This window comes from Thermobia domestica, chromosome 5, assembly GCF_964235325.1.
Source record: "Thermobia domestica chromosome 5, izTheDome1.hap1.1, whole genome shotgun sequence".
NCBI classification, from domain to species: Eukaryota; Metazoa; Arthropoda; class Insecta; order Zygentoma; family Lepismatidae; genus Thermobia; species Thermobia domestica.
The window spans coordinates 274,735,071-274,807,159 of record NC_137458.1 but is presented as its reverse complement, the minus strand read 5'-3'; the positions used below and the strand labels follow the sequence as shown (position 1 = coordinate 274,807,159).

The window sequence follows — 72,089 nt, the reverse complement described above, 5'->3', positions numbered from 1 at the left end:
TATTTGCCCTCTTGATGCTAGCCAGTACTATCTACGGTATGTATGCATAATGTTATATAAATTATAACTCTAAATCATATAATGTCTATAACCAAAGTATCTTAAAATGGTTTTAAAATATAGTGAATTTATTGCAATATAAGAGTCTGTCTTTGCTATTTGGGCGTAATGAAAGATGAGAAATGAAATTTGCATTGTCAAGCAGTGAAGGACTTTGAAATAATACATTAATTTAAGCACATAGTTTTATATCATTCATATTGTATTAGTAAATTACTAGTTATGATAAAATTCTTAAGTAAAATTTCTATCATGATGAAGGGTAAATAAAATGAAAAGTGTAGCTATTATATTCCTTATCACACACTCAGAAGTTTCATAAACTATTTAAAATACTTATTAACTCAGTTTTAAGATAAGTAAGATAAAATATTTGAAAAAATGTACGACTTACGCGTATTTAGAGAACTGCGTATAGTATGGATAGGGAACAACTGCTTTTCGGTAATGTGATGCAATGTTTCTGAGTAGAATTAGGACATTAAAAGAATAGTTATGACAATGATTGCCAAGTGATGACAGCAAAATCGTTTTATCCGAGCCATAAATAAAAGTGTGAAATGTTTTGTTCCCTTCTAATCAATACTCCTAAAACAAATCAATTAAACACATAAATAGTGGTGTTGTTTTAAGAAAGAGTTAATTTCTAAACAACGAGATACCATATTTACTCTGCAGTATTTTCATCATGTTCATGAAGAGAAGATATGTCATGATTTGGTATTTTCTCTCATTCCAATAGATCAAGATGATTTTCAATTCGTATATCTACTGTTACACCCATACTACTATACTAAACATGGAACTCGACTTACTACAAAAGTCTGCATGATGATGTGTTCTTAACTGTTAATTCCAACATATTCACTATCGAACTGGTGCTCATATTAATATGTTTTCACCAAGTGTCTTTTGAACAGTCAAGGAGAAACTTCGAGATAAATATGCAACTCTTTCTTTGTTCTGAAATTTTGTATTTAATTAGAAATTATTAATTACGATTTCCTGAAGCACTATTTACATCTTCCTGGGAATCTTCCTGAATCACGTGTTACATGCATATTATCAGAAGTTGAAAGATCATTGCTCACACATAATTATCAAAATTGTGTAAGTTTAGTTCAACAAATGTCAACAGTCCAACAGCTTACTTCCTGGCATAAATTTATTCAATATGCTCAAAAGAGAGGATGATTACTGAAGGAAAGAAGGTGCAGCTTTCATATCTCTATTACTAAAACTTTGCTTCATTTCGAGTTACTAAACGGACTGTCCATAGATTAATAAATATATTATTATAAACCTGTCCTCTAAGAAAACATATATATATATTAAAAAATACTGTGTGTCGAAATTTATTAAAATGATTATATTAAATTTAATCTTTCAGTTTAGTTCACTTGTAGGTCGGGAGGCTAAACGACACGGTGATGATCAGAATGCATGAGTTTTTAACCCTCTCATGCATAAATTATGAAAAAGCTATAAAATATTTTTTTAGGTTTGATTTTCTGATCAAGTAGATTCCTTAAAATAGATATTTCAAAAAATAAAATGTTGTAGTTTGATAAGTGAGATATGACGTGTCCTCATATGTGGACGCAGTGCAATAATGGGAACAATATTTTTTCAAAGGATGAACTTATTACTGACATATATCAGACACAGAATTGTGAAACATTGTACGAAAACTACATAAAGGGAGGAAAATCTGTTGCAAATCAGATAAGATATACAGATGGTGATCAGAAAAATGGAAACACCTGTAGTTGGCAACAAGTCAGATGTATGGGTTGACAGTGGTGTCGTGGCGCCCGCAGGGCCGATCGCTGGTGGTGGTGTGTTAGTTCGGTCTCCATACTACGTCAGGCGCAGTGGAACAGCAGTGTTCAGTGGCTGCAGCAGATGGAGGTAGTGTAAAATGGGAGACCTCTCAGATTTTCAAAGAGGGCAAATTGTTGGTGTGCGGTTATGTGGAGTGAGTGTGACGGCAGTGGCTACTGAGTTAGGTGTGTCGCGTGGAACAGTGTCGAAGGTGATGACGCCCTACACAACACACGGGAAAACCACATTGGGGAAGTGGAACAGTGGGCGGAAGGAAATCATGGGTGACAGGTCACGCCGGGTATTAAAGCGCATTGTCGTGTCACTGCGGAGCAAATGACGGAGGAACTCAATCAGCGCCCCCCACCCTGTTTCGACAATCACAGTCCGCCGCGAATTATACGACATGAACTTACGAGGTCGTGTTGCACGGGCCAAACCGCTCATCTGGGACCATAACGGTTTCGCACGCTGCAAATGGTGCCGCGACCATGCCACTTGGCCGTTGAGGACTGGAAACGTGTGATATGGTCGAATGAGTCATCCGTCACCCTATTCCCAACCACGGGCCGTGTTTATGTGTGGAGAACGCCTAAAGAAGCTTATGAACTGCAGTGTCTCCGCCCAACTGTCAAACATGGCGGCGGCTCGCTAAAGCTGTGGGCCACAATATCATGGTTTTCATTGGGTCCTGTGGTCACACTTAGCGGACGAATCATTGCCAACGATTGTCGCAATTTTAGGAGAACACTTGCATCCTATGGTCCGGATGTTGTTCCCGGACAATGACGCCATCTTCCAGGATGATAATGCACCAATTCATACAGCTGGTGTTGTTGCAGCATGGTTTGAGGAACATCAGGATGAAGTTCAATACCTCCCCTGGCCCGCCCAATCCCCAGATCTCAACACAATTGAACATCTGTGGTCCGTCTTGGAAACACGACTCCGGCGACGATTTCTACCTCCATCCTCTCTCACAGAACTGACCGATGCCCTGCTTGAGAAATGGTGTAAAATTCCACTTGCTACCCTGCTGAGGCTTCCAAAAGTTAACATAAATCTTTATTTTGTTTGAGCAACAAAATAATGAAAATGATAGGCCTCAACAAAAGATTGTATTTACCCACTAAACGATGAAAAGTATTCTTTATTGAATTGTAGGAAACACTTTAAAGCACTCTACACACCATGGTTCCTGATACCTGCCACAGATATATCGTGTCTTACTTTTACACCTCAGATCAGTACAACGATTTTCACATTTTCAGTCACCTTTCTTTGAGTAACGACCTTCTCCATCAAATTTTTCTTCCTGGGTACGGTCAGGATTGCTTTCTTCTTTAGTGGGGGGTAGCGAAGTCTCACTGCTGGGTCTTCCTCTAACAGTAAGTCTTGCAGGTGTGATGGCATTTCCTTTCTAAATAAGTCTCATAGCCATACGAGTTTTGAACTCAAGCTAATCCATATATTCATCTTTTAAATTTTTCCATAGTATCAAGGCGTTTACCACAGTAATACTCAAGAAATTATAATATGTACGCACATACCACCTCTTATTTCTAATGTCATTTCCGTAACGAGCCACAAGAGAGTCCATCAAATCAATCCCTCTTATATGAAGATTGTACTTTGAGATTGCAAATGGACCTTGAATTTTGATAACATTCCTCTTTTTTCTGGAGGATCGTGAGGCTTCGTCTTGAGGTTCTAACCATGCTCTCACATTTTCGTTACATCGTTTGCACCGATTCTCAGAGCATGGTACTGAGTCTACGGAATCTCTTCAGTAATCACGCTCTCGTCAAGAGATTCTTTTGAGATGCCATCAATTACAGCAACAGAGTTGTGTCGTCATTGTCTGCTGGGTGCCGGATCATGTCCTCATTCTGGGAAACGACCGTGATGACACAGTTGCCTAGAACGCTTCCTTGGTCTGGTTGCCTTGGAGCATAGTCTTCCTTGTTCTGATCTTTGTCGTTATTTTTCTAGATTGATGCGCTCTCATTTGCAAGCAGATTTGAACCAGGTAGTTGGAAACAAACTTCACGTAGGTAAGCCGCCGTAGGAGAGTGGCATACGTGCTCTCGCTCTAGTCGTCGAGATGAAGTGTTCCTCGCGCGTCTGCATATCGGACACCCTCATCTGACACACAGATATTTGCTGCGTTGTTTGAATCGTCCGTATTCTGAGGAGTATAGTGTCCTCCTAAGTATTCAGCACATTTTTGTTGAATGTCCTGAATACTCATATCTCATAGAACGTCACGGACTGCCTTGTACTCTTACCAGTGTGTTGGGAGATGAGGTACGTGTTATTTGCTGGGTACTTCAATTTACTCATGTATCTAAGGTTGCTCACGTTTTCTGAGCGATTTGGTCTGTTATTTCTTTTATTGTTGCTATACTTTTATATTTTGTTCTACTTTTTATTGTTTGTTTCTATATTTATTGTTATCGTTATCTATATTATTCAATACATTTATTCTTTTATCTTTAATTTTGGAATTTTCTTCTTCCTTTCGCAGCGCTTTCTCATTTATTCGTTTTAACATTTCCTTGAATTCTATTATTGCAGTTCGTATTGGAGCAGCCGTGATAATGGTGATGGGGACACACGGCCTTGATGCTGACGTTCCCATTCCTTCCTAATCAATCACTCAATTGAGGTTCTAGTCCAACTTAGTGATATCCCTATCTTTTCAGTGATATTCAAAAATGAAAATTATTATGGTTGAAAAGTATTGTTATTATTAGGGGGTCTCACTTTTTATTACTTTTTAATATAAGGCGGAGCTGCTCAAAAATAGACAAATTTATGATTACGTATAATATTTGAACTGCCCCTGAGCACAATTTAGCCTTGTAGTCAGAAGCGTTATCAACTGACCTACCTTCATATTTATTCAAAAATTGAGTTACGGATTTATATATAGTAACAGGTCAACTTTGTAAAGTAATAGTTGTGTACATTTCATTTCGTAATGTGATCTCAATCAAATGAAAAAAGAAATTATAAAATACAGAGACATATATAATTTTGACCTTACTTCGTTTCATATTATCAATGTTTACAGTTTCGAATCATAAAGACTGCAAATAAAATATACAAGATGCAATATTTGCGTATGCAATATAATGACAACCAGAAAAGTTTGAAACCGCAGCAGCATAACGTCCTCACTTGAGGAAACGTCTTTTGTCGCTATTATCTCGTTGTATATAATACGTTTGTTCAAAATAATAACACAATTTTATAAAGTTACACAAAAATAACAAACTAAAAAATATTTACCTGAGAAAATTATTCCAATCGCTGGGAAAAAATATAATTTACGAGCATATGCTCAACACGCGTTCAATAGCGTTTTCACATATTCCATCAACTGCATCACCAGCAGGAGAAGCGCTGCCGCCTTGTGACTTCTCACCGATGCTTTCCTGTCCTTCTACAAGGCACTCGTGCATTTACAGAAAATTCTGCTTTTAATTAGATAATGAAGGATCTGTTAAATATTTGTCCTCATATGAGGCCAGTATGCATGAGCGGGTTAAAATGATGAAAGTGAGAGGAAGAAAGAGTACTCCAAGAAAACCCTTACAACTATGTTTGTAGATCGCAAGGCCCATTTGGCAAAGTGATAGAATCGAATTAAGGGTCCAACGCCCTATCTTAGTCGAACTAATTGTAATTTTTTAAAGTTTTCTTATCCTGGTTACTAAATAATGCCTTCCTTAGGAAGTGGGTGAGATTACAAATATTTTTAAATATTCTAATATTAGAGTGCATTGGCTAATTTGTGGAAACTTTAGTTTTTCTACTTAGACGATGAAATGTAGAATCTCATATTTCAATCAGTCATTGTAATATTCTTTATTTTTTATCATCTGTTGCCGAATAGCTCTTTAGAGAAACAGTGATACATTAGATACTTTTAAGCATTCTAATACCAGAGAGTATATTGTAATTTATTTCATCCTATAGTTTCTCTATTTCTTGAGGATCAATTTTAGTAGGAATGTTATTCCTCATATACTTACTGTAGTATTCAGTGTCTTCAATTCATCGCTGTTAAATGTCTCTTTAGGAATGGGCTGGAACATTAAGATATTTTTAAAGATTCTGGCGTTAGAGAGCATGAGCTAAAGCTTGGCAAGTTAAAGTTTCCCTATTCATTCACACTTCATTTCATAATGTTTCTCCTCATACTAATTGTAGTAGTATTCACTGTCTTCTATTCGGGGTTGTGGAATATCTCCTTAGTTAAGGTATGAGAGAATACATATTTTTGAACATTTCAATACTAAAGCACATGGACTACATCATGCTAATTTATAGTTTATTCGTAGAGGGCCAACTTTGGAATGAGTGATTTTGGCCTTCTCTCTCTCCAATTCAAGACTGCTAAATATATCTTTAGGAAAGAGGTAAGGCCAAGGGCGGATTAGGGCTTTTGAGGCCCTAGGGCCGACTATTTCAAAGGGGACTCTATGTTACGAATAAGTCCAGCGCTTTTTTTCCCTTCCACAGCCTTATTGGCCTATGGAAACACCAAGAACTAAGCAGTAATATTTTAATGTGTTCCAAGTTTACCATAATTAGTTTAATTACATCCATTATTAACAGTAAAATGTTCATATACTGCAGTGTAACACACAAATACCAAATAAAAGTCAAATGGTCAACAGTCTCTTTAAAAACACTAATAGAGTAAAAGAGATTTGGAAAACCTCCTAGAGTTCTTCTAAGTAATGACGGAGATATTTCAAAGGAATTATCACCACAAGCTGACAATTTGTTTTGTAACAGAGGCCCAAAATAGCTCACTCCTTCACAGAATAAGTATCGTGAAGATGCTGATGGAAGAAGACTTAACTAGCGATACCGCGAACGTAGCGAGCGGGAGAGAAAAAATTAGCAGGGGTCTGAAGCCCATAATAAGATGATTGCTATATTTTAGTATTAAAGAGAGGGATTTTTGCAGGGCTCCTTGAGTCTGGGGGCCCCGAAGCCTGGGCTCCATTGGCTCCGCCCTTAATCCGTTCCTGGGTAAGACATTAATTTTTGAAGATTCTAACACTATAAAGCCATGGTCTCATTCTGGTAATTTATACTTTCTTTATTCATTCCCGATCAGTTTTAGAATGGCCTACTTTATTCAGGTTAATTGTAATTAATTCTTGGCGTTTAAATATGTCTTTAGAAAGGCGGGCGACACAATAGACATATTTGAAGATTGCAACACCTACAGAGCTACATCTTGGTAAGTTATTGTTTCTCTATTTATTGAGGATCAATTTTAGATTGATTCTTTATCCTCCAACTGATCGTCGTTTCCACTGTCTTCGTTTCGTAGCTGTTAAATATTCCTTTAGTAAGACGGTGAAACAGTAAAAATTTTTTAAAGATTCTGAAACAATACATATTCTTAAAGAATCTAACACTAGAGGGCATGGATTATGTTGTTGTAAATTATAGTCTGTCTCTTCGTTTAGGATCAATTTTTAAATGAGTATTTTTGTCATACTAATTGTAGTTTTTATATCCTTTAACTCGTAGCTGTTAAATATCTTTTCAGAACGGTGGTGAGGTAATAGATATTTTTTAACATTTTATAATACTAGAGGATAAAAACTACATATTGATAAATTATAGTCTCCCTATTCGTTGAGAATCAATTTTAGAATTAACTTTTTCCCTCATCTTAAGTGTAGTTTTGATTGTCTTCCATTCGTATCTGTTAAATATCTCTTCAGGAACTGACTGAGACGATAGATAATTTTGAAGACGCTAACATTAGATGGTATCTATATCTTGGTAAATTATAGTTTCTCTCTATGTTGAAGATCAATTTTAGATCGTAGTTGTCATTTCTTCTATATTAAATGCGAGACTCTTAAATATCTCTTTAACAATGGGTAAGAGACTACGTATTTTTGACGATTCAAACACTAGATGGGGACCGCGGCGTCTCAGTGGTAAAGCGTTTACCTCTGGTACATTGGATCCCTGGTTCGAACCCAGTGGACTTTTTGGTGGACAAAAACGGTGTGCGTGGGTTTTTCTCGGGTTCTCCCGTTTCCTCCCATTTTCTTCATTGCACTATTTCATTCATTTCTCATCATCACCGTCTCCTTTAGCCTAGCCAGCATGTAAAACTGAAAGATTTCATTTCAGTTTTTTCGAACATTAGATGGCATGTGCTATGTCTTGGTAAGTACTAGTTTTGCTTTTCCCTGAACATTAAGTTTAGAATTATCTACTTTCTTCAGATTAATTGCAATTAGTCTCCAATACGGAGCTGTTAAATATCTCTTTAGGAAGGATATAAGACAATAGATATTTTTTAAGATTCTAATACTAGCATGCATGTGCTACATCTTGGTGAATAACATTTATATTTTCTCTATTCATTGATCCCGGATGGGAATGAAAGACATGTGAAAAAATTTTTTTTGAAAATCAGTGTTAGAATGATTCGTTTTCTGAATCCTAACTGTAGTTTTTGGTGCCCTTAATAGTGATGGGCAAACCGATTCACCTCTGAGATCGCCGCTCAATAGTTCCAGCGTTGCCAGATCTAGCATAATGATGCTAGATCTAGCATAATTTGCATGTATTTAGCATCTTGCTTTTAGCATCCCACCCAAATCTAGCATAATTTCAGCAAGTTTATCAAAAAGCCGTAAAACCTGGAGATGAGAAAGAAGTTGGTCGTGGGAAGAAAAAGAACGGCAGAAATATATCCTCTTCCATTGATTCATATAGTGGGTAAACCATACAAGAAGTCTTATTTTCCAAAGTAAGTTAGAAACGGCTTTGGGCTTTTTTTTGTGGCTCTACCCAGGGTTTTCTAATCCTTTAACTGCGAGGCATGGGCGGAGCTATGGGGGCCATTCTTCCCCCAACTTTTTGACAACTTCACCATCTTTATTTCTGACTTCATGACTATCTTTATTCCTGAAATAAAAGATCCGAGACCGACCAAAAATCTGCCCCCCAACAGACAATTCCCAACTCCGCTTATGCTGCGAGATAATTTTCTTTTAAAATATGTAAACAAACACTTTGCATTCAATTATACGATATATACGCCATTGAGTCTGGCAACGACTGCATTAGTTTACTTGAGTTAAAGCTTTGGTGCGTGAAGTATTGAGTTCTATCCACGCATTCTTGCGCTCTGTGTATTTTAAGTTACTTTATAGTATCTCAACTTCGTTTTTTTCTTTCTTTTAAAACTCCTGAATTAGTAATTATGAGGATCTAGCATAATTTGACCGAATCTAGCATAATTTCGATCAGGTTTTGGAATAATTCCGAGCTGTGAGTCTGGCAACGCTGAATAGTTCGCTCACTAAAATGAATCGATTCATTTGGACGACTCAGTGACTCACTTAAATTTTTACAACAGGTGGAGGGGAAAGTTAAAAACTGAAATTCTATTATCAGACTAAATGCATTACATAAAATGAATTTAAAAGGTGTAACTCCAATTTTAGATTACAAGCATACTGCTATTAACAAATTTAACTTTAAAAAATCACAGGAAGTTACACTTTTAAACTAATGCACATTACAATTAACAGATGTAACACACAAAAATGCAATTCAGATACAAAATAATCCTACAAATTAGACTAAATAAAATCACAAATGCAAAAAAGCTATATGCAAATTGCAGCCTAAACGAATCAAAATACGGAATGCAAAATATTACAACTTTAGACTCAATGATATAGCAATACAGTTTTAGAATTACTGCAAAAATGTTACAGCTTTAAATTCAATGCCAAAAATATAATTTTATTACAAGATCGTGAGAAACTAAATTTTTCCTAAAAATGTTGGCGACCACATTCCCCTTAGAATACACATTTTAATCAAAGTAACGTGTTCCCCCGTGGCTAAGCGGTTAGCGTACGCGCTTTTGGCGTGGAAGATCCGGCGTTCGATTCCCGGTGGGAGCTCATGTGGTTCGGGTTCCACGTTTTCAGTAGGTCCATGTCTCATATAGCCTCGCTGCTGAAATAAAATGAAATATTTTAGTTTAATGGCAAGCGATTAAGCCCTGTATGCTAAGGAAGACAATGATTAAAGCAACTGAATGATGATGGAAGAATTGGCGGAATGTGAAAGTGGGAGGAAACGGAGTACTTGAGAAAACCCACGGACATGGTGTCCACCACGAACTTGTCCGGGAAGCGAACCAGGGACCTCACGTACCAGAGATAAGCGCTTTACCACTGAGCCTCACTACTTAAAAGGACGCCAAACTCAAAACCAAATCAAATCAGGCCCGTAGCCAGCCCAAAAATGTAGGGAGGCACGGTGGATGTAAGGGAGGGCGATCCTACCATATTATAGGTCATTTGCAAGCCTACCGTAAAACATTTAGGGGAGACAGTAAAAATTTAGACGTGGCCCGGCCCCCGTGCTACCATGGATGTGGACCTGAATCAAATCAAAGTAACATGATAAAAACTAAATTCGAAGTAGGTGTTAATAACTATATCAAAAAATTAATTTTAAACAGTTCAACTGTTTTCCCTTGGCGTGGTTACAAGATTCTTGCCATTTTTATATAATAGACGTATTATGTCAATAACATAACATTGCGGTTTAAGAACTGTTTTAAGTACAGAAAACCTTAACAGGGACATCGGTCCCACCCATCCCAACCGTGTGTGCTTCCGTAAAATTCAGTTATGTTGTAGGTACAACTTACGGGAAATACGTTTTGAATTTTGTACATGACAGTCTTAAGAATTTCCATATAGGTCTATATTATAAAAATATCTTAAAATACCCTTAAGTAGATCTTCGTCATTTAAGCTGAAATTACCTTTTGAAACGAAAATAATGAACTAAGACAATCAGGATCAATTCTCTCCTATTATAAAATATATTTAAAATTTACTATAATTATTACGAATTTATTTGAAAGTGGGAGTGAAAATTTTACATACCATTTCCCTTAAAAATTGTATAACACATACTTTTGTTTAAAACTAACAGTTGCACAATATTGATGTACGAACAAACGCAGAGTGACTAATCTCTACTGCTGGTGCGCTCTCGTTTTCATTAATTTCTCAACTGAATATTCAATTGTCTATGTGCGATTGCAAGAGCGGATTCAGGGAACAGGAAAGAACCGGCTCTTTCGGGCTTTTACGTACTTGACCTACTCCCCCATTCTGCAGATTCGATTTTAAGTGATAGTTAAAAGTTTACGCTTTATATGTGAAATACCAATGTGAGTCCAACTGCCACATCAAAGTGCTAAACATTTACATTGTTGGTATTCTTTTTAATTTATTCATGTAGATGTTTAAATACACTAAGGCAACGCACATTTGCCGAACTCGACTGAAGAGGAGCTCACCATACTGAGAACCAACGAAACTACCCCTCCAAAACAGCAACTGACTGAATCAACCAACAAGATTAAAAAGCAAGAGGGCGGTTCGCGAGTGAGCGACGAACAAGATTCACGTTCTCCAAACATTGTCACTCCTAAAGAATCGTTACTTCCAGAGAACAGTGGTTCAAAAAGAACTATGACTCCAGAAGAACCATGACTCCCAAGGAACAATGACGAACAACGACTCCCGAAGAACCACGACTCCCAAAGAATAACGATTCTCAAAGAACAACGACTCTCGAAGAGTAACGACTATGGAAGAATCGTTGCTCATTTCTAGTGAAGAACGACTCGCTCACTCACTTAGTCAGAAGAGTCGGCTCACTCGTGAGCGATACATTACTAGTCCTTGATTCGTGTTGTTTTATGGTCCTTTACTAGGGGACGGAAAACGAATGTTGTTTGAACATTCAGTATCTACGTAAATTACCATTTCTCTATTCTTTGGGAATCTGTTAGAATGGCCTATGTTTTTTTTAACCTTTTATTTTTGCTCAGCTCGTCGCTGCGAAATTTTTCTTTAGAAAAGTAGTGGGGAAGTAGTTATTTTTAATTCGAAGGAGCAGGAACGTTTGGTGTTGATTTAGTAAAGTGTGTTTTTTGTTTGATCATTTATTGGGCATGATGTAAATATCTGAGAAAATAATTTTATTTTGTGTAAATTGTAAATTTATTTTTTATTTTATTTTTTGTTTATTTATTTATTATTATTTAAATATTTGGGATGATTCAATTTGTTGTGTATTCATGTTCGAAATATTTTTGGTGAATTTAGTGACTTGAGTATTGGAGTGTTTTCTTACATGTGGTGAGCATATAATGTATTTTGTTTGATTTTTTTTTTTTTTTTTTTTTTTTTTTTTTACAAAAATCTATTTAGCGTTATATTCCTTTAGTGGCCAAGCTCCTTTGTGGCTAAACGGAGGTTTCGTCTCATATATGCTCGCTGCTGAAAGGGGCGTTAAAATTCAAAATCAGCTCAACTCAACTCCTTTGGTGACCGGTAGTTTCTAGAATTGAATCGGTACCGAATTTATTACAAATGCTGGGCTGAATTTATTACAAATTTCAAAGATTCAATATATCCATTTATAATTAAAACCATTGTTTTTTGTTGTTTTTCTGGAACAAAACGTATTGGTACTCATTATGAATACAAGAACGTCAGCGCTTTTATTGCATCCTCGGATAAAATCACTTTGTTTTGTTATTGATCGCAGAATGAGAACATTGGAGCTGGAGCAGCCATGAGTCTGTTTGTTTGCTAGTGTAAAACTGTGTATGACGCGCTGCTACTGCTACTATCCTGATGAACATCAAAGCAAAACTTGTCCATATGAATACGAGATGACCTAGATAACGTAACTTTTACATTCGCTGGAAGATATTACAATTGAGGCGATGTGCTTTACAGAAAACCGTATTATTCAGGACTTTATCTTATTGTTGATATTATATTTTATGTATTATCTTTTAACTGAATATAGTACACTGCTTTTCCAGTCTTAAAATCGATTTAAATTGAAAACTTTATTCGAAGGAACAAAAAATAAAAGAATAGCTAGAAAAATTGTATTTTTAAATTTGCAGACGAAAAATAGCAGTAGTGCATACGTTTTATTTACTCGAGAAAACTGCTTTCTTCTTATGTACCTAGGTTAGGTTATAGCATTAGCAAATTACTAACAACTGATATTGGCCAAGGAGTCTAAAGCAGTCATTGCCAACTGGCCGATGTATGACCTAAAAGGAAGGTTTTACAATCTGAGCATAGTGTTTGCTCAAAAACTAAAAGCAGAGAGAAGCAGAACGAGGAAAGGAGTTAAAAGAGTTGATATAAGACAGCAAGTGTTGACAGTGTACGTTAGGGTGGACCGATAAAATGCGAAATAATTTTTAAAGTCGTATTTTTCAAGTAGAAAATTTGCGAATTGGGAAAACTAAAAAGGAGTAAAGAAAGGTATGAAATGTATTTATATCTTCCGGTTGCGTATGTGTTCGAAAGTTTGTTGAAATTGGAAAAATAATCATTTCTACGATACTTTTTATCTTACTTAACTTGCCAATAGTTAAATATAGTAGCTCTAGTCGAATCTTACTCAAACCGGCAATGATTCAGAAAAAAAGAACTGTTCAAGTCGGTCAAAGTATTCTGCTCGCGCAAAGGTTGTCAATTCTGTCATGTCCTTCACAGCATATGCAAAATGAAAATTCATTAAAATTTATACAAAAACGAAATAAAGGTATACATAAAATAAGTTCTTTCATTATTATTATTTTCTATTGTGTTAAAAATTTTCCCCATCGGAGGGGGGTGGAAAACCCGTGACTAGTGCAGGTTACGGAAAGGTCAAGTGTGCATGTTTCGTCTGAACAGGATTTTATATATATATATATATATATACATTGGCATCAAGATACACTGGCAATCTTGTGCGGTGAAGGTCACTGCAGTGTCCCTGTTCCAAGGCTACAATTTAAAGCAATGCTATTCCTCCAGTGACGAACACTGAGAGTTGCTCCAGACTGTTGCGCGAGAGCAGTCGACGATGGCAACCGTTTTAGTGGCGGTAACTGGAGTTGCCTCGTATTACGAAGGCTGTAAGGGTTAGGTGGTAGAGCAGCCATGGTTGAACCTAGCCCGCTTCAATAAAGACATTTTCATTTTTCATTTCATTTTCATTTCCAATTTAAAGCAATGCATCACAAGCAGTCGCGTCACCGAGTTGTGTCACAGTGACTGCGTGTGAATAGAGGGTAAGAAATGCAGGCGCTAGCAACCGGAAAATATAAACCGATTTTATTTCTAGCCTCACGATTCGCAACTTTTCCTTGGTAATATGACTTATAAAAACAATTTCGCGTTTTCTCGGCCGACCCTTGTGTATGTGTCGAAATGGCTCTAGAATAGTATACCTGCAAAACCATGTTTTCAATATTCTTGTTTGCCTTTTACATCTGACTATCTATCAACATCGGGTTAGGTGCCCACCCCTTTCTCCCTCACTATGAAGACAAGAAGTTATCGCAAATGAGATACAGAATGCATTGTAGACATACCTCATTTACTAGTTACAGCGATCAGAAAATTTGATAAGAATATTGTGTAGCAAGAAACGCTATCCTCGGTACCAAATCAGATAATAATTAAAAATACTACATGTATACTAGAATTTGTATAAATAATTTATTATATACAATAATTAAGTTTAACATTGGACTGGCGAATAAAACATATACATTAAAATCAAATGTACTTAGTTGTCGCCATATTCGTCATTAGTTTGATGATCATTATTCTGATGATGATGGTGAGAGGGATGGAAGGCTATACCTTGTCTCTCGACAACGGCATTGAAGCCTGAGTGTTTGTCTGCAACATATCTGACTGTACGAATAGTTCCATCAGGTTCCACTACACTGTACTGACCTCTGACTACGTCTCCATCACGCTCCTCTTCCTGATTCTTGAGGTCCTTTGTGTATTCATCTTGGACAAGATATCGAAATTTATATTTTGGATATGCCTGGAAGCGAAACAAAGAATTATGTTTAAAAGTATACCTTTCTAAATTTAGTTCAGTTTTATGTTAGGCCTGTCACAATAAAATTACTGCACATGTGGTACTTATTGGAATAAATATATATCTCTGGTGCCTTTTAAGAGGCCCCATTATAGCGAAATTAAAATACCGCTAATTTTACAGTAATTCTGTGATATCTTCAAATAGATAAAAGATAATCAAAAAGTGATACAAGACCTCCCTAGACAATATTATTTTACATGAGATACCGTTATCACCACTCACATATCTACTTTCGATTTCCAGCCATGTAGAAACCCGGTATTTATTTTCGCGTTTCTAAATGGCTGCAAACGGAAAGCTACTAGGTGATTCGTGATAACGGTACCTGATACAAAATAATATTGTCTAGGGCGCTCTTGTTCAATTTTTCGATTATCTTTTATCTATTTGAAGATATCACGGAATTACTGTAAAATTTGCGGTATTTTAATTTCGCAGTGATAAGACCTCTTAAAGGATCGTATTTGATAAGCGACTTTATACTCCTTGTTAGCTTAAATTGACCTCAAGGATACATAAGGAAAAGCAATGCAAATGTATTAATTCTCGGCAACAAATCTACTTCTAAGCATATGTGATATAAGTGAGGCCTATGTTAGATAAATTAACTTAGGATTAAAATATAGCTAACATTAGCTCCAGTTAAGTAGGTGATAGTACCTTAGTTAGATAAGGTCAGCTTATCTATGGTTTGCTTGGATTTGCTAACTGTAGTTTAGATTAGTTTCGCTTACGGTAATTAAACTTAATTTAGTTAGGTTACGCTTAGTTTGGCAGTGGTGTCAGGCACTGGTTTAAGGATTGAGTAGCATAGCACTAAATACTTTTCAAGAAATACTAATTTTTCGTTACGCATGCTTAATGATAGTTCGCACTGAAATTGAGCAATGGAATATTGTATTGGTACTGGAATAACTTCTTAGCATAACATTTAAATGTGGATACCTTCTTTATAGTAATTTTCATTGTGTATCTAGAAATATTATCTTTATTAATACAGTTATGAATTGAATCGTTAGAAAAAATTTTAATTCTTAAACTCTTCTTTCATTTGTGGTAACAAAGTCTAATACTAAAATGGCCAATTTTATCAGAATTAAATTAAACCAGCGACATAAACTTGAATAAAGTAGTGGAAAAGTATGCGCGTTGTACACCATTGTTTATCTACTTAGCAACTCGTTGCCAACCGCTTCAACTTGAAATTTAGTATAAATATTCCAATTGTGCCCTAGGCTAATGACAAGTTTTATACAATATTGCCGTCAAAATGGGGATGAACATTAACCTAATTCCAATGAACTACGTAACTAGCATCTAGTTCCTAAACAAGTATTTTGAATCTGGAAAATAAAATTGTATGTTATTCAAATATTTTTCAATTAACTTTATTCTTCCCGTGCGAAGAATAGACATTATGCTAATTGTTAAAATAGATTAAATTACTTACATGATAATCGATTTGTTTCACTGCTAAAATATCTTTTCCATGGCCTTCAATAACTCCACTTTCTAATCCATTTGGATAAGCATAGACTACTGCGAGAGATGCAATGAAGAATGCGAGAATCTGAAAAGAATTAGAAATAAAATAAAACATTTATTTAAAGCAATACTAGCATACCCATATCCAGGGGGTCTAAAAGGGCCTGGCCCTACCCTAAAATTTTGCTGCCCCCTAAATTTTTCACGGTAGGCTTGCAAATGAACTAGGATTATAATATGTTTGGATCGGGCCCCCCCTAACTTCAGCTGGGCCCCCCTACATTTTTGGGTTGGCTACCAGCATGAATGCTAGTATCACTCGGATATCCAGGAAGCTCTAACAACTCGCAACAAACATAAGAGAGATGAGAGTTATGTAATAATAATAATAATAATAATAATAATAATAATAATAATAATAATAATAATAATAATAATAATAATAATAATAATAGTAATAAGTTCACCGAAGTCTCTTTTAGTCTTACATGATTCATATTATAAAAGGTATAGTTTAAATTGATTGTACGAAAATACAAAAGAACATTATCAACTATAAAGATAAGCAATATACTCTAACAATAAATATGGTTTAAGTGTTGTTCAGTAGATTTTGAGTTTAACGTCCCTTTCAGCAGAAAGGCTATATGAGACGGGACCTACTGATTAATATGGAATCCGAACTACATGAGCTCCCACCGGGAACCTAACCCAGGTCTGCCACGCCAAAGGCGCGTAAGCAAAAAGCTTAGCCACGAAGGAGCTGGATTAAATGTTGTTGTATTATACCCTTCATGGATCACTCGTGACGAGCAATGATCCTAGTTGAAATTAAGGAAGAGATCAGGGAATAAATTTTGTACATAAATTTGCAAGAAATTTTTGAGACAAGAAAAGATTTCTGAGAATTGACAGGAAAGTGAAAGAATTCTTTGAGAATCGAGACGAGACAATACATAAAAAATTTACGAGACGAGAAAGAAAGTCCTGTTTCTCGTCTCGTCTCGTGTCATGCGTAACACTAATCGTATAGTATGTAGAGTTACTTGTAAGCAAAATAAGAAAGACAAAGAAAACTCTGAAGGTCCATGTTCAGTCAATAGTGCGTAAGAAATATTTTTGACTAGAATGGAAGACTTGATTAACGAAGAAAGACTTGGGCTTCTTCGTGACTAAGCGGTTAGCATACGTGTCTTTGCTGTGGAGATCCCCTTTCGATTCCCGGTGGAAGCTCATGTGGTTCGGATCCCATATTAAGCTGTAGTGTCCACGTCTGGTATAACCTTGCTGCTGAAAGGGAAGATAAAATCAAACTCAACGAAGAAAAATTCGAAAAATTTTCATCTAACTTTCTGTATGGTAGATAATACCAGAAGTTACCCTTCTCGTTGGTTTTATGGCTACCAGTGTAGTGTAGTCGAACCTCTGAGACATTAGGTTAACGATAATGAAGCTGAACTCATTGAAGGTTCGAATCTTAAAGAGCATGGCCGTTTCTAACAGTTCTTCATGTTTCTGTGCACGTGTCCTTGTCGTATTGCCTTAAATAGGAAATTGAAAACTATTGCTTTGAAGACATTGGAGGCAATTCTCCGGTTGGGAAGAATTAAAAAAATGTTACTAGACGCGTACCTTTGATGCACAGGATCACAAGTTCCATTCCCGCTGGCAGAACATTGAAATTTGAATGTATTACAGTATTGGCATACAACTTTAAACTGAAGATTTAGGTCTCATATAGATTCATCTGACCAAAGAAGAGAATTTTCCAGCGATTAATGGTCAGTTCTTGTTTCTATTATTATTATTATTATTATTATTATTATTATTATTATTATTATTATTATTATTATTATTATTATTATTATTATTGTTATTATTATTACCAAAATTGTATATTTTAAATGAAATTTTGATAGATATAAAGGTTTTCTTATAAAGCCCCTTCAGATTCTTATAATAGATTCTGGTTAACAATCTGAGTGCTATACGTTTACTAGCGTATTTTTACTGAAGATACCTGTCGAATTAATTTTGCTAGAACCCATAAGTATTTATTATGGAATTAATCTTCCTGTTTACTGCTTGCTGTTAAAGTTAGATTGATTGTAATTAGAAATGAATAGTTTATATAGGACTTAGCAACGCTCTCTTAAAATTGACAACCTGGATAAAACTAGTAAAAATGAAAACCATAATGATCTCGAGGACTCGTGAAGCTTGACGTAGATTAACCAATTTCAGTACCCTATAGAACGAGAGGATTTGTCCCGGTTGCCAACCCCTACCCATAAAATTGTGTCGTTTCTCACGCTACACTAAGAACATCTCCTGAGGGAACAATGTTGTCGGATTACAGCTAAATTTCCTTTTGTTGTTATTGTTGTAGTCATTATTTTACATTTTTGATTTTATTATTATTACCGTTTATTTCGAATAATGGTTAGTGTTTGTGTCATAGTTCTTCAAGTGCTTTTTTTGTGTCTCTCGTTTGCCACGTTTTCTAAGTTTGGCAACATTGTGGGTGTATTTCTGCTGGTTCACTTTTTTCGAAGTGTGTATTTGGAAGTCAGCTCCACGAATCGTTCCGAATTCTTCCGATGTATCACATGTGAGGGGAAGCAGTGTAGAGTCCAGGCGTCACTAGTCGTCGCGGTTACTATAGTCTCGCTATTATGCCCTGTAGCCTGAACAAGACGGATGATTAATTAAAGCCAGCGATTATGAAACGGATTAATGAAATGAAAATTCGAAAAAAAAACGGGAGAATCTCGAGAAAACCCAGGGACACGATATTTTTCACCGAATTCCATATAAATTGGCATCGAACCAAAATTCCTCGCAACGGAGATAGAGTAGCCACAAAATCCCGTTATCCCTTGATAAATGCTAATGTGAGCTTTCCGGTTATCCCTTGATAAATGTTTATGTAAGTTTCAGGATAATAAGGCACCTGCCCATTATACCCTCGTGGTACTCGAATATCTTACGGAAGCCTTTCCTGGGCGTTGGATTGGTCGTGGTAATCCGGATCTGCGCGCACCAGTTGCCTGGACAGCACGAAACCCAGATCTCACAACTTGTGATAATTAACTATGGGGATTCATAAAGGGCATTGTTGCACAAAACTATTCCGATACCACTGCTGAAATGACAAAAGCTGTGAAACAAGCTTTCACTCAAGTTACATCTGCAATGATCCGCAAAATGTCGCACAGAACCTGGCGGAGTATTATCCTTTGTCATGAGAATAAGGGTCGACAGACTTATCCTTTGGACACTTAATGTTCATGTCATTCAGTTCTTTCCATGTAGTTATTTACGTACGTTTACTTCTTTATGTTACTTATTTTCAGAAGTAACTCCACTTTGTGGCCACCCTGTACTAGTGAGATTCCATACACTCCATTGGGAAGCTTATAAACTTACTATTTCGGGAGACAGAACTTTATTTAGATGGTCGTATTAAACTATCTAAACTATCGTTATAGAACGATCATATTCCTTCTTAGTTTTGAAATTAATAATTATTGTAAATTATAACCTATATTTACAAATAATATAAATAACCTATACGTATATATAATGCTAATATAATATAAAAATTATTCTTGCTTACCGCTAAGAAACGCATTGTATTCACTGTTGTGGTAGCTTGTTGGATTGTGACAAAATCTCACTCACACTGCCAATTTATATACGGCAGCGACGTTATCAATTTCAAAGATGAAGATCTCCTTTTAATTGCATGTTTACTAAAATACATGAAGCGATATAGATAATAATTTTTTTTTAAAAAAAATGTCTTTGAAGTTGACTTTAAAAAGAATTCGGTGAAGGGCAAAGGAAACTTATCGCCTAAATCTCCTATTGATGTAACTAATTAAACATCGTGATTTAAACAAGATTAATATCTCATCGTGACAAGAAAAGAAGTTATTTAATTCTTAAATTTTAAAAAGATATTAATTTTAAATAGAGGTTCACATTTCACTTTGGAATGTATTATCTTTCCTTGGCTGACCAAACGAATTTCACTATCCTCTCCTGCAGTAAACATTTTTCTGTCTTTAAATTTACACTTACAAGTGTTACTGATCTTTTTTTGTTTTCTACAAACAAGCAATTCCTTTTTGGAGGGAGATTTCCACATGGCTGAATTGGATATAGTTTTGAATTTGGCCTTTGGGGTGCCAACATTGGATAAAAGAGCAGAAATTTACTAGGAAAATGAGTTGATATTACAGAAATCTAATTATTAAGTCAAGGTAAGTACTAATGTAACCTAACATAGCTTACATTTGAATAAAAGACGAGTCGCCCCCAGAAAGTATTGGCGCCCTATTAGATCAATATTGCTGTCGGTTATCAATGAAATACGTAGATTTCTTAAAAATTTTCTTGCTCGCTTCGCTCGCAATCCAAAAGTTTAAATAAGTCACAACAAGTTTTTACTTATTACTTAAAGAATTATAGATGATTTCTTAATGACATGTGGTATACGAAGTGCCGAGTAATGACTTATAGTGTATGCAGGAGCATTTTCAAACTCAGAAACGAGCAAAGTCGTGTTCGGCGTTTTGACAGTGATGAGTTTGCTTAGTTCAAAACGTTTTTCTACCCCTGGGGGCTCAGTGGTAGAGCGTTCACCTCTGGTACTTGGGGTCCCGGATTCGATCCCAGCCCCGCCAAGTGAACTTTGTGGTGGACAAACACCGCGTGCGTGTGTTTTCTCGGGGTTCTCCCGTTTCCTCCCACTTTCTTCATTCCACCATTTCATTCGTTACTCATCATCACCGTCTCCTTTAGCCTAACCGGCATAACCGTGGGACGTAAAAATCAAAGATTTCATTTCATTTTTTTTTTTCTATCCAATCCGATTAATCACGACGCACAGTGGGACGAAATGTCGAAAACGTGGACAAAAGTCCAAAAATTAAAAGTTCGATTTAGTGATTTTTATCTTTTGGGTTGGCTACAGTAATGTTGGCACTACTAAAATCCGGCAATGGGATAGGTCAGCTGTTGTTTGTTGAAGGGACGCAGCAGGTCAAATGTGGAGTTCGTTTATTAGTGTCGCGTTAGGATATATCCACGAACAATAAAGTGCATGTTCAAACGTGGATACAAGTTTGCAGTCAATACTGATTCCAAATATTGAAAATGGAGGGTGTTCAGCAAGGTATGTACTGAATTATAAATGCATAGTAACTTGTTATATGATGTATAAACCATTGTTATTTGAATTAACAATTATATTGAAAAATAATTTTAAAAAATCATATAATTTAGTTGAAAGCAAGAGATAAGTTAAAAGTTCCACGGAGTTCCACTCAGTTATCCTTTTTTTTCTAATCTAGGCTATATTAACTTCAAGATAAAACGACAAACTCCTTCTACTAGCTTCTATTCCGTCAATGAACAACAGATGGAGACCCGGCTGCAATATTTCAATTTTTCATATCTATATTTAAAAGTGCAGGAAACTTCTTAATAATGTTCAATTTGGACGAAACTTGGTTTTGTATAGTAATTGACCTTGCTGATTACGAATATGTCAAAATTTGAAAATTCTAAATGTTGAGCCCAATATGAAGTAAATTGCAAAATTGATATACAGAAGTAGAAATTTGTGGTGAATAATTACGCGATATTTTATTCCGTTTTCTAATGCTATTGATTATATGTTATGATATGATGTTAAAAGCTTCATTTTCTTTTCAATTTCTACTAGTGACACCATGCAACATTCCAGAAAAGAAATCTTTTTGGAAATAAAGCAGCATTTAAAGTGCGACATCAATGTCATAGTTGAGAATCTGGAAAAGTCTCTAAGTGAAAAGAGTGGGCATCCTGTTAAAATACCGGAAACCATGAAGTCAACTATTAAAGTGTTATGTACCAAACTAAAGACTAAATTTCGTGAGGCGAAGGGCCGGGAAGATTATTTTTTAACGAAAAACGAGTCATGGCTGGATGCTAAGCTAGACTTCTCTGTGACCAAGACGACTGAAAAGCGTAAAGCAACTGGACGACCACCAGCAGAATTTGATAAGATTTCAGATAAATCTAAACGCATAAGGACGGAAGATATTCGTGCAAATTATTCCGATAAAGAATTAGCATACGCTGGGCAAATGAGTTTTCGAGCTTCTGGGAACGTGGATGCTTCAAAAATAGTAAAAGATGTTTTATCAGCCAGTCCATCCAAAGTACCCGAGTTTAGAAAATTGAGATGCCATGACAATTTATTGCATCTCTGAATCAAGAAGGTCCGAAAAACTCAAAAAGCTTACTACCAGAAGCCAAAGCTCTTCTAGTCTCAAGTCCAATTATGGAAGACCGCGAAGGAGATTCAGGCGACGAGGAAACCGATTCCGACGAAGATGAAGGTTCAAGTGGGGACATCAGCGATTTTGGAATTGAAACTGATGAATAATCCCAATAACAACCAGCTGAATACATTGATTCAAAGAAAACTCAGCTTGTTTCATTTAAATGTGATTTTTTTTTATTATAAAGAAGCAAATTTTCTATTGTTTGTGTTTTATCAATGTGTCTTTCTTTAATTATAAAAACAAGATAAAACGAAATTAAAATATCATATATGACTCATTTTCTAATTTTTGTCGTATTGTATCAATTATTTATCTTTTTGAATTTTGAACATTCGCTGTACGATTCGTCATCACCTCACTTACCAACATATAAACACAAGTTTCGGACTTGATTATTAATTCTTTCTTTTTTAATTTTGACCGCCATATTGCATCCACCGTTTTGAATTCCCCAATTGTAAAATAAAATTCATAATCTGCATGCTCAAAATCATGTAAATACAAATTTTGGACTTATTTATTTGACGTTTTTGAATGTTTCCCGCCATATCAAATCCGCCATCTCGAATTTTGAAATTTGAACACCAAATTCGAAATCAGCATGCTTGAAAACATATATTTACACGTACTGGACTTATTCACACGGTTTTTTTAAAAAATGATGTCCGCCATATTGGTTCCGCCATTTTGAATTTTGCAATTTTGACATCATATTCGTAATCAGCACGGTCAGTTACTATAAAAAACAAAGTTTCGTCCAAATTGCACAATAATTAGACTTTTGTCCACGTTTTCGACATTTCGTCCCACTGTGCGACGCACAGTGGAGCCAAGGCACTGAATTCTTGGCAAACATAAGAATTCGCAATATGAAGCAGAAAATTGAAAGAAAACCAATTAGTTTGGTGTGTGCAGTGGCTACAATAATGTTATTTCGACATTATTTTATCAAAAACATAGAGTGTTACATCATAAAAGGAAATATTCCTTATATTCGCGCCTAAATAACATAACAGATTATATGATTGGCATAAACAAACGCGTGGGCAATATGCTTTGATTTGGCAACTTACGATTGACTTACATTCTTACGCATGAAAGGAAAAAGTGTACTTATTCTTTTTACAACTGAAGAGTAATAAAATTGAAGAAAAGTTCTTGCTTCTCAAAATTATTTCCAAGTTGTGGAGGATTCGTTATGACAATGAAGATGCAAGGACGCTTCAATACATAAAAATTATCTCATCACAAGTTCTCGATATATTATCAGATGTATTAAACATATTATGATTTACAAGCATCAGTAACCTGTTCAGCTTGTTTCATACATTGCATCGTGCATTATGTGGGCTGATTTCAGGGCTTGATTTGAACACTCTGAGCTGGAGCGAGCGGAGGCTCATTACAGTTGATTCCAATGTCACTTCTGTGCACGCATCGCATCACAAAAAAACGCAATACTGAATTGATCAACACCATTTTAAATATGGTTCTACATTATGGTCCATAGATTGTTTGGCAAACATTGACGTTTCAAAATATCACCACCATTAATCACACATGTTTGACTAGAGTTTAGTTCTGTTGGCGAATGCCAGAGAAGTATGATTGGATGGGTCCTAGGGGGCGAAGCACCAAGTAGGTTTGGCGGCAAAATTCCCAGAATCGATCTATATTCAACTTCGTCACTGCGTGCATGGGGATCACACGTCTAATAATCTAACACTTGCTCTCACATTCATCCCATCTCAATTCAAAAGCAGCATTGCATCCAAAATTCGGTTTTCCTCAAACATTTTCATGCGCTATATTTCCCAAAAGTGCAAATATGTGCAGGTTTTCACTTTGCATACAGTAAGAACAATGTTTCCGCTACGATATATTAAAAAATCACAGACATAACATTATTATGCCATATTTTCTACTAAAATGCCATTCTATCGTTTGATTACAGTTTATATGCTTTCAGTACCACAGCATTTTCCAAATATGATGTTAAGTAGGGGATTACCATAGGGATATGATACTGATATTAACATCATTCCAAATATGATTATTGATTACACATTACCTCAACATTCTAAATATACAAAACGATACATACATGTCGGTCGTGTCACCATGTTTACCAGTCACGGAATATCTACACGCAATGTAGGAATAGTCACATTCAAAGTCAATTTCCTATCTTCTGTCACTAAGCAGCACCTTTTCTGCTTCGGTGGATAACCAAATTTACACGTCCCATGAATTCATTGTAAATAGCTATCACTTCTTTTCCTGCATACTATCTTATGTGTACACTATTAAGGTTTCATTATAGCAAATTATATCAAGTCAATCTTTTACTTCATTCTTCGAGTTTTTGCTAAGAATTGCCTGGTTTGGCCCCACTGTGCGACGTTGAGAATGAAGGTATGAAAGTGAGAAGAGTGAAGAGACACATTCAAGCTGCTGTTTGCACGGGAATATTAAAAATAAGAGTAAACGAGGGAAACAATAACATTTTCGAACTTCAAGCAGTTGTAGAATAAGGGCTTAAGGGATCAGAACTTAGCCCGACGAAGTTCGACTTTTTTACACACACTAATCACTACCAATGATTTATTTTAAAATTCCATTGACATATCAAATGCTTCCAATTTGGAGGAATTTATTGAGGTCATTTTTCATCAACTTTTTATATCGGCACCATATTATTTTGTGTATGCGTGTCTAGTTGTGTGATGTTTTTATCTATCTACATACATACAAAACGTAAGTACACACATTCTTCATATATGTACGTGTTAGTGTATTTTAATATGTTAATTAATAATAAGTACCTTAAATTCGGAACTTTCATTCATTAAGAAATTAAGTAATTACTATAATTTCAGACATATGTAGTAGCCAAAGTATATTTTGGATTTTAAGTACAAACATTGAACATATTCTTCACCTCCATTGATCAATATTTAGAAATTCACAAAGAAGGATCCTTCTGAATTTCCATTACATTTCACAAAATAGTTTTTACACTTAAGAGATCGAAATTAACATACTATTGATATGGTCACATACAGAATAAAATTAAAAAGTTTACAATTATTACTGGAAATTAATACTGTCACCCATTTGGAACAATTTAAAAGCACATAGTTTTTAATGTATTAAAATTTCATTTCTTATCAATAGTATGAAATGTTGTAAATAGTAGTAACTTTCCATAACTGTTCTCCTAGCGAATTTGTATACAACCAAAGGTAGTTCTGTCAAGTTTAACAAAAAGTCCAAAATAAGACTCTCGAAAACAGCTCTTATTTGGAAAAGGATACATAATGATCGTTGTTAATTGTTGTAATGGTCTTTCCAAGAAGATTAATAAAAATTCAGCGTAACAACAAAAGCTGCTTTTCTTATATATATATATATATATATATATATATATATATATATATATATATATATATATATATATATATATATATATAATGATTGCTAAAGTGAGTGTAGAGGCGCTGAATTCTACTTCGCCCCGGGCGCAGAAATCTCTAGCTACGGCTCTGAGGATGTTTATAGTAAGCACGGCCATGTGCGAAACATTCTTATGAGATGACACGAGTTGCAGTAAGATATTGTCATTGTTTCTTGAGTTCCGGAACACGGCAGCATTCGGAGAAACGAGCGTGCCGATATAGCAGCCAGAAACGCCGCATTGGCAGAAGTTGAACTCAAGCACTCTCTACCGTGCTATGATCTTAGTAGTCACATAATTTTATCCAAGGGATGCACTCTCACTAGCAAGCAAATTAGATCTAGGTCAACGAAAATAAGCTTCACCCAGTGAAACCTAGTTTAGGCAACTGGAAAATGGCCATCAGTACTAGTCGCTGAGATAAAGTAATCCACAGAGAACGTCTACCTAAGAATCTTTATCATATTTCAACGATATCTAAATATCGCAATCTTAATTTTTCTTGTGAAATTGTATTAACCAACTTGAGTTTTTATTTTTATTTTTCCAATCTGTATTATTTTTTGTTGTTGCTTTTCGTTGTTGTCTTTTTACATCTATTTTTTCTCGATATTTATTATTTTTGCCTCTCCACGTCCCTTGCTTAAACATTTTTAAATGTGTTATTTTGACGAATTTATATTTGAACTTACCTTTATGAGAAGTTTTATTTTAAAGTTTTAAAACAGTCATTGGCCTTATCATGATGGGAATATATAATCTCCCTGCTGGCATCCAATAATCAATCAATAAATCAAAGCATTTGCTAGCAGTTTGTTGTAACTACATTTAGTAACTTATTTAGACAGAAGACGTTCAAGTGTCCCGAAAAAGCAAGGTGACCCATTTAAAAAAATGTATGAAATGGAAAAGTAAACAAAAAGTTGAACTACCTCTCTTAAATATTTACGTAATATTTAAAAGACTCCTACATGACTCAATATTCAGTATGCTCGATTTCGTTATGTGTCTATGATATGCAGTAGCGCATACAGAATATATTTTTGAGGATATTGGCTTTTGTAAAATATTAAAAATTGTTTGGTGAAGGAAAACAACTGTCACAATTGAGGTTAACGCAAGTTTGTAAAATTGTATTATTTTTGCCGTCAGCAGATAAAATAAACAAAACACATAATTGGTAGTCTGCGAATGCAGGAAAGAAATTTATGAAATGCGTTGGCTATAACATTCTGTAAAAATCACGAGTTGCAATTGTAACATGTTTGTGAACATCAGACACATTCACGGATATGTAGAAATTGCCTAGAATCGGGAAATCAGAGCATGCCGAGTGTTGCAGTTTTTGTTCTCGAAACAAGGAAAGAATTGGTTTTCCGAAAGAAAGGAGGACACACGTGCCTGACGTCAGACGACGCCGCAGAATTCCGGGAGTCGAGATTGAAACAAAACCAGGGGACAGGAGGTCTTTGGGAGAGAAGTTCGACGTCGTTTGAAAGAGAAGTTCCATGTCTTTTGAGAGAGAAGGACGGAGCCTTTCGTCGAAGTAGTTTTGAGTTCATCGCTGTTAAGTTTCTAATGTGATTTGAAGTACGAAGTCAATCACAACATCGGTAATCCGATCTTCAAACAACTAACAGTTAATGTTAGTTAATCCGGAGCATTGGTTCGAGACGCCATATCCAATGCGGACCATCTATTGACCAGAGACGCCTGTCTGTTTCGATATCAACATGGCGATATCGATATCTACGTAGCAACCCCGGAGATCATCAACAGAGAACGTCAACTGAAGACGTCAGTAAAAGGTATGTGTGACTTCAAATTCAGGGTACAAAGGCTCAATGCTCGATATGCACTGCTCGTCTGGCAAAGATTCTAAATATCCGTTATAATCCACGACATTTTACACTAGCGACACACTTTCTAATAAGAAATATAATTGTTGTTTAATAATTGAATTTATGAGTTATCATTACGAGTTAATCCCCTATAGAAATGTGCTTTATTCAAAACCTCTCGCTTATGAAACAGATACTTGCCCACTCATTCTAGATGATGAGTGGAAGGTGATCTGCTCAATTCAACTTTTGCATCCCCAATTTCAGGCACGAATTGAGCGGGTTGTCAATATATATATCTTCTTTTGCCACTTTTAAGAATTTTAAGTTTAAGGTGTTTCCAATAGATTATGGAGCATGAAGATAATATAGTGAATCAGATATTACGGCAAAACTAAGTGATTAGCCTAAGCTTTATAATGTACGAAAACATGCTAGATCTCTCAAGCGTGTTTCAGACATGGAAGAACGTAGATAGTTTATAATAAACTTAAGTTTCGAAAAACTTTCTCCATTTATTACTATTATCGGTAAGGTTAACAAAATCCTAAGTGAAACACTGACATTGGGAGCAAAGTCATGTTACTTAATTAATTTTAAAGTCTCTTTTTGTCAACTTTTAGGCTTAATTATAGCGAATAACAGTTCGTGTTTCAAATCACTGATGTTAATATCTTTCGATTCTTCATGTGTTAAAATGCTAGAAAGTTTAGTACATTTTTCAGACAGAAGTTCAAGTGGCATATCATTAAGATCGTAAAGAAAGTTGAAATACTTGGTGTGATGTTTAAGTTGTTCAAACCTTTCTCTTATAAAGATAACACAATCACGTCTAGAATTTCGTAATAAAAATCGATCTTGTATCTTGTTTGAGGATCTTCAATAGTTTCATTCTCTGCCTCGTACTGAAACCGTTTCTTCTTTTGACTTCGAGCTTGCACTGCATAACCTATCTGTGGGTAACCCATAAAATGAAATCTTTGAGTTTTACCTCCCGCGGTTATGACGATTATGCTAATGGAGACGGTGATTATGAGAAATGAATGAAATAGTGAAATGAAGAAAGTGGGAGGAAACGGGAGAACCCCGAGAAAACCCACGAGTAAGGTGTTTGTTCATCACAAAGTCCACACGGCGCGAGCTGGGATCGAACCAGGGATCCCAAGCACCGGAGATGAACGCTCTACCACTGAGCCACCGTGGATCACACATGTCTAATACTGATGCCAACTCTATAACATCAATTAAGTAAGATTGAAACTTTACATCATTTCTGCTCCTCTCAAAGTACTCAGATATATTTTCAAGAAACCCGACTGCGTTCAACACATAAGAATCAATGCTTTGGAGACTTTTGCTTACTATGTTTATGTGGAGTAAAAAGTCATACCAGATAATGAGTGAGCAAAGAAAAGTAAACTCACGCAGCTCGTTTGCTATACATAGGGCATCATGGGCGACCATTCTGTCTGTTCTATTGTCGTTACTTACTTGAAGTAAGGTATCATAAACATCTATTTGATATCTAAGTGGACTCAGAGCATCAATTAGGCTCTCCCACCTTGTGGTGCTTAATGGTTTTAAAGTAAGATTGCTAACATGTTCCTTTAGTATAGCCAAGCTTTGAACTGACGCAGAAAAAACTCGAACTTTTTTAACTATACGAAAAAACAAAACGGTGTACTGAGGTGAGATGCTGTAGTTGCATTGTTAACGACAATGTATACTGAATGACTACTGTTAGGAACATAGAATGCTCGGAAATTAATTTCTAAAATTCTCTTCTGAATACCTAAATGTTTGCCTTTCATATTGGAACCATTGTCATATACTTGGCCCCTCGTGCCTTCGATAGGAATGTTCATTTCCTTTAGCTGTTTAATTATTACTTCTGCCAGTTGTAGATCAACGGTGTCTGTTGCCGGTACGAAAGTAAGAAAGTGTTCACAAAGTTTTATAAGGTATTCTCCATTACTATATGTAATTTGTACAAAACAAACTATTATTGTCATTTGCTCTATACCAGGAATATCTGTGTACAATCTAGTATTATACTATAATGTTTTGCAGCTCTCAACAAAGACAGTATTTTACTTTTTATTTATTCACTAAGAATTTGAATAATTTCATTTTGGACATTTTTTCCTAAGTAATAGTTAAAGTCCTCCCAGGGTTCTTTTAATGTGTTCGGCCATGACGCTATCAGACTTTGGAAAGAGTTCTACCAGTTTCACAAAATTACCATTATTACTTGTATAAAGCTATCTGATGTTATGAGTAACGGTAGACATTGGTCACCTAAAAACTGTATTATTGCAACTAGTCGTTTTATTACCTTATTCCAATGTTGTACTTCGGCATTTAACATTTTCTGGTGTTCTGCGTCAATTGCAAGACCACTATTCAGTCTCATCGAAAGCTCCGTCCATCATCTTTGCGAATCAAGTTGAATAGGAGATCTATCATGAGTAGTCAAAGCTTCAGAAATGTGGCTCAACTTGTTATAGCCATCAACTGTGAAAGATATTTTACTTGTGGAAAAAAGATTGCAACAAAAGCGGAAAACAACATTCTTACTTTAGGAACACAGTTTCGCAATTACATAATGCGAACTGCTTGTAACAGTTAACTGTGAACCAATGGTTAAAGTTATCTCAAGGACAGTTCTGAAACTTTGCTAATTGCTCTGGAGCCCTTTTGACTAGGGTGGTTCTAATAAAATCATTTATACTACGGTTGAAAATGAGGGGGAATGCTCTGAATTTCCTGAGTGAGTATTTTCCTGAATGTGAGTGAAGTAAGTTCAATTACATTCTCAGGTGAACACAATTTTATTTTTCCATGTGGGCCTATTACGAACCATTATATACTGATAGTATTCTTTTTTTTGGAATTTTGCCGCCCTGGGCATTGGCATGGTTCGACCCCCACTCGCGACGACCCTGATTGCCACTTAATTAAGTAGGAGTACTTAGAGCGGTTTTTGGTACTTTAAAGGAGAACTTGCTTCTGATAAAAAGAATTATGTGGCAACGTAGAAGTAACGTTTTCATTCTCAGCTATTTTCACTCAGCTGACAAGAATCCTTTCAAGACCAGATGCGTCTTTCCCTTGTGTATGTCATATATTTAAAGCGGTAAAATCTATACTAAGGCTTTGGAAATTTAAAGTTTCAAATAAACACAGATTATAACTTACATAATATATTTAGAACAAATTGATTTCTATACATTAAAACAATCACATTATAATATATTATTTGGAATTGCAACTTAGGAACATTATTACAACGTGCATATTAACATATTTATACAATTAAGAGCCAGAGAGTCGTCATCAATGGTGTCCTCCAAGTCCATAACCGCCTCCATGTCCTCCGCCATAATGTTGAGGATGAACAGCGACACCTTCTCTCTGTACAACAGCGTTAAATCCATTTTGTTTATCAGCGGTGTATTTCACTGTTCTGATAGTTCCATCAGCCTCCACTAGACTATATTGTCCCTTCACCACGTCGCCATCACGTTGCTCTTCTTGGCTTTTGATGTCCTTGGTGTGGCCATCATTGACGCCATATTTGAAGCTGTACCTTGGGTACGACTTGAAAAAAAAGTGAAGTGTTTAAAAAAACAAGCAAGATTATAAAGAATCTCATGTAAAATAACAAGTAAAGAAATATAATTAACTTCATAAATTCTAATGACTATATTTACGTAAAAGAATTGCATCCATTTACGTACTTGATTTGATTCTCTAACCCAACTGATAGACACCCAAATGAGCCATCAGACATCAGAGTTATCTCAGTTTCATAAGATCATGCTGCTTCTCTTTTCCTTTATTTTCTTCTTCTGTGACACGTGTAATTGGGCTTTAACAAGCAAAGTATAACCTATAAAAAATCCTACATCTGCCTCTGCCATCCTGTCAGGGCAGGTTTCATTTGTCCTGATTAGAGTTTCTAAATCTTCGGGGACAAATTTCAAAATCCCATGTGAAACCATTTCAAAAACTCAACAAAAGAACCTATTTTTAACTTAAATTATCCCTATTTTGTAAATGTCCCAAGTAGGAGAGAGAACTTGCAAACCACCTGCTGTAAGCTCTCATTGGAAGTCAGCAAGCTTGCATTCGGCTTGATTAGAAAGCGTGCAAGCATGCCACAAGCTGAATTCCAGTAACGAAGTTACATGGGGACAATCATGCATTGAGTGTCCCGTTCAAGCTTGACGCAAGCGTTTCATGCTGGCGCCAAGTCAATAGCCAATGAACGGCCAGTGATGCTATGACGCACTGCGAAAGGTTTAAAGCATTGCTTGCAAGCACAACAAAAGGCAGATTGTATGAAAGCACACGTTGAAAGGAAAAGCATAGAAAGCCAAAAGCCAGGCATGCGCCAATTGGCCGAAAGCTTTCTTGTTACTTGGGATTGATCTCTTTACACTTATGACAATTTCTTGATTAAGAGAGTGCATTGAATTTGCACTGAAATTTGCAATTGGAAGATTAGTTCATATATAAACATTGCATGTAGGGAGATGGATGAACACACACACACCACCATAAAAATATATCACGAGAAAAAAAGACGAAAAACCTTTGTCGTTCCAAAAGTGTTTCTGTGAATTGCAACTGTATACAATAGTACATTACAAATAATGTACATTCCACGGCATCAGGAGTCTCCCCAAGAATCCACAAGACTCTAAGATGTCACAGGTAAGTGTTCCTGCCCTATACTATTGTGTACTGTTGTAATTGACGGTAAAACACGTTTGAAACGACAAAATTTTGTTTGTATTTTTTTCTCGTGCTATATCTTTATGGTAGTGTATATGTTCACCCATCTCTCTACATGTAATGTTTACATATGAACTAACCTTCCATTTGCATATTTCAGATTTTTTTTTTATTCGTTACCATTTTCGAGAAAACAATTAGTTGCCTCGACTTTTGTAATGGTCCTCGTATTTCATAGATTAAATAAAAACATCTTTGTTTTCATTTGTTAGAATATTGTTACAATGAACCCACCGCACAAGAGACAGGAAATACCATTAACAGCTTCATACTGTAACACTCCATATTACATCGCTTATCCACTTGGTACTAAAATTTTGAACTTAGCATAATTTACTTTCATGTGGTTCGCAACCCTGCCAGAGTTTTTAGACCTTATATGATCTTGCCCACAGTGCTGCCAATTTAGCAATTTTGTCGCTAGACCTAACGAATTTTCACGTTCTTTTGCGACAAAATAAGAAAAAAGTAACGCCTAGAGACAAATCTGGCGACTTACTAAAATACTGTAATTTTGAGTACAAAAACATATTTTTGTAATTTTCAAAAATTTCCTTTAACAAATAAACAGATTGCTAAACAGTGGTGAACTATCGGTGCACTAAAGGCGTATAGTTCCATGTGGAAACTTCTGCAATTTGGCTTTCATAGTTTTATCTTTGTCCTATTCGAACGCAGAAGTGGAACAAATATTTAGTAGTATGAACATAGTGAAACCGAAATGGAGTAGTAGACCTGGGTTGCCTATGCTAAATGCCGTTTTAAAAATACTTCATTTCTTAAAATCATTTGAACAGAACTTTAAGCCATACAAACGTCAACAGAGAACCATTAAATTTATGTGAACTCTGGCTGCACACACACACTCGTATCATCCCAACAATCTACTTCAAGTGCTACAGGGAGCAAAACAAGTTTTAAAAAAATTTTGAAGTTTTCTCCGACTCTCGACTTTATTTCTTGTAATAGACCTTGTTATCATTTCTTTGCTTATTATTTTCTTGTTTAACTACAACCCTAGTAACTTATACTCTCATTTGGCGACAAACTAGCGATTTTCTTTTCTCTATCTTCCGTCTGTACTTTCTCTACTGTTGGTAATACTGCTTGATCATCCGGGCAAAATATTGGAGCCCGTGTGTCTTACATGCAATAGATGAATAAGGGTAAGATGGGCCATAATCTTGGAACACTGAATATTAAAACAACAACAACAACAACAACAACAACAAAAACTCTTACCTTACACAGGAATGATCCGAATTTAAATATTGTGTATTCAAACAAACCAAGATGTTTATTGTTTCAAGATTAATCAATTTAAATACAATTTAAAAGATTAATCAATTTTAAAAAATAAATCAGTTAATTTAAATACATTTTTAAGAAATAAATAATTACTTATCAAAAATTTCATAACTTTCGGAAAGAATTTACTAGAGAATGATAATTATCTATAGAAGAGTTTAAAAAAAAAAAAAAGATAATTTTATAGCTGAAAATATTTGTATCTCCTGTGGGAATTTCAGCCGATGTAAACCTACTGATAAGTGATCTTAAAATCTTAAATTGTGTAATTTTGTTATTCTGACTTGCAACAGAGTCTAACTTATGATCAAGTATGCTATTACTTTCACGTAATCTGGTAATTTGTTATTACTAATTTTCTTTCTGTATTAAACTCTCGATTATTCATGGTCTTCGTTTTTTGCCAAAATGTCGTTTAAAAAAACTACAATCCCAAATTAAAAAGAGGTGTTTTAATAAAATAAATAAATAAATAAATAAACTTGTGGGAAAGTAAACGAACAAACTTGTAAATGTAATAAACTATAATAATGTTTATTAAGATATAATTGTGCGTAAGCTTCTTGTTGTAAATACAAATTGTTCAAAAGCATTTTCCTATTGATTTATTTAATTTTTGTCCATTTTGCGAATTATCCACAACTGCGCTTCACCCAATTCCACGGATGATCTTAATTTACTGTATTTAGTTAAGAGTCAATACTTACGTGATAGTCAACTTGCTTTACTTCTGGCAATACTGCTGCGTGGCCAATGTCACCACCACCGAGAAGGACGCCACTATCTAATCCACCGGGACGAGCAGAAACTGCAACAATAGTTGCAATAATGGAAGTAGCAATCTGAAACGGAACAGAATAATATGCTAAGGTTAGAATCAATTAAAATGTATGGAGTCTCTGCTTCATTTTCTGTCACATTATCTGCTTATAAATAAAAATAAAAAAAACAAGGGATTATGTCCAAATTTTCTGAAGAGTAAAAGTGGATTTTGATGGTAAAGTTTATGAAGGATCTGAATGAGTTGAGTAATATTTATCTAAAAGTTTCTTCATTGCCTTAGCAACGAAATTTGCAATAAAACGTGTTCTCATGACTATGACGGGGAAAATGGCGTATGTCTGAAAAGGATAGTTCGTTGTGTGTGGTAGAATTTTTAGTTCTGTACATGTTTTTATAGTTCTTTTTGTACTTCACTTACTTCAAGACTTAATTAAATATGATTCAAGCGCATAAGATTAAAGGCAAGGGCGCCGATTTCTCTGTAAATTTGGGGGGGGATTCAGATGCAGAAGATATATATATATATATATATATATATATATATATATATATATATATATATATATATATATATATATATATATATATATATATGAAGATTTTAAGACAAATTGTACTCAAATTATGCCAAATATTATATATTCATAAATACAATTGGGGGAGCCCACATTAGCTCTTTTTTAACTCTGCGTGCCTGCAGGTTCCAAATGAGGATACAATTTGTGAGGTGGTGCCAGTAATTTTATTTTTCAGAGTTGAAACTTAGCTTTCTCACTCATATCTTTAATTGAATTGAACTGAAAAGAATTCTTTCAGTTTTACGTCCCATGATTATGCTATGTAGGCTAAAGGAGACGCTGATGATGAGAAATGAATGAAATAATGAAATGAAGACACGGGAGAACCCCGAGGAAACCCCTACACACGGTGTTTGTTCACCAGAAATTCCACTTAGTGCGGCATGAGATCGAAACAGGGACTCCATATACCAAAGATGAATTGTTTACCGTTGGGAAACCGTGGTCCACTATATATTTAATTATATCATAACTTGCTTCGGTTATTACAGAAATATTTATTTACAAAATGTGGACAAAATTAAAATGTTAACAGATTCGTTTGTGGAAAGCTTTGCCCGATAAAAATTTACCAAACAACTACAATATTTCAGGGTTCTTAGTGAAATATTTATGAAATAGGAACAAAAAGAAAAAGCTGAATAACTTTTCAGAAAAATGTCTGTAAGAGAAACTCACTCCGAGAAAAATCTACTTCTTATGGAACTTTTTTTTTATTCAGAAGAAACTTACACCCTATTGATGGAACGTTAATGAATCATTTATTTATAACATGAGCAACATCGAATTAGTCATTTTTGAGAATAATTTCGGAGAAAAACGTCAATCACAACAAGAAACTATTACTTCTGGACTTCTATCAGAAAAAATAAATTAAAATTTAAAATTGTTAATAAAATATTGATTTATTAAAAATAAATAAAATTATTTGAGCCGTTTTTGAGAAAATATATTTCCGAACAAATGCCACCCTCCAGTAATTGATTTATGTTTTGGAATAGAAAAAAACTCCATGCCATCACCTCCTGGAGAAACTAATTTAAAAATTGAATTTAAAATTTATTCCGGATACTTTGAATGGTATGCGCTCTCGGACAGTACACATGGTGAGACTGAAAAGTTTTTAGACAACTGTAATAAAACAAAGATAAATTCTGACATAACCATAATTCATTTTTAAATTTCAGAAATATTCCTCCTTGATCGATAAGCGTTTTCCCACGTTTCTTCTTCAATTTCTTCACGGTCTGCAGAAAAGTAGGTTTTGGAATGTTACGAAGCTCCTTTGTCACTGTACTCTGAATGTCTTCCACTGATAGAAAATGGAGTCCTTGAAAAGCAAATATCAATTTCCGGAAGAGACTATAATATGCAGGAACAATATTTAGCTAGTATGTTGAGTTGTTGACAATAGAAACGCTCTTCTTCGCCAGAAATATCTATACGATAACACTTTTATAATATGCGCAAAAGGAACACTTTTTATCTTGAAAAAGAGGCCACCCATCCCCTTAAAACTAGGCCATTCTTAGTTCTTAAATTCTCTTCAATAGTCAATCTCAAACACCCAGGTGCAAATTGCATTCATTGTTCACCCTACGGGGACAAACTACATATTTATGGATAACATTATTTGTGTCGAAAACAAGACAATCAATAATGTCTTTATAGATCACTTTTTAACTGGCAGTTTTTGGTTTCTCGAGTTGTTGTGCCTACCCCACTCTACATTCTGTTTTTGGCCGGATCGATAGTTCACTACATTCCCCATTTTTAAAAAAAAACTGCTTTTCTACAAGCCATGAATAAGCTGTAGGAACGTCCAAGCAAGTGCATTCATCAAGGAGAAATGTAGGTAATATAAATAAATTACCTGTATATTCGTATCAAAATTTTTCTGTATTTTGTTACAGTTGTCTCAAGACTTCTGGGTTGCATCTTTTAAAGCAGAAATAAGAGTAAAGTAAACCACTATCGACCAATAGCTATAGTTTATGCGCCAGTGAAATGTTTTAAACAAATCGTATTTTCAATTATATCAAAAGTTATATTTGTAAAAATCAATACGATCTATCCCAGTCCGTCAACGATAAAAAAAAAACTTACTTAATTTTGATAATTTGTATATGAAATTATACACAATCGCCAGTTGTAAGATATATGAGTTTTTCAAAGGTTTTTGATATGATTAGTACGATATTTTGACCTGTAGATTTTCACCGGAATTATTTAAATAATTTAGGTATTATTTGAGCCAAAGAAAAAGCAATGTTAAGTTTGAAATAGTCAAAACCATATCTTGATAGTATTATTTCTGGAGTTTCAGAGGGCTCAATCCTGGGACCTTTGCTACTTCTATTTGTCATAAATGGTCTATCAAAGCCTATTAGATACTCAAAATGATTCTATGTGGAGATGATGTTAAGTTATACAGAGATATATTGGAAAAATTCCAATATTCTAAAACTGTAAGAGGATTTAAATAATATTTACAGATGGCATACCATACATGAATTACCTTTTAAAATTTAAAATTACAAGGATATAAAAATAAAGAATTTAAACTGAAAAAATTAAACATCTCTAATAGATTATTATCAATACTTAGAGTGTCTTTTGTACATTGAAATTTGGGATTTACTTTCCCTAACGTACCGTAATATGTTTTTAAGTGATTAGGTTTCATAATATATAATGTAATTGGAGCTCCCTTTATGAGTCTATTATGACTAAATTGGAAATTATGTCAATAGTTTTGGCTTCTAAATGTAGAACTCAAGAAAATCAAGTTGAAACAACATCCGAAATATTCGTAAGATATTTGTATTATTTTTTTGAAGAATACAGGATAAGTTGCTACCGTAAACAAAATATCTCACTTTTGTGTATTAAGGGAATTATTGTATGGAAAGTGTGTTTAGAGAAAATAATTAATGGCACGTTTGAAAATCGTGAGTTTTTGCAATAGCTTAATTCCCACATCAGAGTTAGAACCTTAAGAACAAGAAATTTACTACGGTGCAAAATAGCACAAACAAGTTCATATAATAACTAGTAATTGTTCAGAATGTTTAAATTATGTAAGTTAGTGCGTACATAAGTTATTTTGGGAATGTAACGTATTTTGCGAATGTATTCCTCGCATTAAAATAAGATTTAAAACAAGTTCATATGGACCTGTGGTTGGAAGTTCATAGTTTCGTAGTTATGTGAGTAGGGTACCGAAAACGTGAAAAAAAATGAACTTTAAAGGTCCATAGTTCCACTACTATAGAACTGATCGTAGTCGGGTCAAGACATTACTGAGGAACTGGTATGTTAATTATCCAAATAGCCATCTTTTACAACGTCCGGTGCTTGCACAATCATTTTTAGAGAAGCTGTTTGGGAGTACTTGATCACTTTCCACCTCTCTCTCTAAAGATTGATGTGCAAGTACTGGAGCATTCTTAAACATGAATATTTGGATAGTTCACATACCAGTTCGTGAGTGATGTCTTGACCTGACAACAATAGATTCCATAGTGAACACCCTGTATATATTCAAATAAAATTTAATTATTTTTAAGTAGATATATTTATGAGTGACTTTACTATAATTGTGACTGGGAGCGAAAAATAAAAAAGTATAAATTGTATACTAAAGAACAATAGACCTAATTTAAAGAAATAAGATTAAAAGATAAAGTAATCTAGATTATTTGATTCTTCATTAACTTACCACTAAAGAGTTCATTATGATGTTTCTTGGTTGTGTGTTATCTTACGATTGATGGCCATGTTGTGTTGAATGCGCCATTATATAGGTGTCCACTGTTCATTTTACACAATATGGGCAAATGAAGAGTCATCCATTTAATATTTCTCAATAGCAAGAGAGAGAGTCGGAGGGGGGAGAAGATCAGTTAAGAGCAAACAAATAACCACTTTCTTCTTCTTTGTTTTTTCATTTCTTGCGCCTCTTAAGAAAGCAGTGAAGGGCAACATAATTGGAGTCACAATTCTGTTGCAGCGTGCAGAGAGATATTTCTGGAGATCACGGAAGCCAATGTACGTACGTACGAATCATTAAGAGTTGCCAACTGATCTATTTTAGTCAGAACCGTACTGGTTATCATAAAAGTGGTGGGCAATTTGCAATCGAAAAAGTGTATTTCTTCTGTTACAATTTCATCACTTACTCCAATCCACCAGTACATAATCATCACGAATACTTTGTCTTGAATTGTACGTTGTTTCCACATATAATATGTGCGAACTGACAACAAAAATATTTTTGAATGATTTTCTTCTTAATATTGTTTTACCTTCTACTATACAAATTACAGTATTGCTACTGATATTTTTTTTCTAAAATAGTATGCATGATCCCTCTTCTTGTTGTTGTTTTTAGCTACTTCCTATGTTTATCTTCTCAACCCAATTTTTGCAGGGACCGCGGTGGCTCAGTGGTAGAGCGTTCACCTCTGGTGCTTGGGATCCAGGGTTCAATCCCGTGGACAAACACCGTGTGCGTGGGTTTCCTCGGGGTTCTCTCGTTTCCTCCCACTTTCTTCATTCCACCATTCCATTCATAACTCATCATCACTGTCTCCTTTGGCCTCACCGGCATAATCGTGGGACGTAAAACTCAAAGATTTCATTTCACTTTCCAATTTTTGAAACGCTTCCTTATAGGTTCTTCCTCCTACACAGCCAATCTTCTCAATTATTGTATTGTCTGTTGATATGGCAAATCTGTGGGCTCTGTGTGAAAAAACCAGTGCTCATGACAGTCATGTGAGCTTCCGGGAAATCAACAATACCCTCGATATCAATAAGGATGCCATTCTATGCGAAGCAAAATATGGAACATACATTTGTACAGGCAACCAAATAACAGTCTTATGAATTAAATTTAAGATACTTTCAGCTCACTGATAAAGCAAAATTATACTACTAATTAGGGAATAATTGATAAAGTCATTATTATTTTTTTCCATCATTTAGATCTTCGTGTTACCAACTACCGGAGCGAAAAAGCGGAAAATGACCCAAAAAAATTACATATCATGATTTTCCAAGCTCGTATATATTTATAATAGTTCATAATGTTGTAATTTGCTTGCCTGTACACATGTACGTATGTTCCCTATAGAGTCAACTAAACACACTTCTCTCTTTCTCTGTCTCTCTCTCTCTATCTCTCTTTCTCTCTGACTTCTCACTTTCATTTCACACTTGTTGTATGAATCTTTGTTTGTTAAAGGATTGACTGAAAGATAACTACAAAATAAAGTTTAACAAAATATAAGCGCATCATAATCAGAGAAAAGATAAGCTACGTGGGTCGTTAATAAAGATGTGGCCTGACCAATTTCCAGTACGTAACTGGTATTAATAATGTAGAATGGTACATATTTGTATAGAAATATTCCAAAATATCAGCCTTCTAACCTAAATCTTTTTTTTTTTTTTTTTTTTTTTTTTACAGATCCTAATTCATAACAAGGTGTGACTATGGACAAAGTTGAGAACAGACCAGTGATTCGTTCCTGCAACCTCCCGCCAACACCCAGTATGCTTTGCGATTCCGCGGGCCATTTAAATGATTTTTAATAGTCTATAGTGTATGAAACAAAAGTGTATAGGACCGCTTCTATTGTGCATAGAGATATGAAGTAAAAAGTATTTTGTTGTTAGGGTCTCTACTTTAATTTTTTGTGGCATTCATTGATATCTTTTTCAAATTCAGGGAGGCCACGGGGGGAAAAAGCCGAAAATTCTAAAAAAAAAAAAAGGATAAAATTGGGGGGAACCATCCCCAAAACATCCCCGTTTTCAATTTGGTTTGTAAAAGTAATAATACTATTTCATCCTAAGATCCTAACACCAAACAGGATTTCGGACTGAGAAGGTTCATTTCAAATAAAATTATTTACAAACCAAGTTCAAAACGGTGGTGTTTCCCCCCAAAAGTTATCCTTTTTTCTAGAATTTTCGGATTTTGCCCCCAGTGGTCGCCCTGAATTTGAAAAAAAAAAAAATATCATGAATGCCACACCAAATTAAAGTAGAGACCCTAGACAACAAAATACTTTTTACGTCATGTCTCTATGCACAATAGAAGTGATGCTATACGCTTTTGTTTTATACACTACAGACTACGCAAATATAATGGCGTACGGGATCGAAGGACGTACTATTTTTTCAATGTAGTGGCGGGCGGTATCAAGAAGGTATGGGGAAATCGCCCAAGGAGATTCAAGAGGAAATGATCAATGTGTATGGTGATGTTGCCACATCCTACAGCATGGTGAAAGAGTAGCACAAGGTATTTAGATGTAGTCGGACGTCAGTGCAAAATGACCCAATCAGCCATTGAAGATGGCACTGTAAAACAAGTTTAGGCATTAACCCTTTTAGTATTTCCTCATTTTCAGGTAAATTTTAGACTTTCACTCAAACAGCTACTACTTCCTTACTATTTATCGTAGGATCATGGTTTATACTTCGTTGTTTTCAGGACAGATCATACTTATCAACGGTACTACTCGCTTATCCATATTATACACCGGAAAAGGGAAAATCGAAAGAAGAAAAACAGGAGATTTTTCGAAAAAAATTGTTCAAAATGTTTGTGCCCCTCTGGATAGCCACCCTGTTTTTACGTAGGGATCTGAATTTTTAAAATACAAATATGTTGTTGTGTGCACAATACGTGTGCACAATTTCATTTTTGTATTTTGAAAACTGAGGTGAGGAGAAATATTTGAAAGTCTAAAGGTGATCCATTTTTCATATATGTATATACTCTGTACATATATATATATAATATTTCAAAATATACTTCGTCATTCCTATTTGATCTAGAATCATGGTTCATAGGCAATTTTCTTCAGTATAAAAAGCTCTTTCCAACGGTTCTACTCACACGTGAGTATCATGCATCTGAACGGGAAAAATCCGAAAGTTTTTTTTGAAAATCCCACGAAAACACTTTGCCCCTCTGGCCCAGGCCTGGGCTCACGTAGGGATCTGATTTTTTTTCTTAAAGTACGGTGTTATGTGCATAATACGAGTTCAAAATTTCAATCGTGTATCTTGAGAACAAAGGACGAAAAAAATTGTTGAAAGTCTGAATTTAGTCTCTCTCTCTCTACCCCCATATGTATATAAATTACTGCGTTATTACTACTTGGCCTAGAGGCATGGTTCAAATGTTATTTTCTTTAGTATAACAAGCCCTTTCGAACGGTACCAGTCACATGTCCATATCGTATATCTGAACCGGTGAAATCGGGAAAGACCGGAATTTTTCTGAAAAAATCACCCCCTCGGAACCCTTGCAACCCTCAGAAAAATTTTAGAAATATCGGAATGTACACGCAATCCATATGCAAAGTTTCAATCTGATATCTTAAAAAATAAATGCGTGAAAAATTTAGGAAATTTTCTTTAAGAAAAAATAAAAAGTCACGTCCCTCCGCCCCCACTTGGGGCCGTCAAGCTGACCACCCGGTTCCAAAATGTATCTGAAGTGTTCTTTGGTCCATCCTTGACTTGACTAATAAAATGACCGGCTTAAATACCTGTTATAGAACCTGAATGAGCAGTCAAAGACGATACTACCCCATGGTAACAAAAGTTACCAAAAATCGTAAAAGGGTTATTCCTGAAAGACAAACGAATAACTGTCCAGGAACTATCCCAACAGGTCAAAATAAGTGTAGAGTCCATCGAAACAATCTGCACTTGTCAAAATTGAGTGCCAGGTGGATTCCAAGACTGCTGCAACCTTTCGAGAAGGAACATCGCGTGCAAGCATGAAGGCAATATTTGGAACTGTGCAATCGTGACCCAAAGGACTTTTCCTTCATCTCATTACACAGGAAGAAACAAGGATCCATAAGTTTGATTCCGAGACAAAAATGGAGTCCAGTCAGTGGCGTCACAAGGATTCATAGCCCCCCAGAAAGGCTCATGTGGTGCCATAGATAGCAAGGTGATGTTGAGTGTTTTCTTGGGATTGTGGGGGCATCGTCATGAGCGATTACCTTCCCAAGGGTGCCACAATTACTACACAATACTACAGTGACTTGCTACAAAAGTTACAAGCAAAACTCAAAACATTCAGGCGAGGAAAACTGCCAAAAGGTGTGCTGCTGCTCCAGGACAATGCACCGTTTCACAATGCTGACATTGCCAGGAGACAAGCAGCCACTTTTGGGTACGAAATTTTGCCTCATCTCCCGTACTGGCCTGATCTGGCACCGTTCGACTTCTTCCTATTTCCCAAGCTGAAGAGATTTTTTATAATAGGAAAAAACTTTTCTCATCAACTGAGGACTTCATTTCTGCAACATCAGCATGGTTCACAGAGCAAGCTGCACAATTTTACAAGGATGGTATACATGCATTGAAGCACCGATGGGAGAAGTGTTTAAATTTGCGTGGTGGCTATGTGAGAAAGGAGTAAGCTCTTCGCAAAACATCAAGCAGCTCTCCCAACTGGAAGTGGGTCAGGCCACATCTTTATTGAACTCCCCACGTGTATGTTTTCTTATGAGGAATCGTCAAAGTTGAGTCAAGTGAACCTATGGAATTGTCATTTACAATATAAAAGATGCAGTTGAGCTCAAATAGTGTTTGCTAAATCTTTTTCTACAGTCTATGTTTCAAAACCCCTGTATTAGTTTCCAGTATGGGAAGGTAGAATTAACATGAAATTATATTTGAAATATTTATGACAGGTAATTCGATTAAGAAATATAACACTGGGAATCAAACAAATGAACTTCAATCTCATTAGTCTACTATGAAACTCTGGAGCAGTGCTGCAAAGCTTATACATTGGCTGATTCTGAGTCACTGGATTCTTCTGAAACGCCAGGTCAGACCAAGTCTGTGAAGCGACACCCAAACTCTGACAACAGTTATGAAGCAACTGACCCGTTGACCCGTGACACGTTCCATCACTGAAGCCAAGACAAGCCACGGTTCTCATGTAGAAGTCACGAGTCAAGTCTTCGTTAATTGTCTTTTGTGATGTCAATGACCTCATGCGTACAAATTGGTTTCAGAAGGCCAAATCATCAAGGGTAGCTTCGTCTCTGCTCTGTAGCGTCTCCGACAAAGAAAGAACTGTGTCAAACCGCACAATTAGCTCTGGCAGTTGGAGTATTCTCCACGATAATGCACCCTCACACAACTATAATATTGTCAGACAGCCCTTGACAAGAAGATGACTTATTCAACTGCTTCTAGTCGCTGAACTAACTAATAAAATTATGCTCGAGAGAAGAGAGAACTATGCAGAAAGCTGAAGGGGTCTCTATAGGTAATATTTCTCCTTTATGAAATCCGTTCGGAACCTTTATTGTCGCACTATGTACTTTGATCTAAATTATGTACAGAATATCTAATTCAACTTATACATTTTTAAATGTAAAATGTAAAAATGTTTAACGATTTTTCTTTACTATTACCTAGATGCTATGTAAATCTTATAAATCTGGTATGAAACTTATGAATGAAGCATCTTTGTTGGTAGTTGAAGTGGTCTGTTTTTCATGTACGGGATATAAATAGCCACCATTAAATTCACCGTTACTTTTGAATATGTTATTCAAAGAATTTTTCTTTTATTTAGTAATTATATTACCTCACTACTAATTTTTAATTTAATTCTTAGATTTTTTAGTTACTAGGTTTACGTGCAGGTATTGTAAAAAAATAAAAATTTAAAAAACGATTGTTTCAAATTCTACTTAATACATGATGAAACCCGGAAGTGCTCAAAACCGATAAATTTGATTCTATAATTCATTTATGTTGTCATATATTAATACGATATGCTTCTTTTTCTATTTGGATATTAGAAGGAGGAATTAATGTATTAGGAATCGATATACGAACTATATATCACACAATTTAACATAATTCTTTTGATTTTAGACTGCAGTGCTTCTTCATATACTTATATTACTGAGTGCTCATTGAATTGCCACCACCTCTCTACACAAGAATGTACAGCCAATAGCCGAGTTGATTACGTGACACTCCAACTGGTAGTATTGCAGGAAAAAGAACATACTAGAGGTTACATAATGGCAGACATTACACTATTATAATCGGAGGTGGTCACTATTTATCCGCGTTTTAATAGGGCATGATTGTGGGTACCCGAACAATGGGTGCGTCAAGAATTCAGACAGCAATACTTGTCGGATGCGCCCGTTCTGTGTGGTGAAGGTGTACAAGGAGTGGGAAAAAATGGGGTAACGGTCTCCAAGAGATAAAACTACAGGAACGTGCGGAAGTTCAAAACGTGGGGCGAGCGTCGCGTCAAACAGCTCGTGACAGTCAAACGAATCAACAGTGACTGGGAATTACGTAACCAATACAATGGTAGATGCACAACACCCATATCCCACGCAACTAAAATGTATGCAGTGGCACGCATGAAATACAACAGCAGACAACCCACTCGTCAGATACTTCTTATGACTCGTCACCACCGACTTCGTCGTCTTGGGCACAGGAACACGCTAATTGGACTATGGATGATTGTTAAAAGATGTGTTAGTGCTACTCCTCTCGGATGGGTATGTGCATATGTGGCGCCAACAGCACAAAACTATAGATTACTCGTGCATCGTGTGTACTGTACAGGCAGGTGAGAGCGACTGTATGGTTTTGGGATGGTTCTGTTGGCATGGACTGCGACCGTTGGTGTGTATGGACCACAATGAGATATCCGTTGTATACCTGCAGGTGTTAGGGAATCACGTACACCCTACAACATTTCTACTCATACGAAGACTGCATTTTCCAGGACGACAATGCACGGTGTCACCAAGCCAAGATTCTACTTCCTTGACTTAAGGAACATTCCACGAAGCTACAGTATATGAATTGGCCCCTAAGTCACCGGATCTTAATACTATAGAACATTTATCAGATACTGCGGAACGAACCCTTCGCACCATGACTCCTGCATCAATTGGCTTATTGTGGAATGCCATCAGAAATATATGGTGTCAGATTCCCAAGGAAACATTTATCAGCAACTACCAGAATCCATGCCATGAGTCCTCTGAGCAAAAGGTGGACCAAGAAAGTATTAGATAGGTGATCACAATTCAGTGAACACTCAGTGTAGAAACAAATATCATGATCTGTCCCAACTTTTTATCTTGAATAGGTGGCAACCCTACAACCATTTGTTAATTGCTTTTCTCTTTAACACCTCATACCACTTGGCGGTAGATTATTGTGTCACTGGAGCTCTATTTTACTTTGAAATATTTTCCACTTTATTTAAATAATAAATAATGTTTAACATAATATTAAAACATTCCTCTGAAAAATGTAAGATTACAAACATTTTCTAAAATAACAATTTTATTTTATTTTCTCTCTTTCTCAACGGTTGATAAATGTTTGCCGTGGTAATGTTGGGAAATTGTGTTCAATATTTTGTTGTCCATCATTCATCAGCCATGAAGGTCTTCAGTTAACTACTTTTTAAAAGTAGAAACTTAATTTTCTTTTATTTTCCAAAATGTTCGATTTGATATTGCAAAGACACATTTTAAGAAAAGAATAAATGGATAGACATCATTGATTCATGAGAACAAAGTTTGGATGGTAGTTCTGGAGCATTTTGCATACTCGTCTCTTCGTTTGGAGATTAAAGTATTATTTTATACTTTCAATTGTTTTAAATCGTATGAACTGAATGTTGGAATAACACTGAAGTAGTATAGAAGTAATCGTCTATGGCCACTAATTAAATAATGGACAAATTGCTCCACTTAGAAAGTATTAGAAAATAAGAAGTTAAAGCAATATCATTTTTTTCTTGTTCAGTTCTCTCTCAATTTAAGGTTGATGATTAATAGAAAAGGATGTCTTACGTCATTTTGGCATCGACCTTCCATAAAGTAAATTACGGTTTAGTAGATAAGCTTTTTGATTATCGTTTACAGTTGTATATGTTTACCACCTTTCTTGGATGAAAAGATCCAATATATTTCAATCAAAAAGTTTCTTGTAGACCTTATATCTGGAGAACTACATACAGTGAAGCCAAATCCAAACCATCACTTAACTCAGTATAATGTGCTCATTCCGTAGAAAATAAGAAAACTCGATTTAATGGCCGTTGGTCCCTGTTCCAAGATCCAATATATCTTAATCAAAAATTTTCTTGAACGCCTTATATCTGGAGAACTACATATAGTGTAGACAAACCCAAATTATCACTTAACTCAGTACGATGTGCTTATTCCATAGAAAATACGAAAATTTGATTTAGGGGTCGTACGAAAATGTTGTGGCCCCTAATTCAAAAACTAATTATTGGCCAAGATCGCAATCTTTTTATCTATTTTTTTCCCTTAAAATTGTTGTTTTGAGTTCTATTTAAAATTCGGCTTTCGTTGTATTTTCCTTGTATTACAATAAGCACTTATTCAACAGTTTGTCTCTTTTATTGTAAGTTTTTAGACATATTTTTAATATTTAAAAAAAATTGTATTATTTTAAAATTTGGATTTGACACTAAATAAGTTGATCAAAACATGAAATCCAAAGTACTCTGAATATGAACATTGAAGATATAAATTTGACAATAATCTTTAAATATAGATTTTCTGCTGCAATATCCTAATTACATTTGTCATTTTCTTCTCCCCTAGAGATATCCAGGTTCAGAAATTCTGGTATATCTAAAGCTAGGTATTTTACTGTTGACATTGTTGTGCATTCTTCATGTTACCCAGAAAACAGCATTGAGTGGTATTTAAAGAATATTTTCTTTCTAATAACAAAAATTAGAATGTATTTTCTTCCTACAGCGCTTTTATTAGATTGCTTTTGTGTTTGTTTTGTTTGTAGTGTCAAATTTTGCAACTTTTATTTTACACACTTTCACACGACTTAGAGCTCTGATAATTTGTACTTTTGTCCAATGAAAGTACAATATTTTTATACAGTTTTTGCTCAAGTTTGTCGTTTTAATGTAGAATTAATTACGTTTGCTGTAAATGTATTTAGATGCTGAATTGTAAATGTATTATTTGCATAAATAGTCAACGGCAATCAATTTACGAGCTAAGGTCCTTCCTTAAGCTCCTCATTTTTTTTAATTTTAGAGAATTTTAAAGACAATGAGGAATATCAAAATGTAGAAAGTGAGCCAATATTTGAACTAATAATTGTTTTCAAGATCCTCCGTCTACTGTATAAATTGGGATCCCCAACAATTATAACGACATAAACTGGACACCCAAATGTCTGGCCTATAAGAAAACGTTTTTGAAACTGTACTTAAGTTTAGAAAAAGAAAGCGAAGTATGCTCAACGAAGAACCTTAAAAATCACTTCAATAAAGATGAGAGATTTGCCAGCCTTGGACAACAAAATTATTGATTTTCGGCTTTAAAATTATCGCAATAATAGCAACATTCTAATATAAATGAAATAAAGAGTTTGTTTGTCTGTATATCTGTGTGCGGCCTGGGGACCAGACGAGTGGACCGAGATTTACCAAATTTTGGTCAGGGGTACCTTGTCCCAGGCCCCAGATCGAGGCGAAGCCATTTTTTTTAATTTTCGATCCAGGAGGGTCTCAGGGGGTCGTTAGCCGAACCGGCTTGGGAACCAGACAAATTGACCGAGAGTTGCCAAATTTTAGTCACGAATACCTTGGTCCAGGCTCCAGAGCAGAGTTAAACGTTTTTGTCATAGTTCGAACCAGGAGGGTCTCAGGGGGGGCATTTACCGGGACATGTAAGAATAGTAGAACATGACCGATATTAGTGTTGAATTCATAGTTTTCGCGGTCGCTGCGATCAATGGTGAAACTCTGATCGCATTAACTTCCAAATTCACACTATTCGGCTCCGGGCCGGGGGTCACCCGGGGAGGGATATATCGAGACATATAAAAGTAATCCAAAATGACAGATATTAGTGTCAAGTCCACACTTACTCCATCGGCGTTTCTCTTGTTGGTAGCATCTCTGGAAGTCATATTTTGGGATGCCTGCCAAATCCTGTGTTACAGCTGTTTGAATACCTGATTCTCCTTCAAAATGGTGTCCTTTAAGAACTGCTTTCACCTTTGGGGGCAGAAAAAATCACATTGGGTCATGTCCGGCGAATAAGGAGGGTGTGGTACCACTGTAATGGATTTTGATGCCAAATACTGGCGAATAGCAATGCGGCCGATACAGTCCTTCGGTCATCTTTTTGTTGCTGTATGATATTTTTCGGAACCAACTTGGCACACACTTTTCGCATTCCCTCACACTGGGCCATGTCCGGTGAATAAGGAGGGTGTGGTAGCACTGTAATGGATTTTGATGTCAAATACTGGCGAATAGCAATGCGGCCGATACAGTCCTCCGGTCATCTTTTTGATGCTGTGGAGTATTTTTCGGAACGAACTTGGCACACACTTTTCGCATTCCCTCACACTGGGCCATGTCCGGTGAATAAGTAGGGTGTGGTAGCACTGTAATGGATTTTGATGCCAAATACTTTCGAATAGCAATGCGGCCGAAACAGTCCTCCGGTCATCTTTTTGATGCTGTGTGAGATTTTTCGGAACGAACTTGGCACACACTTTTCGCATTCCCAAATTTTCAGTTAATATCAGATGCACTGTTTCTCGGTTCATGTTCTGTTCATTCGCAATCATTTTCACGGTTAATCGTCTATCCGCTCGTACAAATTCCCTCACCCTGTCTGTGTTCTCTTCCGTTCGTGTTGTTGTGGGTCGCCTACTGCGGTGTTCATTTTCGATTTTTGGTCTGTCTTCTGTAAAAATTTTGTGCCAACGATGCACCTGTACCATTGATAACATTTCATTTCCAAAGGCCTGCTGAAGCTTCCGGTACGTTATCGCGGCAATCTCACCAGGTTTCACAAAGAAGAAGATCGCGTAGCGCTGCTCAATATTAGTGCTTCCATTGTTGTGACGGGGGTCCAACACACGACAGCACTCTTCAATCTCTAACTCCAAAATGAATAATATTTCGTGAGTGCCATGTGCTGTGCTAGTGGAGCAGGCCCAAGGTCACTCGCTGGCGGCGGTTTCAGTCTGCAAGATTGCCAGCATCAGTTGATAAAAAAAGAAAAAAACATTTTCATTACTTTATTGTCGGACCTTGTATTCACCTATTATCACAAGGAAATTATCGTATATACCATTAAGACTTAAATATCATGATAAATTATCGTATGGCTGGCAAGCCTGAAAGATGGCAGTGTGTTTCAATGCTGGTTTGAGACCTTTCTTTGATACTTTTAACGGAAAAGTTAGGAACTATTTTCTTGATTAAAAGGTAAATTATAGTCGTAAAATATATTTTAAAAATAATCATTTTATAAAATGACTAAAAGCGTATAAACGTATATGGTAGTTAAAATAAGGAAATGTGACTAAAATTGAAGTATCAGGCTCGATTTAATGCGTTGTAGTCATTCTGTGTGATCTCACAGAAAGATCAATGTTTATAGTCTTCGTCTCATTACTTTATTGTACTCCACAAATAAATCTCCTTTTTAGTGAATTTTATAAAAGTTTCATTTTTTAAATTAACTTTTCTAACGTGTTATCATGTTTTTTCTTAAATACATTGCATATGATTGTGACAATCGTGAGGGTATTGTTGTCATTACAGCAGGGATACAAATAACCACTAGCACACTCGCCCTGGGCGAGTGGTTCATTGGTGCGGGCGAGTTTTTAATATCGCTATTATTTATTTCAAAGGTAAGTAAATTATTTCTAGTGTGTGATGTGGGCTAATAGTTTTTTCTTGAGCTCGTAAAATTTTGATGCTTATTTGCATCCCTGTACTACAGCGAGCACGTAGCCAGAATTTCTTTTCGGGGGGACAACCAAGTTAATATATATATAAAGGATGAATTCATGAATTAACTGCACAAAGAGCTTTATTCTGCATTAAAAGCAGTGTATTTTCTACATATAAACCATACATTTACAAATTAGAATCGAATATGTATGAGACATTGTATTTACTACAAGAATATAATACAGTAAGAATGTAAAAAAAAAAAAAAAAGTATTTAAATGCACTTGAAGTCTCAGGTAACCCCCTGATATTTAGTGTTACTCAAAAAATTACAATAGTAGTAGAGTTAAAGAAGTATTTTCGTCTCTCCACTGTTAGACTGCTAGTCATCACATCAATCACCTTTTCAATATCAGGCGATAACTAGGAATGAATGCATAACAATACAAGTCATATAAGTCTTTCACTACCCATCTTATTTCGGAGATATGATTTGATTCTTTTCAATGAAGAAAAGGATCTTTCTACTGATGCTGTTGAAACGGGCAAGCAAGCGAAAATTCGGAGTAGCTTTCTGATTGACGGAAAGAAGGCTGGATCACATGCATCCAATACATCCATTATATCGAGAAGTTTCTTTGGTTCTGCTCTCCATTTTTCACACCATAGGCTGTACGTACTCTGCTTTGATGACAGGTGCAGAAACAAAAGTTACCCATTAGAATTCAATATTTGAAAAGTCTTGCAGCTTTCTTTCATCAGCATTTTTTGGAAGCAAAATCTCTAGAGAAGATAATATATCTTTGTTATCAGAAAATCTTTCTTTGAGTCCAGAGATTAAATCATCTAAACATGGTAAAAATATTCATCTTCTAAAATACTTTTCTGGGGAACAGCTTGATGGATTTGATCTTCTCATTTGTTCGCCAATCACCCGAGGGGCCTGGATTTTACTTCCGAATATTTCCTTTGCTAATTTGGAACAAGATTTGAAAATATCACTTAACTATGAGTCAGCATTTTCTCGTACTTTTCTCAGCTTCTTTGTTACTTGTTCAGCATATTGAACAGCAGATGCCAAACCATAGTTCAGATTTTGAAGATAGGCCGACAATGATAGAGTAAAACTAAAATCAGTGAGAACTAATTCACTCAGTTGCGTAGCAACATCCTCCATTGTTGATGTCAAAAACTTTAGGAAATGCTGCCAATGTTGAAAACTGATGGAATTTCGACGTAGAATATTCTCAAAATCTTTCAGTTGCATCTTTCCAATTGTCGAAAGATTTCGATATCAAACTTCGAACTTTCTGATGCAGGCGTTTTCCTGCATGTTCTGACGAGAATATAACACAGTATTTACAGTAGGCTCCATATTTCACAGGAGAAAATACTAGCCATTCCCATTTTGTCATCCAGTCTCTCTGAAAACGCAATTTCCTTTTTCTTTAACAGCGAGTCGGGAAAATGAAAGATGTATCAGGTACAAGCACATTAGTCAACACAGTTTTTCTTTGTTGATCTGTCAGTGGGGGATATGTTGGATTCGAATTAAAGATATAGTCCGAAACTTCGCTGATGTCTGGGAAATTAACACTCACAACAGCTTCTGTAATTTTACTTGTCATTGCGTACACTTCACACTGTTTCTCAGATACCGTTTTCTCTATTACCACTTCGGCTTCAGTCACAGACACAGATTTTATCTTTGAATCACTAACAACGACTTTATCACTCACAACAACCTCTGTTCCTCTTTCTTTCGACTGTCTCCACTTTCATCTGTAGCTATTTTCTTCGACACCGGTTTAAAGAAACTATCTTCATTTTATAGGCAGGTAATGCACAGGCACAGGGGACGTAAATTCTTCTTACAAAAATTTAGTTTACTTCTTCTTTTGAATCACTAGTGAAGAGCTTTGTAAAGGGAACCGCATTATATACTGCTTCTAACAAACTTTTTACTAGAGCTAGCTCTTGTATTTTCATCAATGTTCGAGAAAAGTTTCAATGTGTTGTTGTATGAGCCATATAGCGGCTCCGTTTGTCTACTAATTATTAATTGCTGGGATTTACATTTCTCCTTACTGCGTGGGAGTTACGAGGGCACCGCTCCGAGTTTTCATCAACAAAAAAAAAAAAAAAAAAAAAAAAAAAAAAAGTACCCATTGTTAAGTCACGATTTGGACGTAGGAAACAGCATTTCTTATTCGCCTTTGAAATAAACTGACTAAATTTTTACATGCTATTATTATTATCTAATCGTATTCTATTGTTATTAGAAAAGACAGAATTCATTACAAAACATATTGCAATGAATTTTGGGTAATTTATTTTAAGAAAATAATTTTAAAAATATTTGTAAGTGGTGAAACACTTTGGAAAGTACATTCTTATATTATTATTATTATTATTATTTACTAAATACATCCCTGAAGAAATGATGGGAAACATCCACTTGTCCAGTTGCAGAAAATACCAACAGGAGTAGACTTGAACGGGCTCGGGCACATTCCTTTAATTATACTAATAATTTCTTATTCCCTACAACTATCATTTCGTTTCCTTTAAAGTTCATGTCACTAGCGAAACGAAACCAGATGAGAGGCATTTTCGTGTTCTCCCTTTTGAAGTCCAAACTTAGTTTTCAGCTGTTTCTTCTTTTACAAAAGTAGCCGTCTATTTTTAAAAACGGGAAACAAAAATTTCTACAATAAAATCAGTATAATTTTCTTTCGATAATTGATGAGACTATTTTTACAATTTGCCGCTCGTCTTTCTACTATTAAACGATATCCTCTTTTACTTGCAAAAAAGAAGAAAAAGTTACACTATTCGTGGTTCTGCTAGACTTACTCGTAACTAGTAAGTTGTCAAATATTCTGGATAAGATAATAATAATAAAATTAAAAAATAAACATTGTTTTACGTGGGAAATGATTATCTCATATATGGAGAAACATATTTATTTTTACGTTTTTCAAGCATCTTTTGGCCGAGGGCGAGATAGGAAAAAGGGAAGGAATCGCCTTATTCAAGGTAATACCCCACATCATGTCTAGTATGTTGGTATGCCATATGGCAACTCAAAGTAGGCCATATGTAGGTACTGAAAACTGACCCTTAAATGTCTAAGTTTAATATTTAGAATGTATCTCTTTATTTTTTCTTAAATTATCTTGCCCTACTTCCTTTTTTAGAGTTTTAACTCTTCTTATTTTTTATCTTTATGAAAATTTCGCGGGGGGGGACATGTCCCACGTTTCCCCCCTGGCTACGTGCCTGTACTTCAGTAACAATAGTGTTGCTAAAAGTGGATTTTTATGTCAGCTAACTTTCGTTTTAAGTCTAGTTTTAGACGGAAGCATTTATAGTAGCATTTCTCGTAGCAAAAATCGTATCATCGCTATCCTACCGTGTAAAGTAGCAAATGGTATAGCATTGCCCATGCCATGGATATCCTATAGCATTTCTTGTCGATAGAACCTGCTCTCTTTCGTAGCATTTTCCCCACCATTTCTGGTCCGATTGCAGCGCCGTGGTGTGTTAAAAGGAAGCGAAAGATTTTGTGCCAAATATCCATGCTCTTTGTTTTGAGTGGGAAATTGAATTGTAGTAAAGAAAAATGAATTGGAGTAGGGATGCTATTATTATGCTGAATGAAACCTATGAGGAGCATCTTTGTCTGTACAAAGTTAAAAGTCCTTTATATCATAATAAGCATATGCGACAAAGGGCTTTAGAAGAAATAGCGATTGAAATCTCTGTTTTTAGTTTCGGAGTCATAATTGCGCTCTTCTCCAGTGATTTATTTGCTAAATATTATACGAGATTTTTGGCAGCACATCTGCTACGATAAATGCTTCCGTCTAAAACTAGCCTAACGTTCGGAGGCCTTTAGTGCACAAAGAAATCAAATCTAATTACTAAGGTTGTAAGAAAAAAGGACATAAAATTTGTTCCACATGGTTAAGTGCATGAAAAAGTGGATATTATTTTCTACATAGAAAGTTATTTATCATATCTAGACACAGAGATCTGAAAGAAACTTTACATAGAGATCTTAAAGATAAAAATATGTCCAAAAGGACCAAAATTAGACTTCATTCCCTTGTTTACTGAACGCGATATGTGTTAGTACAATTCCTGACCAGTTCCTAGCATACATCTCTCATGGTTCCTTACGTTGTCTACACGCAGTGAATGTCTCATTTTATTAGTAGTGTCCACGTCTCTGATCCATATGTCAAAACAGGTTGAATACGTTCATTGAAAATGTTAAGCTTTAGATACACTAACATTGACTCTTTAATACGAAGCTGTCACTTCAATATATTCCAGCCTAATTTAATACGTCTGTTAATTTCTTCTTTAATGTCACCACCTTTGAATATAATCCTGTCCCAGATAGTCGTCGGTATTCACTTCTTCTAAGGCCTGTGACAAACATCTGGGCATTTCAGCTAAACGAACAAAACGCAAGCTCTGGTGTGACGTTGCCAAGTGGTAAAGGGGTGTGGCTATGGGTAAGCAGACAAACTACAGCGCGATCAGGTGACAGGGGATAGACGTGAATGTGTACAAAATGAACGTGGCAATACCGCTGGCCTCTCATTTGCTAGCAACATTTAAAGGGAACTTGGAGATGCCTTCAAATGCCAAGATGTTTGTCACGCCGTTTAGTTCCGTAATTTCAACTTCAACTTTTTACTTCCTTGCTAATATGTTGAGGATTACCTTAGTCTCTGAAGCCAACATCAATCATATCTTCCAGTTCTAAGTTATTATTTGCAAAGACAACGATGCCATAAGTGAAATTGAGATGAACCAAATGTTCTACATCTACATTATTTCTTTATTGTTTCAGTTGAGAGATCGAGAAACATACTTTAAATTTACAACAAAGAATTTAAGATTAATAATAGTATTTTCTTGTACCCTTTTTCTATTCTTACAGTCGTTGTACGATCGAACAGTAGACCCTTCTACCTTCTGTCCCTTCCAAGAAATATGATGTCGTCACTAATCCAATCTATCTATGCACAATTATAGAAAGTCATAGAACGTGAGTGTCCCTCCGAAGACAGGTATCAGAACTTTAAAGAAAATATTAATTCAGCCAAAAATAGATTGTATGTCCTCTTTTATACGTCAATTGTAACTGAAAATGGTAAACATTTATCTCTTCTGGTTTCAATATTGACAGTCATAGAGAAAAACTGGTAAGAGAGATTTCTCCATTGACTATTATCCAATCTTTATCGTTATTCCTGTAATAAGAAGTATCTGGTTCAAACCATGTTTATAATTTACATAAAAAAGAATTCTTTCAGTTTTACGTCCCACAGTTACATCCTATGGGCTAAAGCATACAGATGATTAGTGAAAGTAAGTGCAGAATGAGGAAGGAAATGAGAAAACTCCTTAAAAAACCCAAGGAAATGATGATGTTATTTACCACAAAATTACATGCGCTGGGGTCGAAGCAGGGACTCTTCGCATCATATCTAACAACGAGCTGCCGTGTTTTCTATGATCTGAGTAACTTAATATCAACAACATATCCAACAAAATGATACAAACGCTATTGGTAGAAAAAAACTACATACAAACATAGCTTACATTACTGGTATTGGGAAAAAAAAATTCAAAAGGATTACATAAACACATTTTTTAAAAAAGCTTTTATGAATTCCAAATGTATGTTTCAGAAACTACACTTGCAATAATATATCATCCTGATTATAACTTTTTAAAAAGAACATAACTGTTCACTCCAGCTATACTGAATAAGTTGTAGAGTTCCCATTAGCACAACAGTTGATCATATTTAAATAGCGTGTCGTAAGACCACACCTGGTCGAATGCTTTTAACACCTCCTTTCATATTATCTCAGCTTGTTATTTCCATTTATTTTGACACCACTGGAAGAAGTAGGTCTTCTTTTTGACACATAAGAAACCATCGTATTGCTGTTGGTATAGTTGCAGATAGTGCTCTCAACGGGTCGGGTCGGGTCGGGTTGAAGACCGACCCGACCTGACCCGTGACCCGACCCGATGACCCGACCCAACCCGACTGACCCGAACCGTGATCCGATCTGATTGACCTGACCCGATAACCCGACCCGAGCTGACCCGGTTGACCCGACCCGACAACCCGACCCGAGCTGACCCGTTTGACCCGACCCGACAACCCGACCCGAGCTGACCCGATTGACCCGACACGACAACCCGACCCGAGCTGACCCGACTGACCCCACCCGACAACCCGAACCGAGTAGCCTGACCCGACAACCCGACCCGAGTTGACCCGACCCGACCCATTTGAGAGCACTATGGTCACGACACCGGGTGAACGCCAAAATGCACTCACATTGGGAAACTAGTTTTAAAAGCATAATCTTAGAAAATAAAGCATAAAGCATAATTTAAAATATATAGCAAAATTTTTGGAAAATTCTCTTTAACAGAAAGTTTAACATACTGTGTTAATATTTTTTAAAGCCAATATTTACAATGCAAAATCATTGAGAACATAACAATGCAACAATGAAAAGCTTATTTTCATTTCTGTAAACTTTTCGGTGTAATCCTTTGATGTGGAGAAAAGAAAGTAAAAGAAGAATTTTTTCCGCCAACAATGAATAGTATGCAAGAACTCCATACTATATTGTTACAGTGACAACGCCAGCTTTAAGTTGTTAGGGGGGCAAAGGAGGGGCAGATACATTTTCGGGGGCGGCTATTTGCGATACCAAAAATAACTTATTTATTACGTTTGACTTATTTTACATTACATTGTGTATTTCGTTGCTGTTTTTATGTTAGATCTATATGATTATAAATTAAACTTATTTCAAATAAAATTTGTAACTAACTAATAAGTAACGTCTGCACATGAAATATTTTTCAATGAAACTTTTGAAGCCTAAACATAAATTGAATTACTTCGCGTATGCTACAAGTAACACATTCGTCTATATGCTAGGTATCACTCGCTCTCTCTCTCTCTCTCTCTCTCTTTATATATATATATATATATATATATATATATATATATATATATATATATATATACAGTGGCGTATTTACGATTTTGTTTCGGGAGGAGCTTTGCTAACTTTCGGAGGGGGGCTTTGCCTGGAAATGTGAAAATTCTGCAAGATATTTACTTTATTTTACTATACTAAGTAAGATTTCGGGGGGGGCTTAAGCCCGGAAGCCACCCCCTAAATACGCCACTGTGTGTATATATATATATATATATATATATATATATATATATATATATATATATATATATATATATATATATATATATATATATATATATATATGTAGAGAGAGAGAGAGAGAGAGAGCCAGAGAGAGAATTTACGAGTAGCTGCTGAAAATGTAGTCCAATCCAGAAGGAGTGTAGGTACTAGGTAGAAAAATGAAACCGTAGTTTAGAAAAACATATCTCTGTATGTACAAATATAAATTTTCATATTAATAATGAAATTCTTATTGTTTCTCAAGCCTCTGAAGTGATTATGTGTGCCCAAACAGATAATTTCACGAACATCCAGATTCTTACTGTTATAACATTTTTGTTCCACCAAGGAAAGTCACCGAAGTAAATTAATTAGGAAATCAGTGAAACACCACGGGACTCTCCTCCGTTATATATAGTGGTGAAGAAGTAAGTGTCTTAGTATAAACGTAGCAATTTCTCAACAAATTATGCTTTACATCCAGGATGATTAAAAGCAATGACTCTTCCTGGAATCATGGATGCAATTTGTGACATTATTCTTGAAAATTGCAGCATTTCAGCCAGTGGTGGATATAGCCCGGGGCCGGAGGGCCTAGGTCACCCCAGTTTTTGTGTGACAAAAATAATTTAAGCTATTTATATTTATTATAGTCTGAGGTCTGCACCCCGCTTTCTCAGTTTTTACCTTCTCAGCAAAACTTGTGTCAGGGATTCTGGGCATTTCTTTGGAACTCGTCGGTAGCATAATTCAGAATGGCTTGGGTATGCGCAAGTTCTCGGCATAATGGGTTCCCAAAATATATGTCAGGAGAATAAAAGGGTAACGGCATTAAGAGAAATATTCTTCCAATTTGACCGTAATGCTGATCAATTTTGCTGACGAATAGTAACCATAGATGAAATATGGTTGTACCACTATGATCCTGAATCGGAACAACAGTCAATGGAGTAGTAGCACTCATTTCTCCATCGCCCCAAGAAGTTCAAGACACAGAAGTAGGTTGAGAAACTGTTTGGAACATTCTTCTGGTATAAGTATGGAGTGGTAGACTACCTACTCAATGGTCAGATATTTAATCCAGAATCTCTACATTACTTACAAAACTGAAAGAAAAATTCAAAGTTCAACGCTGCGGAAAATGAAAAGAAAGGAATTATGTTCCTTCAGGAGAATACACCTGTCCATCAAGCCCCTGCGAACATAACTGACATTGCATAATCCAGGATTTCAATGTCTAGATCATCATTCTTATTCCTCAGATTTAGCTCCGTCTAACTATTACGTGTACTTATTTCCCAAACTTAAATAATACTTGAAAGACGCCATTTTAGATCTGATAGGGGTAGTGCTACGAACAGTGGTGCGAGGAAATCTAGATTTTTTAAACTTTTCTGCAAAAGCTGGAGCACTGTACAAGGTAGTATATTGATTCTCGGGGGAAGAGAAGAAGAAGCAAAACTTCACCAATCCACGTGCATTCCTTCTGGGTTGGGCTACGAATTCTTCAGCAGTTCTTAGTGAATATGAGAAGTCACGTCAGTAATTTGAAACAAAATAAGTAAAGGAGCACTAGTATAAACCAATTACTAACTAAAGATCAGCACTCTGACAATACATTTTATTGGGAATCAATTTCATTCCATAATTTTATTATTATCATTTGCAGGAAGGGAAAACAACTCTTTTTATCTCCTTCAAAAAATTAAGCCCTGGTAGTTGCAAACTAAGCTGTTATAAGCACATCCTCTGAATATTGGAAGCCGAGAATAATGTTTGAGAAAAAAGAAGTTTTAAATAAAACAAAATATGAAACTGAAAACTTCAAACCTGGACAAATACAAACAAGTTACGTAACTGGTTTTACCTTTCTTTTGTTTCCAATCGAATTTGATCCAATGAGAAGAAAACAAGTCGACCAAATCTACTATTGTTCGCTAGGCACAATTATTAAAAATCATAAGAAAGAAGTATAATTAAAATTTACCTCAAAAGGGGCTAAATTAGAAAACAGAAATATGCGTGCATACCCAGACGCTCAAAGAAGAAACCTTGAGGATTAATCTGCCACATAGTAAATTCATGGAAAGTAGACTACAATTTGTCAATGAGATTGGTTATGATACTGATATATAATACTACATGAAGAATGTTTAAAGATTGTACGAGTCTGGGGGGCAGTCTAGGTGGCAGTCAGGGGGGCAGAAGTAGCTACTAGGGGGGCGCTCGCCCCCCTTGCCCCCCTCTGGCGTCATCACTGTATTGTTATGTTTACTTTTTGAACTTAAGCACTTTCTGTACTTTTTGGTGGCATCTTTTACTTTCCCTTTCTGTATATATGTACCTGTAAGGCGCACACAAATGATAGAAAAAATTTATTCGAGCAAAGCACATCTCTTTACAATGAATTAAGTAGAAAGTTCATTAAATATGAGAGAAACTAGTTGCAAAAAATATCAATAAATAGATCAAGATATTTAGAATATTTGATGTATAATAAATATACATTATACACGATTAATGTAAAATAATCATTGAAATTAACAATAAAGCATAATTTAAAAAAAGCATAATTAAACAAGAAATAAAGCATAATGTGGGTTGCTCTAACAATTAAGTTGTATGAAGACGAGAAGAAAACGAAAGCTGATTCCTTAACGAATTTCGTTGATCTTCTTTGTGTCTACAAAAACGCATTCCTAGAAACCTACAAGCTAGGTATCATCTCTGTGATTATATCAGTTTCTAGTGCTACATGTGAAAGGTCATTCTCTTCTTTGAAAAGATTAAAGACTTGTATACGCAAGTCAATGACTCATGATAGGTTGAAAAACTTAGTGTTACTTTATATTGAGAAGAAAATTGCTAAATCGTTAGATCTTTAACAAGTTGTGGATATGTTTGCTGCTGCCCACACGAATAGAAAGATCCTCTTCAAGTAGAGGCATGAACCTATAAGTTATTTTCTTTACCTGTAAAAGTGTATTTGCTTCCACTTAAGTCAACCAGCTACACATATTTTAAACGCCATGATTAAATAACTATCTATATATATAAAAGAGAACGCACAAAATCCTTTGTCCGCTCATCACGCTAATACGGCTGAACCGATTTCTTTCATTTTTGGGGGGTTGTTAGGATTTGGACCCTAGATGGTTTTTATCATATCACTTTAATTTTCAATTACCAGTGTCTTGAGATAATTGACCAATCAGGTGTCAATACGTAAAAAAAATCCTTTGTCCGCTCATCACGCTAATACGGCTGAACCGATTTCTTTCATTTTTGGGGGGTTGTTAGGATGTGGACCCTAGATGGTTTTTATCATATCACTTTAATTTTCAATCACCAGTGACTTGAGATAATTGACCATTCAGGTGTCCATACGTACAAATCCTTTGTTATTAGTTCATCATAGGTATAAAAATAAACGTATTTATATGCAACCCGCATGACCCTGTGACTCGGCGGGTTAACATAACTGACAGGCGCTATAAATCACTTGAAAGCGAAAAAGTAAAAATTATCTAAGTAACAAAGTTTATTGCGTTCCGGGATGACCGCAGCGAAGCGGGGCGGGTTGGGGTGACCGCAGCGAAGCGGGGCGGGTTAACATAAATGACAGGCGATATAATGTTAACATTTAGTGCAATCTTCTATGGTTTTTATCATATCACTTGAAAGCGAAAAAGTAAAAATTATCTAAGTAACAAAGTTTATTGCGTTCCGGGGTGACCGCAGCGAAGCGGGGTGAACGCTGCTAGTTTACTTATATTAGAAATCAATTGCATTAATGAATCGTAGTTGTTTGAGATACTAAATTCTTATATTTTCACTGTTTTCCAAAGAGTAAAATCATGAACAATAAAGATGGAAACATTCACACACACACACATATATATATATATATATATATATTGGAGATGTCCCCCTCAAAATCCTCTTGGACCCTTCATTGCCCCCCCCCCTGAAAAAACTCTAGCTACGCTACTGGACACCATGCACCAGAGATGAATTCTCTACCACTGAGCCACCGCGGCCCTGCTTGGGCTTGGTCGTCCATATCCAATATCTCTTTTAGCGTTGCTTAAACAACTTCTAGTTTTGTTCTAAATCCAGACTTCATATTGGCGTAGATATTAATATTACAGTCGATTGGTAAAATCAATCTTCCACATTTAAAAATTAAAGTACACACAAGTAGAAAAATAAGCATTTATCATAAAAACACTAGCTGCAAGTCTTCAAAATAGATTTATGGTTTCTATAAAATCAATTGAAAATTGCTATTTTTAATTAGGCAGCTAGTGAAAAACAGCAGCTTTCGACTCCAGCCGAGTTTAAACTCAACCTAAACTCAGTTGACCAAAGTGAACTGACTCGACTGACCCGACCCGAGTGACCCGACCCGAGTGACCCGACCCGATAACCCGACCCGAGTTGACCCGATTGACCCGACTCGACAACCCGACCCGAGCTGACCCGACTGACCCGACCCGATTAGCCTGACCCGACAACCCGACCCGAGCTGACCCGACTGACCCGACCCGATAACCCGACCCGAGTTGACCTGACCCGACCCGTTTGAGAGCACTAGTTGCAGAGAAGAATAAGTGATTCCAATATTCTTGTAAGGAAGACATTTCTTGGTTAATACCTTCAATAATCCAACCGTGGTCACACAATTAGTCAAAATGCTTCCATCAAAGTCGAGATACAGGCTAGTTATCGTACTTAACACATCTCTTCCCTCCTTAGACACTTTCATTCGATTTTAGAATAACAGTTATTCTTTGCAATAGTATGTGCGTATTTATACATAGAATATAGCAAAGCAAGGAAAGGGTATTTCCTAGCGAGATGAGGAAATCTGCCCTTGATTCAAATTGGTTAGTTATTGACTTAAAACCACCCAAAAAAAAAATTTCGACCCCCGCCTCTTATTGAATTATCGTATCATACATTCTCAAGATTTAATACTTTTAATTCTGGTTGGGGTGGTCAAAATAATTTGAAAGTTTCACAGACTGTAGATACCAAGTAGGTGTGAATACGATTTTTTTTTTTTCAAAAAAGATCGATGTGTATTTTCTTATAATTTTTGCATGTCGAAAATTTCTAAAGCTCGTAGGAAAATTTTTGAGGGCGACACAACGCTAACTTTTTGTTCAAAATGTTGCAATGCCGTTAGATACAACATATAGTTCTTCAGGATCTGAAAGTGGTGGTAACATTGTCAGAAAAACTGAAACTGAAAACAACTTTTTTTCAGTTTTTTAAACAATTTTACGATCCTCAATGTCAAAATTTCAAACATTACTTTACCAAAATTCACGATTTTCCTTTCCCTTTCTTCACTGATTAATTTAAAACATTCCATAATGTTGAAAATATTCCAATCAACGAAGACAGCGACAAAGATTGAATGAATTATCGCAAATTATATGGTATTTGGTTTTTGATTTGTTCTCGTTATCGGAGAATATTTATGTGTACCTTATTGCTTTGCACGTTAAAATAGATAAATATGTATAGTAAATAAGTTTATTCAAACATATATATGTAAAATGAAAACACATTGATATAGTCATAAACCAAACATCGTTTTGCCTTGTTTTTGTCTTAACCCTTATCCGGCCAAGTGGGGCCTCCCAGGCCCAGTAGCTTCATATTGTTTTTTCGAATTTCTCAATAACCATAAATATTTCGATGACATAAAATTCTGAATTCTTCTATCTTTAGTCGAAGTTAAAGTCATGAACGTATCGAGTTGGTAAGGCTAATAGAGTTGGTAAGGCCTCAAAGCTTTAATTTCGTGATTCTTAAAGTTATAATATTCAATTGCGTCCAAAATTGCGGATTGAAAAAACACAACTACAATTGTGCATAAAATAGATTTCAAATTGATTTCTTTTTTAAAAAGAAGAAGAAGCATTATAATAAATAACAAGCAAGTTTGGGAGAAAATTGCTAAACGACGTTCGGTACCCAAAAATATTCTAGAAAAGGCATTTCAAAATATTCTTTTTAACTACTAAGTTGGAATCAAAGTTTTAAAATTGAGACAAGCTTACTTTTTTTTTTTAATTTTTGTGTGTAATGTTGCCATAACTTTCAAATGTTTCCTGAAAAATATATATGTTGCACCTAAGAATATTTCATCATTTTAAACAAAAACGTCAGCAAGGTCTGTTACTCAAAAATTTGTTGCGAGTTTTAGGGACGTTTTTGTTTTTGTTTTGTTCAAAATGATATAATATCCTTAGGCACAACATATATTTTTTTCAGGAAACATTTGAAAGTGATGGCAACATTGTCACAAAAGTTAAAACTGAAATAATTTTTGTTCACAGTATTATTATTATTATTATTATTATTATTATTATTATTATTATTATTATTATTATTATTATTATTATTATTATTATTATTATTTGCCATTTTAGGACTCTCAATGTCAAAACTTTGAATATAAATTAATATTTAAAAAGAACAATTTGAAACGCTGCTTCTAGCATATTTTTAGGTACCGACCCTCATTTTGCAATTTTTTCCCCCAAGTTTGCTTGTTATTTATTATAAGGATTCTTTTACAAAAGATCAAGTTGAAATCTATTTTATACACAGTTCCAGTTGTTTTTAAATTAGTAATTTTAAATACAAATGAATCTTATAAGTTCAAGAATCACGAAATTAAAGCTTTATTGTACAAAAATAAACTTTAAGAGTTGAAAAACAAAAACTAAAATGTATTTAATTTAGGAGAAAAACAAGACAAAACGATATTTGGATTTTAGCTATATCAATGTGTTTTCATTTTACATATATGTGTTTGAGTAAACTTGTTTACTATACATATTCATCTATTTTAACATACAAAGAATAATAAATATTCTCTGATAATGGCTAACAAATCTAAAGCAAACGCCATATAATTTACGATAATTCATTCAATCTTCGTCGCTGTCTTCGTTGATTGGAATATTTTCAACTTTAGAGCCTGTTTTAGATAAATCAGTGACGAAAGAAAAAGGAAATTCGTGAACTCTGGCAAAGGTATGTTAGAAATTTTGACCTTGAGTATCATAAAATTGTTTAAAAAAACTGAAAAAAAGTTGTTTTCAGTTTCAGTTTTTCTGACAATGTTACCACCACTTTCGGACCCTAAAAAAATATATATCTTGTATCTAACGGTATTACATTTTGAACAAAAAATCAGCAACGTGCCCCCCGCCCGTAATTTTTCTACGATTTTTTGAAATTTTAATTTAAAAAAAAAAACATTTATACCTACATAGTATCTACAATCTGTGAAACTTTCAAATTATTTAGACCACCCCCACCCGAATTTAAGTGTGTTAAAGTTTGAGGATGTATGATACAAAAATTCGGTAAGGGGTGGGGGTAAGGGGCCAAACCTTTTTTTGTTATTTTAGGTCAAAGGTATCATCTTGGGACAATAATGATCCAATTTGGATCAAGGGTCAATTTCACTATCTTTCTAGGGAACACCTTTTAAATATACTATATATATGTAATGAGAAACGAAGCATTGTTATCTTGGAAAAGAAAAGAAAAGAGAAAATAAGAGAACATTCCCACACGTCAGAAAAATATTTCTTTCTGTCCACCCAGGGCCGCCCATAGATTTCATGAGTTTCCATGCAAATTTTCTGTCAAGGTTTCTATACTGTATTTAGAAAAGAAAGTAAAAGTGAATGGAGAAAACCTCTAAAAATGTTATTTTCTTCACCCATCCCCAAACACTAAGGTGTCTCTATATTTTTGGGGGTTATCCCTTTTCCTTATGGGCGTCCCTGCAACTACGGAGTGTCAGTCTCGGCATATCGAGATGTCCAAGAGACATTTCATTTTTACCAATGTACTTCCTGTTGAAATCCAGAAAACTATTTGTGTCCGAAAATAGAATTTTCTTGCGGGGTTCTAGTGAAACACTTTTTGACTTTTTGCATGATAATCACAGGACAACTCTTTGGACACCAAAATATTCTTACGTGAGAGACATGTCGTATTGAGAACGACTCCGTGGATATCCCGTGGATATTTTCTGTATCTTCAAACGTTTTGCCATGAGTTTGAATGTCCCGGGACAAATATGGGACTACTAGAACATGGCCTGGACATGTGCTATTTGGGTTGTAGAATTAGTGTAAAGATAAGCATGAAGAGAAACATGACGAAAAGGGAGAATATAACTAACTAACTAACTAACTCTATGGCCTATGGAACCCGGAGGTTCAGTGCCGCGTTCACAAAAGCTCTCCACTGACTTCTATCCTTAGCTAATTGCATCCAGTTTCTACTTTGTATTCCTATCTCTGCGAGATCCATCTTAATATTATCCTCCCATCTGCGCCTAGGTCTTTCTAATGGTCGTTTTCCTATGGGTCTACCAGTCAAGACTTTGAAAGCGTTTCTACTTTCTTCCATTCTAGCTACATGACCTGCCCACCTAAGCCTCCTAGACTTGACGACCCTAACAATGTTGGGTAAACCGTATAAACTATGTAGTTCCTCGTTATGAAGCTTCCGCCATTCCCCATTCTCGTTCCTCTTGGGTCCGAATATTCTTCTCAGGATCCTGTTCTCAAATACTTTCAGTCTATGTTCTTCCCTCAGAGTAAGCGACCATGTTTCGCAACCTTACAGAACAACAGGCATGATTATCGTTTTATATATTTTAAGCTTCAAATTCCTCGATAGAGTTCGCGACGACAAGATATTTTGAACCGAATAGTAACACGAATTCCCTGCTTTTAGTCGACATTTAATTTCTTCGTGAATATGATTTTCGTCTGTTAATATTGATCCTAAATATTTGAAAGTATCCACTTTATCAAAAGTATTACTTAATATTTTAACGCCTCCACAATTTGCCGTATTACGGTCCCGACGCACTTCCATGTATTTAGTTTTCTCTGCATTTACTTCTAAACCCATGTCCCTGCAAGCGTTTAATAATATCTCTTCATTTATTTCTACTGTTCTCCTATCATCCCCTATTAAATTTGCATCATCAGCATATGCCATAACCTGGTGAATGCCGTTCAACTCTAGGCCCTGGTTGCTATCTTTGATTTTCCTTATGGCGTATTCCAGCACAAAGTTAAATAATAATGGCGACAACGCATCTCCTTGTTTCAGGCCATTTTCGACGTGGAAGCTCGTGGACAAAAATTTTCCTACCCGGACTTTACTTTGGGATTCACTTAAACATATCTTAATTAATCTAATTAGCTTTCTCGGTATTCCAAGTTCTGTAAGGACGTTGTATAATGTTTCTCTCCTAACCGAGTCGTACGCCTTTCTAAAATCAATAAATAGTTGATGTACCGGGGTATTGTATTCCCACTTTTTTTCGAGTATTTGGCGAATGGTAAATATTTGGTCGATAGTTGATGGATTCCGTCTAAATCCGCATTGATAATCTCCAATAATTTCATCTGCGTATGAGGTCAGTCTTGCTAATAGAATATTTGAAAGGATTTTATAGGATGTTGACAGAAGAGAAATGCCTCGATAATTATTACAGTCAGTTTTGCCGCCTTTCTTGTGAATTGGAACAATGATTGGGGAAAATATAGTCATGATGTGAAAAGGGAGAATATAGTCATTAAAAACAAGGTTTCCCAAAACGTGTCTAAGATTATTAAACACATCTAAATGTTCTCTTCTATAATTCTACTGTTAAATTTCGAATGTGTAATAATCGGCGTAGAACATTTTACTTCTAAATTTAAAAAAATAATGGCTTCTTTACTCTAGGTGTCTTTTCATAGACTCCTTCCATATTCGAAGCTCATGAGTTAGCAAATTGACAACAGTTATAAGGTAGCTATATTTCATCATGTTCCTCAGCCCCATTTTTGATTTTTCTTCTTTTGCTGAAAATTAATTCTTCACTGTCGTTGTAAGATATATATGTAAGAGCCTATAATTGTAAAGTGCATCAAAAATCCCAGGGCCACTCACTTGCTCACCCTGCTGACATCAATGTTAAACTAGCTAAAGTTAAACCCATTTGTTTTAGAGGCGAGGTAGTGTGGTAGGAAACATACCGTAAGGAAAGGACGTAGTATCGAAGGAAGCTGTGGAAACGTCACTTGTTTTAAGTAAGTAGAATGATGCGTTAAGGTAAATAATGGTTTAAGAATAATGCTTTAATTATACTGAATAATTAATAATAGTTTAAGAATAATACTTTAATAATATTGACGAATATTTAAGAATAATGCTTTATGAATACTGAACTGAATAATTATTTAAGAATAACTCTTGAACAATACTGAATAACGGATAATGATTTAAGAATTGGTTTAAGAACACTGAATAATGGATAATTATTTAAGAATAATGCTTTAAGAATACTGAATAACGAATAATGATTTAAGAATAATTCAGGATATTAAGAATAATGCTTTAAAATTACTGAATAATGAATAATGATTTAAGAATAATCGAGAATACTAAGAATGATGTAGAAAACCACGTTAACGCAAGGGTTGATGTAAGAGTTTATCTTGTGTGATAGTATGTCTGTACACATGCTAAAAGCCCCGGATTTAAGTCCCAGTGGTTCGTAGCTCATACTAATACAGAGTAAACCAAAAGTAGTTGGAATAAATTTGCGTTAGGATTATGTTATTATATGGTGTTTGAGTTATAATGAATTTCATAACTAAATTAATTTTAATTTAATTTCTTGTTTCAAGGTAGTTGAAAGAATCCATAATAGCAAATAACTTAAATACAGATGTAAGAAAACTTGTTTTAAAAGAGTATTGGAAGCTCCAAAATACGGAAATCGTTAAAAGAAAATGGGTTGAAACATTTGGTACTCAAGCTCCAAATAGACAAACAATTTACTACATTCCTGAAAACTTTGATATCACTAGCACAATCCCTAATGTCCCAAAATTGGTCGAACCAAACCAGTTTGCTAAGAAGATCATAAGAACCTTGTAGCCAAAGCATTTGTTTACTACCCTCCCACCCCTCAACTACACCCCCCCCCCCCAAAAAAAAGTGCACAATAAAAGTTTCAGCAGAATTGAGTTTCTCTATTATACGAATTCTGAAATCAATTTGATTGAAAAGCTTACGTCAACGGATGGCATATTGGAAAATGGGTCAGACAGGTAGACCAATTTAATGAGAACGAAATTAGAGATAATCGAATAATTTTAAATGACATTGTGTGGAACGATGAAGTTTCTTTTATATTATCTGGTCGTGTTAACACACATAGTTGTATTTACTTGTGTACTAAGGACATACATTTATCATTAGAGCTACAACCAAACCAGTTGTCTAATGCCATTATTTGGGGTAATATTTCAAGTTCTGGGACCAATTTTTCCACAGGTCATAGACGAAAAGTGTCTCAAAATGCTAACGAATCACTTTATTCCACAGTTACAACAACAGCTCAATTCACATGAACTTTATTTCCGACAAGATGAGGCCTCTGTGTATTATTCAAAAGCAATCCGTGAGTATCTCGATGGAACATTTACTGAATTTATCCGAATGGATTTTTACTATCTTTTGCAAAGTACTCAAGAACAAACGTGATAGTCGAAAACCACAAAGTGTCAATAATTTGAAAAATTACAACACTGACACATTTCCAAAAATAAATATACAAAGACTCTTGTGCAAACAGGTTTATTGAAGCCTGAAAAGTGAACTCCAATGTGTAGATTGTGAGGACAGCATAAGTTAAGCACTTGCGTTGATAAAACTTTCAGTGCTTTTGTATTATATGCATTATTGTATACGATAAAATGTAATTGTAAATAAAATATTTGTTTTCATAGTTAAATTGTAGGTTTTTAGTCAATATAATTGTATATGTAATCTCAAAATAAATGTTATTTACTGTCTACCTACATTCGGTTTACCCTGTATATAGTAAGTGATGTCGTTCATGACTTCGTTGCTGCAAATGGGTTAAAACACAAAAATATAAAACTCAGTGATAATCTTTCGCTGGTTTTTAATCAAATGTGTTAAACTAATAGTCAGGAAAGTTTCCAGATCTGACATTTTGTTGTCTTCAACTTAAAGGAAAAGAGAAGTTGCTCCCCTTTCAACACTTGATTCCAGTACTTTTTTGTCTCCTAACTACATGACAGTACTGCAGGAGGCGAGAATAGCCCGAACATGATAAAGTACACGATTTAGTTTTTTTTTAATAAAGAAAGAAAGAAAGAACAAGAAAAAAAGTAAGAGATATTATCTGATGATCTTGTTCCGCGATTTTCCTGTCCACTCGCGGTCAATTTCCACATAAAAAAGTAACTATATTGGCTACAGGGAGTTCTTTAAAAAAAAACTTTTGATAAGTAAAAGCTTTTTTTTTCAATATGATCTAATTCTTTTTCCAAGAAAAGTGTTCATTCTTTTTCCCTCTTCTTCTTGTTCTTTATGTTTCTGAGTTACTTTCACTTTCACCTTGTGAATTGTGTTACCTTCAAACGTCTTTGCTGTTCGTTATTACGTCTCAGTTCAAATATATATAGTAAGGTTTACGTGTTTTGCAAAATTAACAAATGAATGAGCATGGTAGGTAATTGCACTGCATTCCGTTACATTTCAGAAATCACAAGACAAACATTTTGAAAAAGCAAATAATAGAAAACATTTAACACGAATTCATTACTAATTTAAACCAAACGCAATGGTGGAATTTATCGATTAATTTCAAGCTTTTATCATTAGTATGGAATCAGCAATCAAGTCAGGATTTTTCTTTTTAGAAAGTTAAAAGACACAGATAAACAAAAGGTTCCCAATCTTTTTCATATAGTGACCCCCTTTTAAACAACATAATTTACACAACAGCGTTCCCGCCATGGCCGGCCTTAAGCTGATTGGACCGATTTCTCCCAAACGGGACCCGTGCTAGTGCCGTCTACTCTACTGGCCAATCTAATCTATTCTCCAGTGCTGTTTTAACACCATATTAGGCCCCAGAGCAAATAAGTGTGTTGTGGTCTCTATGACTAAATTTTGCTCCTAATGCATATATTATAATTAATACATGCCATTCTGCTCGCGTTGTCCTGGGCCAAGTGGCTATGGTACCGTTAAGATGGCTCTACTACACTCGGTTGTTAAGTACACTCAACATATGTTGCAATGCAGGTACATCCATGGAGAGTATGGCCTCTCACTAACAAGTAAATGAATTGTTTGTATTATATTTCCGAACATAAACAAATATTTTCTGAATTTAATGCTACAGTGGATTCTTTATTTTTGTTACGTTTACAACTTCTGTTGTGAAAATAGATAATATGTCCAGGAAGTATTTTGCACACCCCAACACCCCTAATACTCTCCAAATTTCCTTACACTCGTCCCTGGGCGTAAATATATTGCTTTCTTGGAGTTTGAGTAAAAATGTATATCATTCATTATTCTGGGTGCATACTCTCTTTTATTTTCAACACCCTACTAAGTAAATTTCCTGGCGTTTTTACTGTTTATATCATATACCGTGAATACC

At 35.3% G+C, this 72,089-nt stretch overlaps 1 protein-coding gene and 1 pseudogene across 2 annotated transcripts; both read right to left on the bottom strand.

Moving 5' to 3' along the window:
- Positions 1–14,568: 14,568 nt before the first annotated feature.
- Positions 14,569–20,032, bottom strand: LOC145685538 (cuticle protein 19 pseudogene; annotated as a pseudogene). Its single transcript, XR_014131455.1, has 3 exons — positions 20,003–20,032; positions 16,349–16,468; positions 14,569–14,838 (listed from the first exon to the last, which is right to left on the bottom strand). The product of XR_014131455.1 is annotated as a cuticle protein 19 pseudogene (transcript).
- Positions 20,033–31,278: 11,246 nt separating this feature from the next.
- Positions 31,279–39,260, bottom strand: LOC145684858 (cuticle protein 19-like). The gene is made up of 3 exons (XM_081757222.1): positions 39,210–39,260; positions 34,835–34,969; positions 31,279–31,619 (listed from the first exon to the last, which is right to left on the bottom strand). The coding sequence occupies exons 1-3, from the start codon at positions 39,222–39,224 to the stop codon at positions 31,356–31,358; spliced, it is 414 nt and encodes a 137-aa protein (XP_081613348.1). The 5' UTR covers positions 39,225–39,260; the 3' UTR covers positions 31,279–31,355.
- Positions 39,261–72,089: the final 32,829 nt, after the last annotated feature.

What these genes read in the sequence shown, in the direction of transcription:
- LOC145684858 (XM_081757222.1), bottom strand. An exon ending in TAAAGCAAGTTGACTATCAC is followed by an intron (nt 31,620 to 34,834) that starts GTAAGTATTGAC and finishes TTTTTTTTCAAG; the next exon opens with TCGTACCCAAGGTACAGCTT.